Source organism: Phoenix dactylifera, unplaced genomic scaffold (assembly GCF_009389715.1).
Source record: "Phoenix dactylifera cultivar Barhee BC4 unplaced genomic scaffold, palm_55x_up_171113_PBpolish2nd_filt_p 000665F, whole genome shotgun sequence".
NCBI classification, from domain to species: Eukaryota; Viridiplantae; Streptophyta; class Magnoliopsida; order Arecales; family Arecaceae; genus Phoenix; species Phoenix dactylifera.
In genome coordinates, this window is record NW_024068052.1 from 95,377 (window position 1) to 165,000 (window position 69,624).

At 37.3% G+C, this 69,624-nt stretch overlaps 5 protein-coding genes across 6 annotated transcripts in view; 2 read left to right on the forward strand and 3 right to left on the reverse strand.

The window, feature by feature from the left end:
• The first annotated feature begins 13,487 nt into the window (after positions 1-13,487).
• Positions 13,488-23,996, forward strand: LOC120106855. Of its 2 annotated transcripts, none has more exons than XM_039119959.1 (3): positions 13,488-14,044; positions 14,567-14,697; positions 22,850-23,996. In XM_039119959.1, the coding sequence occupies exons 1-3, from the start codon at positions 13,814-13,816 to the stop codon at positions 23,577-23,579; spliced, it is 1,092 nt and encodes a 363-aa protein (XP_038975887.1). In that variant the 5' UTR covers positions 13,488-13,813; the 3' UTR covers positions 23,580-23,996. The 2 variants fall into 2 exon arrangements, with proteins under 2 accessions (XP_038975887.1, XP_038975888.1); XM_039119960.1 differs by having other exon boundaries at positions 22,859-23,996.
• Positions 23,997-31,748: 7,752 nt separating this feature from the next.
• LOC120106853 (NAC transcription factor NAM-B2-like) lies at positions 31,749-39,564 on the reverse strand. Its single transcript, XM_039119955.1, has 3 exons — positions 39,405-39,564; positions 39,001-39,284; positions 31,749-32,066 (listed from the first exon to the last, which is right to left on the reverse strand). The coding sequence occupies exons 1-3, from the start codon at positions 39,562-39,564 to the stop codon at positions 31,749-31,751; spliced, it is 762 nt and encodes a 253-aa protein (XP_038975883.1).
• Positions 39,565-44,626: 5,062 nt separating this feature from the next.
• On the reverse strand, positions 44,627-49,594 carry LOC103718070 (UDP-glycosyltransferase 82A1). Its single transcript, XM_039119956.1, has 2 exons — positions 47,848-49,594; positions 44,627-45,753 (listed from the first exon to the last, which is right to left on the reverse strand). Exons 1-2 carry the CDS (start codon positions 48,314-48,316, stop codon positions 44,783-44,785), a joined length of 1,440 nt encoding a protein of 479 aa, XP_038975884.1. The 5' UTR covers positions 48,317-49,594; the 3' UTR covers positions 44,627-44,782.
• Positions 49,595-59,601: 10,007 nt separating this feature from the next.
• Positions 59,602-60,024, forward strand: LOC103718069 (cysteine proteinase inhibitor 1-like). The gene has a single exon (XM_008806717.2). It carries the CDS (start codon positions 59,602-59,604, stop codon positions 60,022-60,024), a length of 423 nt encoding a protein of 140 aa, XP_008804939.2.
• A 4,024-nt stretch (positions 60,025-64,048) lies between these two features.
• The window catches only part of LOC120103829 (ATP-dependent Clp protease proteolytic subunit-like), a 7,482-nt gene continuing 1,906 nt past the window's right edge, over positions 64,049-69,624 (reverse strand). Inside the window, exon 2 of the mRNA XM_039119952.1 lies at positions 64,049-64,204. The gene's annotated coding sequence lies outside the window, so the exon portion shown is untranslated. The remainder of the gene's footprint in view (positions 64,205-69,624) is intronic.

The window sequence follows — 69,624 nt, forward strand, 5'->3', positions numbered from 1 at the left end:
ATAGTGCCATGACAATAATACTCATTAGATAAAGAAATAGAGCAACCATTGCTCTTTCCATTTATTTCGAATCCTTTCTTAAGCAACAAAGGAATTGAAATTACATTTCTAATGATTTTTGGCATAAAATAACAGTCTTCTAGCTTCAAGAACTTTCCGGAGGGTAGCTCTAGTATGTAGGTGCCAACAGCTTCAGCCTGGATGGATTCTCCTCCAGCGCCATATAGCTCGAAGTCACCTTTCTTCAGTCTTCTAATTTTCTGCAGTCCATGCAAAGATTTGCATATGTGAGAACCACAACCGGTATCCAATACCCATGAATTAGAATCAGAAGAACTTAATGTCATATTGGCATGTAATAAAAACATACCTTTTGATGCAACACTTACATCAGGCTTCACACTTGCAAGAAAGCTCTTGCAGTTCCTTTTCCAATGCCCCGTCTTGCCACAGTGGAAACAGGTACCGGGTCCAGAGATTTTCTTTTCCTTCTTCTTTTTGATGTGACTCTTAGGGTTTAGTTTTTTCTTTGAACCCTTATTGCCCGACTTCTTCTTTGAGCTCTCACCAACAAGAAGGATCGGACCCTTGTCCTTCTTGATGTGAGACTCTGCTGTTTTCAGCATATTCAGAAGCTCAGGCAGGGAGGAATTCAGTTTGTTCATGTGATAATTCACGACAAACTGCGAGAATGAGTTGGGTAGTGATTGCAGGATCAAATCCTGACTGAGCTCACTGTCCATAGCAAAACCAAGTTGACTTAATCGAGTGATTAAGTCTATAACCTTTAAACAGTGGTCTTGCACAGACGATCCCTCGATCATTCTAGCACGGAACAACTGTTTAGATATCTCATATCTAGCAGTTCTGCTCTGCTCACCATATAACTCCTTTAAGTTAAGGAGTATGGAGTGAGTATCCATGCTATCATGCTGCCTCTGCAATTCATTATTCATAGAAGCAAGCATGATACATTTGACAGTCAAACTGTCATTTTTCCACATACGATATGTGGCCAATTCCTCCTCAGTTGCATCTTCTCCTGCTGACCCTAGGTCAGGGGTTTCAAGAATGTAGGAAAGTTTTTCTTGTGTGAGAACAATCTTTAAATTCCTCAACCAATCCACATAGTTGGGACCAGTCAATTTGTTTGTATCTAAGATACCTCTAAGTGAGAGTGAAGATGCCATTTTTGCAGAATTAATCTATAATTACAAAGAACACTAATATAAGCAGACCAATCATGATGACATGTATTCAATCAGACAAGGACTTTTATCTAATTGTTACTTCCACTATTTTTATCGAATATCATAACCCTCAAATATGATGAACGAGAAAATACTAATTTTCTTAGTGGGGTTGAGATCCAAATTCCTTATAAAAGACCTTGTGGGAATCACAACAAGCCCTTATAAGTTCAAAGGTAGGAAACTCTTTCCGATTGCATCCCATGCAATTCTCAACTTTATTCTGTCCTCTAGCACACATATAGTCTTGTGGGAATCACAACAAACTATTGTGTCTAGTTAAGTCAAACCCTTCATTTTTATACAGTCATATTTGAATAATGCTGCCCTTGTGGGAATCACAACAAGGCAACATATTAAAATATGCCATATGCATCATATGCACCAAGATATTACAATATCAATCCCTAATACTAGCCTTGTGGGAATCACAACAAGCTAGCGTAGATATTGACATAATAATATCTAAGCATGAAGGAAGGACCTTTATAGTGTTATATCAGCAATTAGCTTTTCCATGGAGGTCAATCAAATAGTTGGCCAGGTAAGCAGATGGGAGGCTCTCCTTACTTAGTAAGGTCCTAATTAAATAACCACCTGTAGCCTCTTTTCTAGACACCAACTTAGTCAATTGATTCAGAATGGCTCAGCTTAAAGCAATTAACACTACGACTTAATTATGAATTTAGTGAGGGCTTTCAAATAGTAGTATCTTACTAACATTAAGCTCAACCATAAAGGACAATCAAATAATTGGCCAGGAAAGCAGGTGGGAGGCACCCCTCACTCAGAGAGTGAGGTCCTAATTAAGTAACAATTAGATAAAAGTCTTTGTCTGATTGAATACATGTCATCATGATTGGTCTGCTTATATTAGTGTTCTTTGTAATTATAGATTAATTCTGCAAAAATGGCATCTTCACTCTCACTTAGAGGTATCTTAGATACAAACAAATTGACTGGTCCCAACTATGTGGATTGGTTGAGGAATTTAAAGATTGTTCTCACACAAGAAAAACTTTCCTACATTCTTGAAACCCCTAACCTAGGGTCAGCAGGGGAAGATGCAACTGAGGAGGAATTGGCCACATATCGTATGTGGAAAAATGACAGTTTGACTGTCAAATGTATCATGCTTGCTTCTATGAATAATGAATTGCAGAGGCAGCATGATAGCATGGATACTCACTCCATACTCCTTAACTTAAAGGAGTTATATGGTGAGCAGAGCAGAACTGCTAGATATGAGATATCTAAACAGTTGTTCCGTGCTAGAATGATCGAGGGATCATCTGTGCAAGACCACTGTTTAAAGGTTATAGACTTAATCACTCGATTAAGTCAACTTGGTTTTGCTATGGACAGTGAGCTCAGTCAGGATTTGATCCTGCAATCACTACCCGACTCATTCTCGCAGTTTGTCGTGAATTATCACATGAACAAACTGAATTCCTCCCTGCCTGAGCTTCTGAATATGCTGAAAACAGCAGAGTCTCACATCAAGAAGGACAAGGGTCCGATCCTTCTTGTTGGTGAGAGCTCAAAGAAGAAGTCGGGCAATAAGGGTTCAAAGAAAAAACTAAACCCTAAGAGTCACATCAAAAAGAAGAAGGGAAAGAAAATCTCTAGACCCGGTACCTGTTTCCACTGTGGCAAGACGGGGCATTGGAAAAGGAACTGCAAGAGCTTTCTTGCAAGTGTGAAGCCTGATGTAAGTGTTACATCAAAAGGTATGTTTTTATTACATGCCAATATGACATTAAGTTCTTCTGATTCTAATTCATGGGTATTGGATACCGGTTGTGGTTCTCACATATGCAAATCTTTGCATGGACTGCAGAAAATTAGAAGACTGAAGAAAGGTGACTTCGAGCTATATGGCGCTGGAGGAGAATCCATCCAGGCTGAAGCTGTTGGCACCTACATACTAGAGCTACCCTCCGGAAAGTTCTTGAAGCTAGAAGACTGTTATTTTATGCCAAAAATCATTAGAAATGTAATTTCAATTCCTTTGTTGCTTAAGAAAGGATTCGAAATAAATGGAAAGAGCAATGGTTGCTCTATTTCTTTATCTAATGAGTATTATTGTCATGGCACTATGGAAAATGGTCTTTTAGTACCTCTACATTGAGCATACATAAGATGTGCCAGTCTTTCCGGTAATATTGATCCCCGACTCAATATACCAATTTGACTGGGAATATTCTAAATTAGGATTTTAGGATTTTAGGTCTCACTGGTATGATCTCATCATAACCCTAAAACCAATGTCCTAATTTATGGGGTTCATCATCCAATAATAAAATAGATAAGCAGCAAATGATGAAACACAATGCCTTTATTGATATATATCGAGTGTCAAAGTACATGATTTGGAGGATTACAAAGAGAAACCCATCAAATGATTGGCTTATAGGGCATCTACTCTTTCAATTAAATTCGAATATGATTCTTAGATTAGGTTGATCTACTATGATTAGATCATGACCTAATATGGGTTAGCCAAGAGTTGAAACCCATTTGGCTTTAATTAGACCTGATTTGATTAGGTTTAATGTTTTCTTTAAGTTGGTTAAACCCAATTGGATTGGGTTTGATAGGGCCTTCACTTCTGGACCATTGGATCGCTTCCTGGATGAAGGATCTGGTCTACTGGTTGGCGCCTTCATCTGGACCATTGGATGGCTTCCTGGATGAGGGATCTGGTCCACTGGTTAGCGCCTGAATCTGGACCACTGGATGGCTCTCTGAATGAAAGATCTGGACCGTTGCTCAGCGCCTGAATCTGGACCACTGGATGGCTCTCTGGATGAAAGATCTGGACCGTTGCTCAGCGCCTGAATCTGGACCATCGGTGATGGCATCTTGCTTCTGGACCATTGGATGGCACCCTGGATGATGATGCCCTGATCTGGACCATTAGATGGCGCCTAGATCTGGACCATTGGCTTTGGTTCACTGCATTTGGGCCCTTGGATCATCAGGATTTAAGAGGGAGATGTGAGAAAGAAGTTGATACACCCTTCTCCTTAGCACCCCATCATGATGGGATGCATCTCTTGGCACATGCCTCATCATGATGAGGTGTGTGGATGGGATGCATCCCTTTATGATGCATCCCTCCATCTCTTATAAATAAGGAGGTGCCTTGGGGTTCTAAAGATCATCCAAGAAAAAGCCTCTCCTTCTCTCTCCCCTACCCCTTCTTTCTTACAAGCCTCTCTCTTTTGTCCCAACCCAAGACAAGAGGGTCTTCTTTAGGACAAAAAGGCTAGTGAATTTTTTAGAGGTAGAAAGGAAGAAGGAAGTGAAGGAAAATCAGCCAATTAAATCCTTTGGAAGGATTGAACAATTAGAATCAAGTTTTGGTGGAGCTAGAGTCTTGAACCCATTCCTGTGTGGATCAACATCGGAGGGTGAACATTTGGGCACCTTAGGACATCTTCAGATATATTGGATATAGCGTGATAGGTATTCTTCTATACCAAGATTATATTTTTTACATTATTTGGTTATACTATTAAGGCGATCTTGGCTTATTAGGGTTTCATATAATGGGTTTTATAAGAAAATTTTATAATCCCGTATCTTCCGCTGCGCCCTAGGGCACTGGAAAACCCTAACAACATACTGAGTTAAAAAGGCTTGTAAACCACTTAAAGAGTAAGAGTAGTTGGTAGGAGAAGAATCCTCGCTATAGTGGTATGTGGAGACCGAGAAGTGTTTCTAGACTGATTGGATCAGGCCTGAGTACGTCTTGAAGTCTTAGCATTCTTATGAGCCAGTTTATGATATTCTGAAATGTGATGTCCAGGTTGTTTGCAATAGCGACATTCTTGCTTTATGGAAGAGCCAGCATGAACTAGAAGATGCAGTAGTAGTTATGGTGACACTAAGAGTTGGAGACAGAGGAGGATGTTGAAGGAATAGCCATAACAACATTTGTATGTTGAGACCTAAGAGAGCCAAGATGAGTTTCCTCAAAAACCGAGCAATAGCCTGATCAAGTGGAGGTAACGGAACTATATAGAGTAATGATGCACGAATATGCTCAAACTCATCTCTGAAAGCCATCAAAAATTGAATCAATCGATCCTCATTCCAATAAGTAAGAACTTTTTTGCATCAGCGATAATGTCCTTTAGAATAAAAATCTCGAATATAGATTGACCAGGCTCTTGACGCATATGGTGAAGGTCACCTCAAAGCTGATATCTATGAGCAAGATCAACTGTAATATATCACCTCTGTAGCATATCCCAAATCTCTTTAGCAGTCTCATAATAGCCAAATTCCTCATAGATAGATGGAAGAGAGGTATCTATGAACAATGTAATTATTTGATGGGTTTTTTAATCCCAGTCTTCAAGTCGATCAAAATATGTAGCATCATCCTTATTATCCAGCTTGGTGGGTTGTTTGACATCCCTAGCAATAAATCGCCATAACTTCTTAGCTTTGAGAAAGCTACGCGTAGCTTGAGACCAAAGAACATAAAGAGGGTCCGGAAATCTTAGAACGACTTTGACCATTAGGCATAAGTGTAGCTTACAATTCCAAATGAGAAGAGGCTGAATTTGCAGAAATAGATACCAAAAATGGAACCAGTGTATCCAAATTAGCAAAGATAGATCACTATGCTGGTGCGGTAGAATTGCTGACATGGCGCTATTGTGATGCTGACGTGGTAGATATATAGGCACTTTCTGCTGACGTGGTAGATAACTAGACTGGAACTGTAAAGGTTTGATTTAATAGGATTCAAGTTCGGGTTGAATCCCCATTTCGGATTCGATTGGGCGTGATTCGGTCCAATTCAATCCTCCTTTCCTGCGAGGGCTTGGATCAAGGCCCTAATCGCGAGGGTGGCGGTGAGGACTCGCCGGAGCAGAAGGCACTCATGTAGCTTCGGCGGCGGCAACCTCTTTGATGGTGATCAAGACTTCGGCACTGCGGATCATGTAGCTTCGGTCGGTGAGGAAGGGCCTAATCTCTTCAAGCTCTAAGAGAGGGCTTCAGCCAGGCCGTCGTCGCTGAGAAGAAAACGACGGAATTAACGGCGATGGAGATGAAGCCGAAGAGATCTAAGGGCTGGCGGGCAACGCTGTGAATCTTGGCACGGGAGAAACCAAGGGGGCCGGTGGACGGCGCTGAGTAGCGGCGCCGGAAGAAGGTAGTCTGCAGGTAGCGGCGAGCTAAGGCTGAAGAAGAAGGTGTAGGAGCGGTAGAGAGGGTAGCGGTGGGGTTTCCTCCAAGAGATTTTTGTAAGAATATTATTAAATTAATATTCTATTAAAGTGTCCCACACATCCTAAAATATCCGATTAAATAATTATAGGTTATTACTAGTCTAATTGTATTTATGGGTAGAAGGCCTAAAGGAGTCCTTTTGTTTTCTTGCTGGTAGAAAAGCTATTAAAAGAGCCTTTTGGTCTTCTTGATGGTGGAAGACCTATCAAAGAACTGAGATTTTAGGGTTCATACCTATAATTTAATTTATGCCTCTAACTATTGTGAAACACTCTTGAGGAACGTTGTTAAGGTAATCGTTTTCTCTAAAAGCAAGAGCAGATTTTAACCATAGATATGGGTACGTCTTTATTATTTTATATTCCACATTATGATTATGATTAATATGATAATCCAAGATCTTCTTGATGTTTTTTCATATTTAAAAAATATAACAATCTGAGCTTGGATTTGCCGTTGGCAGAGAGACCCGAGTAGGTAGAGAGAACAATGCTCTGATACCATGTTGAAGAAAGCGTGAAAACAAGAGAAGAAAAAGAAGGTAAAATCACCGAGTCATATATCTCTCTTTACAACAATGTATGCATCAATATATAGCCTAATCTATAATGAATTAGGGCGATAGAGAACAGCAAAAGTTGTTTCAAAAATGCTAAAAAAAATTATTTTTTGTAGTTTTATATACTTATAATTTTATCTAACTAAATTTAGAAATAATTAATAGTTAATTTGTTTATATATCATCATGATATCATAATTTGATTTTGGTTTGATGAACAATCTGGATTTTGAAATATCACTATAACTCTAGTATGTGCAATTGGATTTACAACCTAGCAATTTGTAGACAAATAAGCTTCTTCTAAACAATTTGTAAATTTTTTGATTAGGACAAAATCTGTTACCAATAAGTTTCTTAGCAGCTAAACTATATCAAGGTGGTCGCATGCTATTGGGAGCCAGCTTAATTTAGATGAAATTATTTTCTGCCCTGCATGATTTGGCATGGCCGTGCATGCAGTCAATCATCGTTATTGGATTTTATGATGATGCGATGCATGCTTAGCGACTGCTGTTATTGGTCGCCGGCGGCGGGTTTGTTGAGTTAGCATACTCTGGCTTTGTTGACTTAGTATTGGCGGGCCCAGATGACTTTTGTTATTGGTTGCCGGCGGCGGGTTTGTTGAGTTAGCAGACTCTGGATTTGTTGACTTAGTATTGATGGGCCCGGATGACTTTTGCTTACGTGTATATAAATGGCACCCGCAAAGTATTTTTTTTGAAAAATGTTTGTGTTTACGGCAGCCACAAGTATTCTATTGGGTGGCAAACGCTATAATTTAGGCTTCGTTTGGCAGAGCTTTTGATGGGTCAGAAAGTATTTTTTGACTCTCCAAAACTATTTTTAGATGGAATAGAGATGTTTCTTGGAAGAAACTCCAAAATAGGGCTTTTTTGAAAAAAAACACTTTGATGCATCCAAAAACTATTTTGATTTATATTTTTTTTAAACCAAAATACCTATAATAAAATATTATAATTCCAAAAAAATCCATTTATACTTAAAAAACCCCAAAAAATTCCTAAAAATATTATATTAATAAAATATTAATATATAATGATGATAAGAATTATAATATTTTATATTTTTATTATTGTATTGTACTATAAATATGATATTATATTACATTATATATTTATATCATAATATATTATTTTATATAATACAAATTATGTTATATTATTATGCTACAGTATATAATATTATATTACTATATTATAATAATATTATATTACATTACAAAAATATTATACTATATCATATATTTATGTATTAATATATATTATATTTTATTATGCTCTATTGTATGATACTACGCAATGTCTTTTATGGTCATTTTATCGTACCAAAAGTAATTTCTTAATTTATTTACCAAATACATATTAAAGTTCCGCAAACCGTTAGAAATGTAGTTATCAAATAGAAAATAACTTTTTATAGATGCTCTATTTCAAAAAGCTCCACTTCAAAAAGCTTTACTTCCGAAAACTATATTACCAACGGCTCTACCAAACGGGTGAGTATTCAGAAACACGAGGTGAAAACGTTTTGAATCTATGCTAGCAAAAATATTTTCCACCATTGTCAACGATGGCCTTAGTTTCCAAGGGCCGATAGAAAGTGCAGCCAAGGGGACAAGGGTAGTGTCTTTGGCACAAAAAAAAAAAATTCATCTTTCTTCGCATGAATCCATCGCTGGATCATTAAAACAGTGTGTCAAGAAGTTTATGACACTTATATATATGTGCAGGGCACGATCTAATGATCGAGGTAATAAGCAACTTGAGTTGTTCATATACATTTTAATTTGTCCTTTAAATAAGCTGCAGCGTAATAAGCAAACCATTAGGTATGCCACGTAGATTATTTTGCATTGCGACATCAGAGAGACTAAAATAGTGCAGGTGCATAACATGGAACAAACTATGCCCAAACTAAATTACTACTTGACCTGGCAAGGAGCAAAACGCCTTAACATGTGAGCCGTGTGGCCAAGCGGTCTCAAGATCCGAGTCCAACAGCCGACAGTTCTCACCTCCACTAGCTTCGATGTCATTCCTTGATAAAAGGAAGAAATCGCATGTCATTCCGCGTAGCAACCATGGGACAGCTCTGCAAGCTCCCTTTTTGACCATCTAATAAAATTCAGCACTCTATATTTTAGTACCATTGGCTTCATACAAGTGTCATAAAGAAAGATGGTAGGAGTCAAAGTGGAGAATATTTTGCATGCAGATGGGCCTTCACCTAATATTAGGTATCCCCTTCCTTGGTTCCACACTTAAAAAAGAGTTTGTGGAACCTAGTGCCAGGTGGCGAAAAAGATGGTGCCTTGCCGAGACAAAATAAAAATCAAATGATGGTGGAGGGTAGGTGGTGAACCGTAAACCTTGGCTCCACAAAACTTAGGACTTTTTGATACCAAACTGTGATGATGGGACTTTTAATATTTAATATTTTGTAGCAATGCATTGTGTCATGTAGCTGGACTTCCAAATTGATCGAGAAAATTGTACCCCAATGCTGAAGTCAGCATTTGGATGCAAAAAAAAACAATAATGAAGAGCTTTGTATTTTTAATTTTTTAATTATTATTATTATTATTATTTTGTAAATTAAAGTTGGCGACTTAGGTCACACTTCTCTAGCTACAAATATTTTTGGGACCTCCATTTAGGATGGTGTATTCTAAAATTTTGAAATTGACTAAGGCCCTGTTTGGAGGAGCTGTTGGCAGTAGAGCTGTTGGAAGTAGAGCTGTTGGAAGTAGAGCTGTCTGAAGTAGAGCTGTTATAAAAAGCTGTTTGTTGTTTGGTAACCACATTCGTAAAGTGCTGTGGTACTTTATTTTGTGTTTGGTAAACAAACTGAGAAAGTACTTTTATATGACAAAATTACCATAAAGGACATTGCATAGTATTATACAACACAACATAATAAAACATAACATAAATTAATACATAAATATACGATATAGTATAATATTATTGTAATACAAAATAATATTATGTTAATATAGCATAATAGTAATATAATTATTAGAGTAAATTAATAATTGGTAATATAACATAATATTAAATTATTTAACATAACATATTAATGTATTATGATATAATGTAATATATATTATATTTATAGTATAATACAATAATAAAAGTATAAAATATTATAATTATTAGTATAAATTAATTTCTCATAATATAACATAATATTAAATTATTTAAAATAACATATTAATGTATTATAATGTAAAATATAATACAATATTTATAGTATAATACAATAATAAAGGTAAAAAATATTATAATTATTAGTATAAATTAATTTTTCATAATATAACGTAATATTAAATTATTTAACATAACATATTAATGTATTATGATATAATATAATATGATATTATATTTATAGTATAATACAAAAATAAAGGTATAAAATATTATAATTATTAGTATAAATTAATTTTCCATAATATAACATAATATTAAATTATTTAACATAACATATTAATGTATTATGATATAATATAATATGATATTATATTTATAGTATAATACAAAAATAAAGGTATAAAATATTATAATTATTAGTAAAAAATAATTTCCCATAATAATTTTTCATAATTTTTCTAAAATTAATTTCCTGCGGTCCAGGGGCTCTTCTTCGTGGTCCACGCTCGAGGAGGACCTCATCGTGGGCCGCGAGGTTGATGATAAAAAAAAAAAATAATAGATTGATTTTGGAAGGTATGGAAAAGGATTAAATTTTTTTTTCTAAAATGTGGTTCAAGAGATGCATACAAAAATTGAAAAGAAAAATACCTTTTCTTACGGAAGGGAGTCTGACGGCTTGGGTTCTTGGCTCCAGCAGATTTTTAGGTTCATACAGGGGTAAACTATGTAATTATGTTATTTTAATATGGGTATTTTTGTCAAAAATACAGTTCTCCGAAAAAGCTGAAACAGCTTCCTCCCAAAAGCTCCAAATTGGAGCTTCCTCGCTGTTTTCAGCTTCCCGCAAAAGCTGAAACAGCTTTTTGAAAAATTTACCAAACACAGTTTTTCATCTAAAAGTACTTTTGGAGGGCCAGAAAGTGCTTTCTAGCCCTCCAAAAGCTCCCCCAAACAGGGCCTAAGGCTTCGTTTGACAGAGCTTTTGGTAGGATAGAAAGCACTTTCTAATACTTCAAAAGTATTTTAGATAGAATAGAAATATTTAGTAAAAAAATCAGAAAGCTATTTTAGTTTTGTCAGAAAGCTAAAACAGTTTCTTCATAAAACCACTTTTAACATGCGTCGGAAAGCTGTTTTGATTTATAAATTTTTTTATCAAAATATCTATAATAAAATATTATAATTATCCATGCTATAGTATATAATATTATATTAATATATTATAATAATATTATATTACATTAAAGTAATATTACACTATATTATATATTTATACATTAATATATATTATATTTTATTATATTCTATTGTATAATACCATTCAATGTTTTGTTATGATTATTTGGTTATAACAAAAATATTTTTTCAGTTTATTTATCAAATATATATTAAAATTTTACAGTATTTTAGGAACGTAGGAATGTAGTTATCAAACAATAAATAATTTTTTATAAGAATTTTACTTAATAATTTTGGATAATTATTTGAATTCTGCAAGAGGGAAAAAAAAAAAAATTCCGTTTATATCACTCTGCTTCCCATTTTTGTATTTATTATCCCAAACGAAGGGACCACGGCACAAAAATTAGTTGCCCAGATCCTCCAGGTCTGGTGGTATACTTTCCAGCTGGATCCATCAATGCCATTATTACTCTGACGGCGTGACACTGGCCGTCCGATGCAAGGACGTACTCGTTAAGTCATAAAATAAATCACGTCACTTCCATGTCACAGGCTTCTCTGACCATCGTGATGGCCCAGAGGGAACAATCCCCGTGATCAACGGCGTTATTGGACGGTCATTATTTCCGGTTTCCGCAATCTCTTGTGCTGCTATGTTCCACGTGAATGTGACCGAGCCTAACAAATAAACGCATAGGATATGGGATTCATTAAATGGACGATTATGATTTAAACTCGGCCATAATCGGTCAGTCTCGTCCAAATCATCCTCAAATAATTTTTTTTTTTTAAATGTTGTCAATTGTCAAACTTGAAGAGCCTAGATAGGGAGAGAAGTGTCGGCGAGAAAAATAGAAAAAGTTATCTACTGACAAATGTATAGAAATTTATATGGAGGAGCATAATCTACCGTCAATTTTTGCTATCGGAGCCCAATAAAATATTTTGGACGGTAGATCTTACTTCCGCATACAAATATCTATAAACATCTCTGGGAAAGGTACCTTTCGGGAGAGGGACGTAAACGGAATAGCGGAGTGAATGGAGATGGAAGGGAGAACTAAAAGACAAAACATTACTCGCAGGTCCAAATCGTTTTCCATGCATCTTCCTCCAAAGATTTGAGATGGGGCATGGGGTCTTCCCTTATTTACACTTGAACCAGAGAACATTTATCTATCGCCTGATGGTCTCTGTAAGTCTGTATGATAGAGTTAGGCTAGTGTATTATGTATTTCAAAACTATCAAATTAAATTACTAGATTTAATCTACTCCCATTAAAATAAAAATAAAAATAGCATTTATATAATAAAAAAATTGTTCAAAGAAGAGGCGACGAAGTGATACAAAGGGAACCATGTTCTTTGTTAGTTCTACCTATAATAAGAGAACATATCAAAAATGTAGCTGGTTCTTTTTTTTTTATTGAATCACTGGTCATGAAGTTTCAGGTACAAGACAATGTCTCATTTACTACCAAACTCTGCTGCATCACAAGATATTATTTGGAGTTATGATAACAAATTTTTATCTCTCTAATATATATTAGAGATTGTGGTTTTGAGTTCGGGCCTTCCCTAGCGTGTCGTCATAATCATTTATATGTCACCACAATATGGTAAGATTTATGCATTATATAAGATGATATCGTGTGCATCATCGGGCTCCATCCTATATATTATCAGGTATTACATGACATAAGAATGGTTGCGATAGAAATGTTGGATTTTTTGGATTCGGGTATAGAACAGAGAAGATCATAACTTGGTGATTTATGCCACAGCTTCATTTGACCTTGTGAAGTTCAAACCATCGGTACAGTGGTGCTTAAAAAATAAATGGAAATTTCTTTATCCGAGATGGACAGCATCGTAATAATACGAAAGGTCGAGGGCCTCTGTGAAGGTTGGGCGGAAAGCAGGGGACGAGAAACCAACGCTCAGCGGGTCGGAAGAAAATTTTGACGACAGCCGCTGGAACAGCGCCACGTGGCGTGAGTTCCAGAAACCGCGTCCAACCTGGTGGAAGCTTCATAAGCCGTCGCGTCCCGCTCTCTCCCCCCCCCTCCCCCTCTTCCCCTCTTATTTTCCCCTACCCCTATTTTGTCGCCGGTTTTGGGGATTTCGGACGCCCAAATCGAATCAGCGCGCGGTTCAAATCAATAATTTCGAGGAGGCATCAACGGATTCCCGATCGGAAATCGTGACCCGGAGCACCGGATCTACCGACCTAGGGTTTTTTCATGGTTTCATTCCCGCAATTTTGGATGTAATTAGGTTGAGCATTGGTTGTGGAAATTAGGTCATATGAGACAAGCTCTCCGTTTCCGGGGATTTTAGGTTTGTTTCCCATTTTTTCGGTTGAGGAGACGGTAGATTTCTGTTTTTTTTCGGAGATGCAGGCGGAGAGAGTTAGAAGGAATGGCAATTCTTTCCATTATTCTGAGAGTTTGATGTATGGGTACGTAGCCCATTCGAGAGAGTTTGATAGCTCTGCGACGATCCCAGTGTCCTCTTCGTCTCTGCCTTCTTCTTCCTCTTCTTCCCCGATGGCTGTTAAGTATATCGAGCACCGTGTCTCGAAGATGGATACGCTTGCCGGTGTCGCCATAAAGTATGGTGTCGAGGTAATTGAAATGCTTTTTTTTTTTTTTGCTGCTTTCTTTCGTTGGACCGGTGGTTTGAACAGTTCTGGGGTTCTGGGTGTTACGCTGAATTTAAAATTTTGATTTCGGGTTTATTTGTCATGCAGCACAGGAAGTGTAATCACCATATGCTAATTAAAGTTGCATCTTTTAATGGCTTTACTATTTGTTTTGGGTGTTTTGTTGAATTTTCAGGCATGGTTGCTATTTTAATAGATGCATTGTAGAAATGGTTGTACTCCTATGCTTAATGATGCTAGTTTATATGTTCGCTATTCACGTAGGGAGCAATTGAGCCAAAAGAAACTTTTGGGTGATGAGTTGATGAAATTGCCATTTTATATGTTAATCAACTCTACCCAGAGTGATATCATAGTTTAGCCTTTTTCTGTATCTCCTTTGTGTTTGATTGAATCAATGATTTTGGCTGAGATAGATGTTCTGTTATATTATCTGTCGCTGAAGTCCGACTTATGCAATAAAAATGTGTTTTTCATGCTTTAGGTAGCAGACATAAGAAGACTGAATGGTTTGGTGACAGATCTTCAGATGTTTGCTCACAAATCATTACAAATTCCTCTGCCAGGAAGGCATCCCCCATCTCCAATTCTTTCAAATGGTTCAGCCAATAACGGGTAATTATCTTTATCTTTTTGCTTGTAATAATACTCATAATTAGTGAAATTTGGAAATTTGAACCACTAAACTTGGGTGCAGTCGTTTGTAGATTTTTTAGTGCTTTACTACTTCTTCTAGTCTGATATTTGATTTCTTTCTTTTGCATGGCTCTAGTACATGGGCATGTGCATTACATGTGTGCAGCAAAAAAAAAACTTATTTAAAATATTTTAAATTTTTTATTTAGTATATGGTTAAGTGCTATACTATTTCTTATGATGTCTTTCTTTTGCATGCACTAGTAAATTGGCACGTGCGATGCATATGGGTGGTAAAAACAAACTTATTTAGAATATAAGGAATAGTGAAAAAAGAAATGTGCAGTGGTAGTACATAAAATAAATGATTTAAAACTAAAATTCTGGTTGTTATTATGTTCCAACTTAAACTTAACTATAGTTTCACACTCTACATGTCAAAAAGTAGCACATTTTTAATGAAGAAAATGATGAAAAAGAAAATTTTTAATTTTTAAATAACAAGATTTCTTATGCAAAAAGGATATTGGCTTACCATTGCTCCATCTTAATATGATGACTTTGTTTCTATTAGATCTTAGTATAAGATTGCTTGCAAATTTAAATAAGAGAATAAATTAGAGCATAATAGTTTATTTTTAAACATGAGAGATATGTGGGTAATTAAGGAACATGGGATGAGAAATTAAGAAATGTAGGACTCTTAGCCAAGATATAGTGGAGGAAAGATATGGACACAGGGATAATTAATAGGAAGTCAAGGATCATAATGCAAGTGGCAAGATATAGATACTCTCTTTGTTAGCAGGGTTGAAGAGTGTGTGTGTGTTTTGGGGGGGGGGCACCCACATCCACGTATGCTCACATGCACTAGAGATAGAGAGAGAAACCTTTCTAAATTAGATTGGGAAAGTTAGAGAGAGAGAGAGAGGATAATAATGGGAGATGGGCTTATTTGGGCATCACGAGATAAGATCACGACTAGATTACTATAAACATATCTTCCTTTCCAAAATCACCATACTTATTATGTATTTCATGATAAAGTTTTCTATGTGAACTAAGTAGTTTTCCACCCAAATGCAAATTTAACACAACTGAAGATCCTAACTCGCTCTTTTTACTATAGTATAGATTTAGTTTCCTGGATGCAAACACAAAACTAATTGCAGTTTTTCAGTCGATGCTTTATTTCTTTCTTACGTTGTATGCATATCCATAAAAATATCCTTTAACTATGTTATGGACAAGGTTTAAACAATTATGGACAACGGACATGGGGAAGCCATTGATGCTACACAGAAATTTGAACTATCCATATCTGTGTGTGTATTCACCACTTTGGTTGCATTAAGTGACTGAATCGCAACAGATCTGAATTTACTGATATTCTGCAAGAAATCTGCTGGTTGACATCTGGATTTTGGCATATAAAAGAGAAATTTTAAGAGAGAGAGAGTAGAACAGAGAATGCCAAAACCAGTTGTAGCTCGGTCAACAGCCTGCTCCACTTGGGTGAGGTTCAAGGTTCAAACCCTTGTGGTGGTGTCTCCACCATATTTCTTCAAAGCAATCCACCATATTTCTTCAAAGCAAAAAGGAAGAGAGAGAGAGAGAGAGAGAGAGAGAGAGAGAGAGAGAGAGACCAAGAGCAAGAAGGAAAAAGGTGACCTGCATCATCTTGTTGTTTTCTCATGTTAAAGTATTTAATAACCTGTCCATCTCAAAGATGGCTAATGAGGGCCCTTTTAAGTAAGTGGCATTTCCTCTTTCGAAAAAAATCAGAAACAACCCACTGTCAAACATCTGACTAAGCCATGCTATTTATTGTTATTCTTATGTGCTGTCTGAAACTAATTCTTAGCATATTCTTGTTTCATTGGGATTATCCTCTATTTTGCCATAATCTAATTGACATTTTCACCATGCATGCTTATTATGCATCTAAAGTAACTATTTGCATGCGTACTTTTATCATTTACCTAATGGACATCATCATTATACCACCAATATTGTTTTGGTTTGCATGTTTTACTTTCAGGCTCATGAGGTACTTCTCAAGCTACTTTTTTTTAATATGTTATGCTATCTATTCCCAAATTATAATAAGATTCACATACAGATTCTTCTTCATCTTTTTGGTTTTTGAAATACTCATTTTTGTGGATGATGCATCATTGCTCTTGATGCTGTCTCAATGAGACCTAATGCCTGCGTCTACCCACCTAAACCTCAACTACCCCCATATTGGTTTGAGTTGTATTTATAGTCTAGAAGTAGTTAAAGCATATTCTATATTGGTTTCTATTAATAACACTTGAATTTAGGAGTCCTTTGTAAGTTAGTGAAGGATTTCGTTGATTGTCAAGTTATAAAGCTAGTTGCTTTTTAGTTTATTTTTCTTATAAATTTTTGATCATTTTTTAGGCTATTTTTTGGGGAGGTTTTATTTCATGATTGATCATTCACGGTATTTTAAGTGTGCCAGTTTAGGTACAGGTTAGGTTAGTGAGGTCTTAACGTATGAACTTGTAGGCAGTTTTTGCTGTCTTTAAAGATGTTCATTTTTATTATACATGTCCTTTCTAATGGGAACCCCTGTTTCGACAGGAGGATCTTCATTGTTTTTTATATTTTGTATTGAATGACATGTAAGGGCTAATGAAACATATACCTGTCAGACGTCTCAAATGTTTAAGTTGTGCAAAAACATAACATGGGTTTTGTCTCTGCATCATGTTGTGAATCCATGATGATGCTAGTCCACAACTAGATATTGGTTACCATGTCCTTTGAAGATCTGAATCGACTTTTTACCTTTTTCCTTTAATTCTATATCTTCTTTATGACTTTTAGAGAACTGCATTATGGCACCACCTTTCCAGCAACATATTTACCAATCCCTGTAGCTTTATCTGGTCTGCTACAATCTCATTTAAGTCAGATATTGGCTTGCTGAACTAACTAAAATGTAAAATCAACATCAAGATCCTTTGAAAATCTAGATTCTCTTCTCCAATAGCTAGCTTTACGAATTCATTGCATGGTTTTGTTAGGATTTTTTTTTTGGGTTTTGTTTAAGTTCAAATTTGATTTTAAACATCAGCAACTATAAATTATTGGTTTTTCTACCTTAAAACCACTAAGTTAAGTAATCCTACTCAACATCTTCTGCTGCATTAATTTTGGTATTGAAGCTATGTATAATAGGTTAACTTGTATCAACCAGTAGTTTTTATTGGGTTCTCATATTATAAGGCCAAATAGTCTACCCAGAAGAATATGTTCCCTTCATCATATGTTAGGCACTAAATATTTTTGCCACCTGATACTGTTGAAGCTCGATGACTTTGTGTTTCCATTCAGCATTTGGCAGTACTAGCTAAAATGGTTAAATATTGTTGTGCATGGAGCAAAGAATGCCCCAACAGGTATAAATAGGCGCATGACTTTGGCAGGGTTTTGTAAGGTTGATTACTTGATATATTAGTTGGTTCTTTGGCACAAAATCACATGTTTTAAATAGTGCAATTGCTGTCCTGAGTTACAACCGGCTGCAAACTCATAAATTACATAATTTATCACGAACCTTTTTGAAACTGGTGTCCTCAGTGTGGTCTCTTGTACCTCTTCTATTTAGTGATCCTTCACTTTATTAAGGTCCATCCTTGAAATGTCTTCACTATGCTAATCCTTGACTTATGCATATATGCACCTACCATAATATTGTTGAGCAAGTCTTGTAAAATCTATATGATGTCTATTCTATGGATCATAATTTATTTTGTCAAAATTTTGAAAAGTTTATATGCTAGTTCTTTGCTTGAATGCATCCTCTATGAGTAGTTGAATTCTAGCAAAGGTTAGTCAAAAAAGAAACCTCCAAGATCTCCTGAACATAGAAGAAGGCTATATGAAGACATCAGAAGGTTGGGTTTTTTGATTTGATACAGAGGAAGCATGAAAAATAAGAAACACATTCTATGGGTCTTTGGGCAGTTGAGCAATGGCTGCTAGTCTACCAAAAATTGTCAGATGACTTTTGTTTGTTTTGTACTCCAAATTATACGATTTCCCTGCCAGGCATAGTAGTGAAAATACAAGATGGCACTGATGAATAAAATGTAATAAAGGAGTATTTGTTTGTTTGGATGAAACAGTGCCAAGGTCATTCTTTGCTTAGGTGCCATGACTTTTTAAGCATTTGGGTGCTGCTTTGACAGCACTGGTTTGAGTTCGAGGTGGAGGCATTTCTGGGATATATATATATATATATATATATATTCTATAAATTGCATGCAATATCCATCAGACACTGATTTGCACTGAATATGGCTGGGTTATGTGTCATATATTCATTTAAATATGCTATTTTTAAAATCACAAAAATGATCGTGATGCTTCTGAAAAGGTTTGAGATTAGGGGAATGGAAGCTTTTTTTGTTTTTGCTGGTGGATGATGAATGTTGATTTCTTAGTGATGGTAGTGGTGGGCATGATGGAAGTTTGATATTAGAATCTGTCTTGTTGATAATACTGGATGAAGTATGGACTATGGTCAATGAATTTTGATTTGATGACTAAAAAATGGAGATTGTGGATGTTAATATTTTTGTAGGGAGTATGGACCATCGTGGATGTTCATATTTTTGTGGGGGGTATGGACTATGTTATTATGATAACTTCTTATGAATGATTATCATATCCTACCTTTTAAAATTTGTTGCACCAGTGTTTTGCATTGATGTTTCATAGAGGTCTTTTTAATCATTGTGAGCAATGAAGCTAAAGGTTATCTACTATGGTGCCTCTTGCTCTGAAAGCAAGTCCTTCAAAGCGTTAATAGCTAATGATCCAATGTCTTCCTTCCATCGTCTCACTTCTTTCCACCACAAGAATGAAAATATTGATGGAGCGTGGGTTCTCACCAACATTTCTTTGGCCTTTTCACTGTATGCCATTTGCAATGTCTGTTTCAGTGTATGTGGATTTATAAAAGAGCATGCTTCTTCTCATATGTTATCACGAGGAGTAATGATTCACATGCTTAACAGTTAAATCCACCATGCAAGAACACTATTTTGCCTGGTTGTCGTTTTTAAGTCCACCATACCAGGCCCATTTATCTCTGCAAAGTAACCAGCTCAAATTTGTACATTGAACCAGAGGTTTGCAAGTGGCTATGAACTAGCCTTACCTGCCTGTAAAGAATTTTATGCAAAGTTTTGTTGACTTTTGGTTGATAGCCGTATATTATATAGGAAAACCTATGAATGATGATGGTGATCATCATAATTGTTGTGATATTGGCTATGGGTCCAATTCCTAGATTTGTTGCATAACAAGGTTGGGTCCTGTCATGCTAGATCTGTACCAGAATCTTAATTTGGAGCAAAACGTGGGCTGGACTTGACCAACTTTTACCTTTTCAAATTATGAATTGGATAAGGTAGTTGTGCTCCATATGCAGAGAAGTCAAAATGGTTTTATCTATTTGTACAATTTGTATTATTGTTGTCATTCTTTGAGACGATAATAACTTTATGAACTGTATACTATATATCATCTGTATGCACAAGATTCTCCTGTATGTTGAGTATAAAATGTTTAGATCACACCGAGTTCATTTTCTATTGTAGATTTACTAATTCAAATGCTTCTGCCAAACTTCAACAATCCTTAGGTTAGTGAGTGATGTAGTTTTCAGCTGAAATCCAAATGGTAGGGCACGAGATGAGTAAGTCTGCCAATCATAGGGAAAATGGAAGGTAAGGTAAAGAAAGGTGAACACATAATTTTTTGACTTACTCAATGCCCGAAGACTGAATGCAGTTGACAAGAAAAGTGCAGTTATCTTGTCCTGTTTTCTGCTGACTCTTCCACTCTCAAATTCTTTCCTAAGCTTTTAACTGTCAAATGTCATGCTTCATCTTTTTGTTGAATGATTAGACTGCCCACAGTTACACAGGCATTAGTAGTGGTGGATTGACGCACACTAAGTTACCTCATTTTTCTCTGCTATCCTGCTAAAGCTTTCATTGCTTACTTTTTCCTTAATCATCTATATATTAGTCCCCTTGTCCTTCTTCTTTCGTTCTTCATATGTATGTGCTGTGGCCCTTCTTTCTTGACCATTCCTTATCATCATTTTTGGGTTACCTTGATTCTTTCATTTTAGATGTCAGTTTTTAGTTTTAGAACTCATCAGTTGATGTGTATGCTGTCCCTTTGAACTATAGATGGATCTACAGTGATAACTAACTGCCCAAGTTCCACGTGGTTGTCTGACAATCTGTCCCTGTTAATGGATCAACTATCCAACTTGCAGAAGTATTCACTTAATCCCCATCTTTATTTTGTTTTTGTTTGGTTAGTTACTTTACATGTACATCCATTTCATACTGATCACAATCCTATTTTGATTGGAGCATCACATAGTACATATTGCACATGATTGGGCAACCTTATCCAGTTTTCATTAATTCGTCTTTTATATGGAAAATTACTAAATTTTTAGCGGCATTTATGTTCTTCCTAGTTTACACGTCATTTTATTAGAATCACTACCCAAGTGACTATTCTTATTAGATTAGTGAGTCCTTTATGTTTCGAATATTTAGCAGTAATACTCCATACACAACACTTACATTCATGTGTTATGAATCCAAATATTTAAATTTCACAGGAAGTTCCAATCAGAAATGTCATCTGATGTCTTAAATGGAGGATAGTTTATGCTACTTGATTTTAATAGCTGACTATTTTCCCTCTGCCTTTTCTAGCTGGGGACTTGTCCATGTCTTTAGCTACCTTTCTTTTTAACTTGCTTTTGCTCATTTTTACTATTGAAGCTGCTTAACAGACAAGGATGACAAAAGTGTCAAACTGTTATAGGCTGGGAACTTTTACTCTGGGTCATATCCCTTGTTACAATAGAACATTAATCTGCATATCCAGAAAATGTTTATTTGTGAAATTCTTAACATCTTAAAAGAACAGCTATTTTCTATTCCTTCACCACATTGTCAAGAGATCGGTAAGTTCAGTGTGGAGGAATCTCAGAATGTAGAATTTGATGTTGCATGCACGAACATACTGTAATGCAGTAACTCCTGATTGATATGCTAAAAGTTTGATCTGAGCGGACCAAGAAGAAGAAAATCGTTTGGATTTTTTGGATGTATGCCCATATAAGTATCTGAAATTACATGTATGCTCTTGCAAATTTTCTGTTTACTGGTATACCCTTATAATTATTTCTTTTTGGATATATAACTATCTAAAATTATGTGTAGACCCCCACAAATTTGCTATGTACATGTATACCCTTATAAATTATTTTTGTATGTGTATATCCTTATAAATTATTTCTTTTTTGTGTATACCCTCAATAAGGGAGAATGAGCAAAAAGCAATAATTCATAAGGGTGGACATGCAAATAGTGAATTTATGAGGGTATAGATGCAAAAAGAAATAATTTATTAGGGTATCAACACAAATAGTAAATTTGCGGAGGTATACACGTAATTTTAGATATTTACAGGGGTATACATGCAAAAAACTAAATCATTTGTTTAGAATGGGCTAGAATCATTTTGGTTGATGGTTATTGGATGTCATTGACATGCCCTTTTTGCAAAATAGCTATGAATTTTAGATGGATTGGTTAATTGTTTAACTGCTTTTTTGATTCTGATGTTTGATGGTTTAGGAGTAAGGTGTTACATCTGAAAATGTCTGCTTGTGCATGACTTATATGGTTTCTTTGGGAGAAAGGATGTGGTGACATAAATGAAATGTCCGGCTTTTCAACTACCACCATTTATGATTTATGTTATCTTGTATTTACGAATTCTAACTGTTGAGAATTTCAAAGTAGACTCTGGTCATCAACAGTACACGCTTGTGAGACTATGATTAATGGATGGTTGTTGATTTAACACTCTGCCAGATCTCTTATAAAACCACCTTGTCCTTGCTCTTGTATTATATTCTTGCAATTTTCTTGCTCTTAGACAGCTGTGTACATGATTTGTTATTTGATGTAGAACTTTTCTATTGTCCTGCCATTTGTTTTTTGGAAAACTGCAAAATAGTTTCCCCATTATATTTCTCTTATTATGCTAGAAGTTATTGCAGAGAACAGACACCTCTCCGTCAACCTCATATTGATGTCTTAGATTCATTCCAATCACTCAAGTTGAAACCCCCTCCAAGCAGAATCTCCCCAGCCATGAACAGTTTACAGGGTTACTATGGCCTCACACCCCCTAAAAGGCGTCCAACACCTGAAGGCACGGAAATGGCCGTCTACAAAGCACGCAGGTCCCTTTGCTTGGAGGATGAATCTTTGCGCGAGTCACCGTTCTCGGACCCACTTCATAGCTGGAATAGGAAGTCTAGAAGCGTGGCAAATGGATTCTTATCAGAAAATGGCGAGACTGAGGACAAGATTGTAGTAGAAGCTGTTGACAACAGTGAGGCTGAGAGATCTATCAGGAGGCGTCAAAAAGCTGATGCCCATCCATCACATCAAACACCAGAATTATTGTTGGAGAATAGCAGTGGAGGATTCTCAGGGAGGACAGCGAAAGGCCTAGCTCTGAGGCCAAAATCAGGGAGCCGAACTGATATGGATATGGGTCGCCCAAATGGTGTTCTTTTTGGAGACCCTCTCATGGCTGATGGGTTTTCTGCCGTCCGTAAATCATCCAGCACTTCCAATTTGCAAGACCCTGATAACTGCCCTATATGGCCAACGAGCAAGTGGACTTCGAAACCTGATGGTCTTGCGAGGCCTCGTTTTGATGGTTTGCCAAAGCCCATAGCCGTCAGGAGGAATAAAGCTGCTTTGGATTAGTCACCATTTTACATGTTTCCTCGATTTTTTGCTGCATCTGATGCAATCTTTCAATTCATGGGAGCGAGTTCTTCTATATCATGCCTTGAATCAATCAAGGTTTACACAGTATATTTGTTACTCTACAAGGGAAAGAAGAGGTATAGGAAATGAAAATGTCAATAATGTTAGCTCCACCAGGTGCAATTGGCTGAAAAGATAGTCGCCAGGTTTGCTTGTTCCTTGTATCACAACTGAAAGGCCAAACTTGATGTTAGCTGTAATTCTTTTTGGTCATCTGATCGCTATTTATATGTATTCGAAGGAATTCTTTTGTATAAATGCAGATGTTCTATTCATAGCAAGGAAATCAAATATTGTATTTTTTTCATATAAAGTTGATATAGACGTGCTTCAGTCGGCCTTTTCCGATATTAATGTTGATGTTTTTGGTTTTATATTGCCCTTGGAGCCTGTATTGTATTTCTTCATGCCTTGCTTGCTTGTCTTCTCTCGCTGACTTTTTTTTTTTTTTTTTTTTTTTTTTTTTTTTTTGGAGATGAGATGTGGCTCGTTACTTGGGTTTAACGAATTGTGCGTCGCGTAATCTTCAGTAACAATGCTGTGAGTTCAAAATTGGAGATAATATGGGACTTTTGTGGGTATATATTTAGTTCTACATTAGTTATTCGTCAAGAAGATTTTGGATATTTATACAAAATTAAATAATTTAAATAATATCTTCCGGCTAATCATTTTAGATAAATTCTTGTGTTGTTACAAATGGTATCAGAGTGCTCATAATATATATGAATTAGAGAATACTACAGTATGGGTTCATTGGGGTTGACAACGAGCCGATCGTGATGTTTGTATTAGATTTGAATGGATTTAAACTTTTAGAGAGGATGTTAGAGCTTGAGCGGGAGAAGTATGGTGAGGATCCGTGCATGCGTGTGTTTAGTCTCATATTAGTTATTCATCGAGAAGATCTTAGATACTTAAACAGAACTATGGAATCCAAATAATATCTTTCGGGTAGTCATTTTGGGTGAGATCTCGGATTGTTACAAATGGTATCAGAGCGGATTCGGCCCATAATCTATATGGATTAGAGGACACTCTAGCATGAATCCATTGGGGCTGACAATGGGCCAATCGTGGTATTTGTGATTAGATTTGAATGGATCTGAATCTTTAACCGGTCGAGGATGTCAGGGCTTGAACAGGGGGAGTATGTGAGGACCCGTGCGGGCGTGTCTTTAGTCCCATATCGATTATTCGTTGGATAAATCTTGGGTACTTATAGACCACCAAGAAGTGATGAAAAAATATAAGATTTCATCTTTCCTCAATCTTCACTCTTCCATTATTGAGAGCAAATAATTAGAATATGAAAAAAAATAAACATATAAACCTGTAATTTAATCTATCATGAATCATTTAAGTAGAAGCATAATAAGAAAATGAAAATAGTGTATAAATATCAAAGATCTGTATACTTTCATCATAATCTTCACGAAGCCAAACCAAACTGCATGTGAAAATAGCATTAGAATATGGTTATACAAATCACAATACAGACTAGTTGAGTAGTAAGGAACAAAATTGAAAGACAAACAGCTAACTTGCTGATAAATTGCAAGACATTCAATTTGATTTACAATACTGGGTATTTTACAAAATTAGTGTATCCCAAGTTGAACATCAATCCTACACTTTCCTTTCTTGTGTACAAAATAAACTTACATAAAGCCAAAAATTTAATCCTTGGACCCTATCTTAGATAACCTACTAACTGTTTACTTCCCACAAGTTTCATCACTCCTCTTAGCAGAACCAGCCGACACCTTGCTCACCAAGTTGAGCATTATTGGGTGGAGCAGCTTCAGTTGGCGGGGGAAGTCAAGCTGTATCCTCCTCCAAGTCGGGGAAATCTTGTTGAATAATGAAATTACTAAAATTTTCAAGCTCTTCAAGGTTCTTTGTGATCCAGTCAAAAGAAAATTAAATGAGCAAGTGGTTGCTCTCGAGGACGGTCTTCAATGCCAGTGCCAGGGACAATATGTGAATTACCAAATGGTAGAAGAAATCAATCAACTCCAGTGCCATCGCTGGACAAAAGGGCTGTAACTTGGGAAAAACCAGGGATCTCCGTGATCGTGCCATGTTGGAGATGTGTGGAGTCTGGTAGCAGACTAGTAGCATTGTCATGATGATGCTGCAATTCAAGTTAGGTGGAATTGGTGAAACACCATGACACATGCTGAAGCTATCGGATATGGATGGACCAAATGCTTGCACTTCTTCTTCTATGTCTAATGGAATATGCTAGTAACCATAGCAAGTGTCGAAGCTATAGGAAGTAGATGTACTAGCTGCCTGTACTTCTTCTTTGTTGAATGGAGTTTGATGATCACCATAGCAAGTGCCGAAGCTATAGGAAGAAGATGAAAAAGATGTCTGCACTTCTTTTTCTCCATTGAATGAAATTTGAGCACCACCATAGCAAGTGTTGAAACTATAGAAAGTAGACGTACTAGTTACCTGTACTTCTTCTCTATTGAATTGAGTTTGATGATCACCATAGCGAGTGCTGAAGCTATAGAAAATAGATGGAAATGATGTATGCACTTCTTCTTCTCCATTGCATGAAATTTGAGCACCACTATGATTTTCGTGTTATTGTTTGTTTGACTTTGGTCTCTGGCTTTTGGATTTGGTACAACAACATAGTAAGTGTTGAATCCATAGAAAGTAGATAAGTCAGTTGTTTGCACTTTTTCTCCTCCACTGAGTCGAACTTTATCATCACCGAAGCAAGCGAAGCTGTAGGAAGTAGATTTACTAGCTGCCTATACTTCTTCTATGTTGCATGGAGTTCGATGATCACCATAGCAAGTATTGAAGTTATAGAAAGTAGACGAAAAAGATGCCTACACTTCTTCTCTATTGCATGGAATTTGAGCACCACCATAGAAGTGTGGAAGCTATAGAAAGTAGATGTACTAGCTGCCTGTACTTATTCTCTATTGAATTGAGTTTGATGATTATCATAGCGAGTGCTGAAGCTATAGGATGTAGATGGAAATGATGCCTATACTTCTTCTTCCGCATTGCATGGAATTTGAGCACCATCATAGCAAGTGTTGAAGCCATAAGAAGTCGATGTACTAGCTGCCTGTACTTCTTCTCTGTTGAATTGACTTTGATGATCACATAGCGAGTGCTGAAGCTATAGAAAGTAGATGAAAATGATGCATGCACTTGTTCTTCTACATTGCATGAAATTTGAGTACCACCATAGCAAGTGTTGAAGCTATAGGAAATAGATGTACTAGCTATTTGTACTTCTTCTCTGTTGAATTGAGTTTGATGATCCCCATAGCGAGTACTGAAGCTATAGGAAGTAAATAGAAATGATGCATGCACTTTTTCTCCATTACATAGAATTTAAGCACCATCGTAGCAAGGGTTGAATCCATAGGAAGTAGATACGTCAGTTGCTTGCACTTTTGCTCCTCCACTGAGTCAAACTTCATCATCACCGAAGCAAGCGAAGCTATAGAAAGTAGATATACTAGCTGCCTATACTTCTTCTCCGTTGAATGAAGTTTGATGATCACCATAGCAAGTGCTGAAGCTATAGAAAGTAGACGAAAAAGATGCCTACACTTCTTCTCCATTGCATGAAATTTGAGCACCACCATAGCAAGTGTTGAAGCTATAAAAAGTAGATGTACTAGTTGCGTGTACTTTTTGTTTGTTAAATTAAGTTTGATGATCACCATAGCGAGTATTGAAGCTATAGAAAGTAGATAGAAATGATGCCTGCACTTCTTCTTCTCCATTGCATGAAACTTGAGCACCACCATAACAAGTGTTGAAGCTATAGAAAATAGATGTACTAGCTGCCTGTACTTCTTCTCTATTGAGTTGAGTTTGATGATTACCATAGCGAGTGCTGAAGCTATAGAAAGTAGATAGAAATAATGCCTGCACTTCTTCTCCATTGCATGGAATTTGAGCACCACCATAGCAAGTGTTGAATCTATAGAAAGTAGATACGTCAGCTGCTTGCACTTTTTCTCCTCCACTGAGTCGAACTTCATCATCACCGAAGCAAGCGAAGCTGTAGGAAGTAGATGTACCAGCTGCCTATACTTTTTTCTGTAGAATCGAGTTTGATGATCACCATAGCAAGTGTTGAAGCTATAGGAAGTAGACGTAAAAGATGTCTACACTTCTTCTTCTCCATTGCATTGAATTTGAGCACCACCATAGGAAGTGTTGAAGCTATAGAAAGTAAATGTACTAGCTGCCTGTACTTTTTTTCTATTGAGTTGAGTTTGATGATCACTATAGCGAGTGCTGAAGCTATAGGAAGTAGATGAAAATGATGCCTACACTTCTTCTTCTCCATTGAATGAAATTTGAGCACCACTATAGCAAGTGTTGAAGCTATAGGAAATAGATGTACTAGTTGTCTGTACTTCTTCTCTGTTGAATTGAGTTTGATGATCACCATAGCGAGTGTTGAAGCTTTAAAAAGTAAATGGAAATGATGCCTGCACTTCTTCTCCATTGCATGAAATTTGAGCACCACCATAGCAAGCATTGAAGCCATAGAAAGTAGAAGTACTAGCTACCTGTACTTCTCTGTTGAATTGAGTTTGATGATCACCATAGCGAGTGCTGAAGCTATAGAAAGTAGATGAAAATGATGCATGCACTTCTTCTTCTCTATTGCATGGAATTTGAGCACCACCATAGCAAGTGTTGAATCCATAGAAAGTAGATATATCAGCTGCTTGCACTTTTTCTCCTCCACTGAGTCAAACTTCATCATCATCGAAGCAAGTGAACCTATAGAAAGTAGATGTACTAGCTGCCTGTACATCTACTCTGTTGAATGGAGTTTGATGATCACCATAGCAAGTGCTGAAGTTATAGAAAGTAGATGAAAAAGATGCATGCACTTCTTCTTCTCCATTACATGGAATTTGAGCACCACCATAGCAAGTGTTGAATCCATAGGAAGTAGATACATCAACTGCTTGCACTTTTCTCCCTCCACTAAGTAGAATTTGATCATCACCAAAGCAAGTGTTGAATCCATACGAAGTAGATACATCAACTGCTTGCACTTTTCTCCCTTCACTAAGTAGAATTTGATCATCACCAAAGCAAGCGAAGTTATAGGAAGTAGATGCACCATCAGCTAGCCATGATTCAAATTTGCACTTACCAATACCCTCCTCCTGTTGGTCCTGGCTATCAGGCTCCTTCTATTCTGCTTCATTGTCTTCTTCACTGTAATCATCACTGGCCTCATCATCCTCAGCTATATTCTCTTTATAATAGATCTCGCACAACACCCAATCACTTCCCTACAAAAGAATTAATATGCAAGCAGAATGGCATATGAATAAGATGAAAAAAAGAACATATCGAAAAAATAAAGATTTGTGATTTGTGATTTGTGATTTGTTTGTTTCTGGACAGTAATATCATTGAATTCTTTGCATAACTCAGTTAACATGTTGCAGTGCCCATATTGATTAGTTGTATATGAATATTACCATTGCATGCCATATGGTGTTGTCTACAAGCATGCATCATGTGTAAGAGAAAATAAAAGCAATACCAAATAGGCTCTTAATTATTATTGAAAGCACATATTTGTTGTTATCTTCTTAGTAAATTTAATATTATTAGAATACGATATTTTTATTTGAGAACTCATTGTCAAGAAAACAAAGATGGAGTGGTGTCACGTAGTACCAAAAGAAGGCTAGAGATCTATCCTACCTGGTTTGCAGTTGGCTGATGCTGCTTGGATTCCTTGGAAAGACGATACTCTATCATCATCCAACCAGTCTTCTTAGACCTGCCGTTGCCCTCATAGTAGGTCAAGGTTTTATATACCCCACCAGTGTATTGTCCACCACTCGTAAGAACTGGCTTGTCTCTGGTGCTGCAAATCCAGTGGCCTCCATTCTTGACCTCGCGATCTCTATGCTTTTTGTTCTTGAACCTCTTATCCAACTAGGTGAAGAAGTATCTACTCTTTATCCTCCTAATTGGAAAACGCTCTGCAAAGGATCAAGATTCAAGATCCTGCTTTCATCATTTGAAAAGAAGTATATGAAAATGATGCCAGCACTTTTTCTTCTCCATTGCATGGAATTTGAGCACCACCATAGCAAGTATTGAATCTATAGGAAGTAGATACGTCAGCTGCTTGCACTTTTTCTCCTCCACTGAGTCAAACTTCATCATCACCGAAGCAAGCAAAGCTGTAGGAAGTAGATGTACTAGCTGCCTGTACTTTTTTCTCTTTTGAATGGAGTTTGATGATCACCATAGCAAGTATTGAAGCTATAGAAAGTAGATAGAAAAGATGCCTATACTTCTTCTTCTCCATTGCATTGAATTTGAGCACCACCATAGCAAGTGTTGAAGCTATAGAAAGTAGATGTACTAGCTGTCTATACTTCTTCTCTGTTGAATTGAGTTTGATGATCACCATAGCAAGTGCTGAAGCTATAGGAAGTAGATAGAAATGATGCATGCACTTCTTCTTCTTCATTGCATGAAATTTGAGCACCACCATAGCAAGTGTTGAATCCATAAGAAGTAGATACGTCAGCTGCTTGCACTTTTTCTCTCCACTGAGTCGAGCTTCATTATTACCGAAGCAAGCGAAGCTGTAGGAAGTAGACGTACTAGTTGTCTGTACTTCTTCTCTGTTGAATAGAGTTTGATAATCACCATAGCAAGTGTTGAAGTTATAGGAAGTAGACGAAAAAGATGCCTACACTTCTTCTCCATTGCATAGAATTTGAGCACCACCATAGCAAGTGTTGAAGCTCTAGAAAGTAGATGTACTAGCTGCCTGTACTTTTTTTCTGTTGAATTGAGTTTGATGATCACTATAGCGAGTGCTAAAGCTATAGGAAGTAGATGGAAATGATGCTTGCACTTATTCTTCTCCATTGCATGAAATTTGAACACCACCATAGCAAGTATTAAAGCTATAGAAAGTAGATGTACTAGCTGCCTGTACTTCTTTTCTGTTAAATTGAGTTTGATGATCACCATAGCGAGTGCTAAAGCTATAAAAAGTAGATGAAAATGATGCATGCACTTCTTCTTCTCCATTGCATGGAATTTGAGCACCACCATAGCAAGTTTTGCATCCATAGAAAGTAGATACGTCAGGTGTTTGCACTTTTCCTCCTCCACTGAGTCGAACTTCATCATCACCGAAGCAAGTGAAGCTGTTGGAAGTAGATGTACTAGCTGCCTATGCTTGTTCTCTGTTGTATGGAGTTTCATGATCACCATAGCAAGTGCTGAAGTTATAGGAAGTAGATGAAAAAGATGTCTACACTTCTTTTCCATTGCATGGAATTTGAGTACCACCATAGCAAGTATTGAATCCATAGAAAGTAGATACATCAACTGCTTGCACTATTCCTCCTCCAGTAAGTGGAATTTGTTCATCACCAAAGCAAGCGAAGCTATAGGAAGTAGATGCACCATCAACTAGCCATGGTTCAAATTTGCACTTGCCAATACCCTCCTCCTACTAGTCCCGACCATCAAGCTCCTCCTATTCTGCTTCATTGTTTTCTTCATTGTAATCATCACTGGCCTCATCATCCTCAGCTGTATTCCCTTTATAATGGATCTCGCACAGCACCCAATCACTTCCTTACAAAAGAATTAATCTGCAAGAAGAATGGCATATGAATAAGATGAAAAAAGAACATATAGAAAAAAACAAAGATTTGTGATTTGTGATTTGTTTGTTTCTGGACAATGATATCATTGAATGCTTTGCATAATTTAGTTAGCATGTTGTAGTGCCCATATTGATTAGTTGTATATGAATATTACCATTGCATGCTATATCACTACAGGAAAAATAAGATTTTCCAACGCTTTTTTTCTGACGCTAGGGGAAGCGTCGGAAAATTTTGGTTTAGCGCCAAATTGTGCCGACGCTTCTAAAAAGCGTCTGTAGAGCTTTGGAATCGACGACGCTTTTTAAGTGTTGTGGAAAACGGGACCTTCAACGACGCTTATGGAGGCCAAAACCATCTCAAAACCTATCCCCATCTCAAACCTCTCGATGCCCTAGCTCCTATATCCTCTCCTCTCCTCCTCCCTCCGGTGCCGACATCAATCCACCGCCTCCACCGTCTCTTGAATCTGAGCCACAAATCCAAGCCACTCTCCTCTCCTCCTCCCTCCGGTGCCGATATCAATCCACAGCCTCCCCCGTCTCTTGGATTTGAGCCACGAATCCAAGCTACTCTCCTCTCCTCCTCTCTCTAGCGCCGACATCAATCCACCGCCTCCCCCGTCTCTTGTCCTCTCCAGCGCCGAGCGACGTCTGATGCCAACCTCCTCTCCTGCTCCCTCCTCTCCGACGCCGAACGACCGTCTGCATTCCTCCCTCCTCTGCGGCGCCGACCGGCCGACCCCATCTCCCTCCACCTGAGAAAGAGATAAATTTTTCTTTCATGCAAAAGATACAAATCCTATCCTAGGTGGAGATGTGATAGATTTTAAGCCATTTCTTTGATGAAACAGCATAATTAAACTTGAAGCTAATATACAACATGATTAAACTTGTACCATGAACTGCTACAATCCATCAATGCAATTTAGGATCATAACATCACAAATACCTTGTCTTGTAAACCTAGAATTTAAACCTAGGATCACAAATACATCACTAGGGAGAGAGGGGGTCAGGTGATCAAGGAGAGAGAGAGAGAGAGAGAGACCTTAGTCTGGGATTTAAATACATCACTAGGGCATCTATGAATGTGGATTCTATCAAACTACATCCTTTTGAATTTATGATGTTATGTTTACTTTCAGCAGAATAAACCCTATCAGTAGTCTATGATGATATGAATTTCCATGAAAATGCTAAACAAACTGTGTAAAGCCCACTGCATTTTGCTTTCATATATGTCAAGTACATAAATACCACTAGATTTTACTAGTACAGGCATGAATATCAGTCTTTTTCCTGTAGATTACCAGACATGTAAAACAGGACTTACATAAGTCATGACTCAAAAATGTTTTCACACTTCTGGCTGTTCAACAATGGATGAAATAGGATGCTTGCCTCTGCAGTGCGGAATGAACTTACCACTCCTATTACTGATGGAAGCCAGCCTTTGTACAGAGCACGAAAGCCTTCCTCCCGTGTGCTATTTAACAGTGATGCAGACTTAATGTAGTTAAATTGGGAATCCTACTTTCCTATTTTAAAAGCATGTTTTACAATCCCCAATAGCCATACCACCAGGAGTCAAAGAAACTATAAGAGACAGCATGTGGCAAGGATCTTTAATCCTCTAGGAGACATCTTAGGGATATAAGGCCTATAAGAGGCCAGACATTACAGCTTTGCAAGGTTTTCAAAGTCAGAGAACCCATTGTCTAGAAGTGTAATATCTCATTTGTTTATCTTCAAACAAATGTCACAAATTAATATGGAACTGGTAAATTTTTCGAGGTTGATACATACTCAGTATATGCCTTTTAATGTTCTGCTAATTGATGAACTGAATACTACAAGTTTGGTTAGGACGGATGTTGAATGAGCCACTTAAGTTTCTTAATGGTAAGAAAAAAATTACTTCCATACATTGAATTAATGAGCAATTCATTTAGATTTTATTTATTATTTAACTAATATTGCTTCATTTTGTGCATACTAGGTAACAACATGCCGCGAGTAAAACGATTCAGAGATATTGAGTTTCAGCACACATCTGTGGGATCTTCTTCCAATCAGTTCCTGCGGTCCCAGCAGCCCGACGAGCCCCAGCAACACGAGTCTCATTCTCAGTACGAGTCTCAGTCTGAGCACGTGCCACCTGCTGATTGTCTAGACATGGATGACATGCACATCTAGGGTAATTGATTTACATTTTATATATTAATTTTTCTTACAATTCATGGATATTTTATTTTATTTTTATAGATGGACTGGGGAGAGTGAGGAGGACACGAGGACCCACTCGAGCACGGAACGTGTGGAGCCTACATGAGGATGAGAAGATCGTCGTCCAATGCAATGAACTATGGCAGCCTATCAAGAGGGCTGCAAGCATTTTATCGATTTTTTTAGGATCGATTGCGCGGAAGGGTTAGTTGTGTCCGCTCAACTATATGAAATAGAATGAAATGCTTCCTTCATATAAGGTTGAGCTTCTTAAAGTTATTGAGGTAAAAAATTGAATTTGCTTACTATCACATTTTATTTTTTGATTTATCATTGTTATAACATTCTTGACTTTGGTATAGAAAAAGTTTGTCCTTCCTGCAAATAGCCATGATTGGGCGCTGAAGTCCGTCAACCGCAAATGGAAAGAATATAAGGTGAAGCTAAAGGCGGACTGGAAGCACGAGGGCATGACTGAAGAGGATGTCGCCCGTGTTTGTCCTTCTGATGTAATCCCTCATCAGTGGAGAGAGCTTGTCCACTACTGCTTTTCAGAGAAAGCTCAGGTTGTGTATATTTTTTCAATACCTTAGATTGTATTTACTAATAATATAGATTACAAATTTATGCATTAAATATATTATATTGTTTATTCTTTTTTGAGAAGACATATTCTAACATCGGTAGAGTTGCACAAGCCTCTCAGTCTGTTTCTCATACTTCAGGCTCGATGAGTTATGCTAGGCATAGAGCTGAATTCGTAAGTTCTTTTGAAACTCTTTGTGTGAAGACCAGCCCATAAGACAGTGAGCTAATGGGCCAAGCCCAACATGGCCGGCCCATTTGGAGACCCAGAGGCGGTGATCGCCAGCTGAGGCGGTTACAACCGCCTGACAGCCACGATCACCACCATTTTTCTCTCCCACACCAGGGCTATAAGAACCTAGGAATTTTTCTCAGAGATGCTTCAGCCCTCACCCTCTCACTGCCTCTCATTCCCTTCTCCTTCTGTGCAAAGGAGCTGGATCGGGAGCGACGGAGGAGGAGACAACCCAGCTCGTCACAGCAATTGAGCCGCCGGAGGAGATAAAGTATCTTGCCGGAAAGGCTTCACAGCCTCGGAGCTAGGTAAGCCCATAAACTAGTGTAGCTATGAAATAACAAAACAGAGGTAGAAGGAAATAAAACAAAAGAGAAATGGAAGAAGAGAAGGAAGAAGATGAGGAGGAGGGAAGGGGGAGATTCAACCTGCAGTGTTCGGCCTTTGAGCCGGCCACGGTCATGACCCCGGCTGTCGATGGCTGAAGACCCTTCTCCTCCCAATCATCTCCTTCCCTTAGTGGCCAAACCGTACCTAGCATTCCATGGATCCGGCCGCAATACATCCTTAAACCACCGTGGAGGCCCTTCCTCTTCCCTTTCCTCTCGGTAGGTGACCTCAAGCTCCATTTCTTCCACCGAGGAAGGAGGGGAAGAGGAGAGGTCAAGGAGGGGAAGAAGAGAGAGTCCGGTGATGGTGGCCCTAGACTGGGTAGCCGAAGACCTCGGAGAGGATGGATCGTGATGATCCGAGGCCCTCCGTGCTCTCGACGGTGCCGAGTCTCCACCTCCCCCACTGGAGATGGAGGAGAGGAGCGGCCAGCCTGGCTGCAGGACCGCGGTCCCCGCAGGCGCCGTCGGCTTCGGGCGGCCTCCATCCCGAGAGCTCCGCCCGCCTCCTTGCCTCATGGGAGGAGAGAAGAAGAAGAGGGGGAGGAGATCGGGATGGAAAATGGAAGAAGAAGGCGGAGAAAATGGGTTTAGATCGGGAAGTAGAAGGAAGAAAAGAAAGAAAAAAAAGAAAAGAAAAAAAAAGAAGAAAAGAAAAGAAAAGAAAAAGAAGAAAAGAAGGAAAAGAAAAGAAGAAAATAAAATAAAATAAAATAAAAATGCTGTGGGCCGCAATGGGCCTAATTCCGGGATGGGCTTCAAATAGATTTGGATTTAGAAGCCGGAAGCCGGGCTGGGTCCTGGTCCGAGCCCAATAATTTTTAACCCAGAATTAACTGAACCAGTATACAATTGACCAAAGCCTGAACCATTAATTGGGTCAGATCTGAACCAGTATGCAATTGACTCAGACTTGAACCAGTAATTGGGTCAGATCTGAGCCAGAATGCAAATGGGCCCAGACCTGAACCAGAGGGCAATTTGGTCTAAACCAGAAGTGGAATTGGCTCAGACCTGAACCACAAGCTGGATTAGACCTGAACCAGAAGCTGAATCAGACTTGAGCCAGAAATGGAATCAAATCCGAACCAGAAATTAGCTTAGACCAGAACCAGAAATTGAATTGGACCATGGGCCTGAACTAGAAATTGAATTAAGCTATGAACCCGAAAATGAAATTGAGTCCTAAGAATGGGCTATAAATGACTTTAAGATTATAAATAGAAATGTGCAAGTGACATGTAATTTAATGATCTTGTTAGGTATTGGAGAATTGGCATTTGGTGAGCAAATTAAGGTAAGTAACCTGTCTTAATCTTATTATGGATCATGTATCACGTTTTATAAGATGAAAAAGTATTATTTATGCAATTGGAATTATGTATAAGAATTGTGGAAAAAGTACCTGATATAATCTTATGTTTCATCAAATACTTGTGATTACTCGATTATGAAATTGTATATGATTATTTATGTTTTCACAAAATTAGGATCAAGCATGTGTTAGCAAATAGTTGCATGATTTTGGATACATAGCATCCATCATGATTATTATTATTATATTATGTACACATGATTATGATGATGTAGAAAGATGCATGGAAAAATAAAGTTTTCAGCATGATCATGAGTTTTATTAGCATGATGCCATTATTCACTTTCCAATGGATCTATGAGAAAAGATTTATGAAAAGCATGATATGTTTTAAGAACTCTCAGATCGCTATATATGACCCCCGCCAGTGGGTAACAGTAACTAGGCATATGACCCCCGCCAGTGGGTAAAAGTAACTTGGCTTTACGACCCCCGCCAGTGGGTAATAGTAACTGGAAGATGACCCTGCAGTGGTAAAGGCCTTGCCGTGGGAATAAGAGCGGCCATAGCTACACTACCATCTGAGAGTATGAATTTCAAAGTATGGAATAATGGCAAAAGTTTTTATGATGCATATATGGCAAAAGTTTTTATGATGCATATATGGCAAAAGTTTTTATGATGCATATATGGCAAAAGTTTTTATGATGCATAAATGGCAAAAGTTTTATGATGCATAATCATATTTATGAAGTTGCATGAATGGATATGCATAATTTTATAACTAGTTTGATTATGGCAAAGATTTGATTATATGAAATATTTACTTTATTACAAGCACAGATTTCAAAGCATGAATAATAATAGTACATATTTCAAAGCATGAATAATGATAAGTATGGATTTCAAAGCAAGAGTAATGATGAGTACGGATTTTAAAGCAGGGAATAAAGACAAAAGGTTTACGTCTGGTTTGATTTGGAAAATGCTTTCTTTATTACAACTGTTTGTTATTCAAATAGTACATTGGCATACAAAAATATTATGCTTGATCTGATAAGATTATGCATTGTTACTTACTGAGCTTTATAGCTCACGCCCATTTATTTATGTTCTTACAGATGAATAGGAGATGCTAGGAACAAGGAGCGTGACATGCCTCAGGGTTATGAGAATAATAAAATATTAAATGATGATATTGTTTTTAGAAGCTATGTATGGATTTTAATACCTGAACATAGTTGTTTAGTAATTGAAGTTTTAAAGAGGCTGCGTGTTATTGTATGCTTAACTTGGCAATAGCACGGCCGTGTCATGATCCGAATTCGGGGCGTGACACTTTGAAACTATTTTAAATTGTTCTATCATATAGCATGTATCATGATAACTAGCTTGTCAATATACTTTTTGTTATAGATGGATGATAATGGAAGGGAGCCTGGTAAGGTGGAGTTTTATAAGATGACTCACACCCATCGAGATAACAGTTTTGTTCAGGAGGAGTCAAGAAATATAGTTGTATGTATTCATTAACTATATTTTTATTAGTTCTATTATTGGCATACATTAATATGACTTTTTCTTTTGAGAGATATAGGACAGGGGCTACATCTCTTATTTCAGAGCGCGTCGGGGAGTCATCATCATCCGACGCGACCAGTCATGTCGAAGCTCAGGTGCTCGTTGAATTATTGGGCCCGAAGCGATATGGTCGAGTGAGGGGTTATTGTGTTGGAGTTACCCCCACTCAGTTGTCTGCAGTGGGCATGTATACAAGAAATGCTGGAGAAGGTAGTAACAATACCGAAGTTAGTAGACTTCGGGCAACAATTAAAGATATGAAGGATCGCCATCAGGCAGAGTTGGCGGAGCTGAAGCAGAACCAACAAACTTTGCAGCCTCAGCTTGAACATATTTCATCTATGTTACAGCGATTTCTCCCTCCTCAGGTAAATAACTATATGTATTTGATAACTTTACATAATTATCACTTATTTTGCATGAGTCAATGATTTTCATATTCCAAACTTCTAAAGTTTCTCTTTTTTTTTTTGTAGATTTCTGATACTTCAACAGCTCGTAGAGATGATGATGGTGCTGAATCCGGTCCCTGATATTTTTTAGACTGTTATTTAAGGACTTTTATATGTATCTTTTTTATATTTTTTAAAGTGCATTGTAATTCTAAACTTATTATGTAAATTAATCATATATGACAATATGAATGTTTCGAATGATTTGAATGTTTGTGTTGATGTAAATGTAATGTAGGTTCATATTGCTATAATGTGATTTATGATATGCATTTGTTTTGCTAATATTTTTTTTAAAAAAAAATTCTACTCTCGATGCTTTAAAGCGTCGTTAAAAACATGTTTGGCACGTTTTCGCCGACGCTTTAAAGCATCAGTAAAAGCCCAAGCTGGCATGCTTTCGCCGACGCTTTAAACGCGTCGGAAAAAACCCCAACCACTACGCAAGCATTAGTTTATGCCAACGCTTATAAGCGCTGGAACAAAATGTACGCCGACGCTTTAAAAAGCATCAGGAAATCTTAGGTTTTGCCGATGCTTTCCTCTTGCATCAGAAAAAAAATTTTTCACTCGGATATCGCCGACACTTTTGCGGCGCTTAGCATAATGTCGGTGGGGTTTTTACCGACGCTAATTAGCATCGGGAATGGCTATAAAAAACGCCGGTAAAACCTATTATTACTGTAGTGTATGGTGTTGTTTACATGCATGTGTCATGTATAAGTGAAAACAAAAGCAATACCAAATAGGCTCTTAATTATTATTGAAATCACATATTTGTTATTATCCTCTTAGTAAATTTAAGGTTATTAGAATACGATATTTTCATTTGAGAACTTGTTGTCAAGAAAACAAAGATGGAGTGGTGACAGGTAGTACCAAAGGAAGGCATGAGATCAATCCTACCTGATTTGCAGTTGGCTGATGCTGCTTGGATTCCTTGGAAAGACGATACTCTATCATGATCCAACCAGTCTTCTTAGACCTGCCGTTGCCCTCATAGTAGGTCAAGGTTTTATATACCCCACCAGTGTATTGTCCACCATTCGTAAGAACTGGCTTGTCTCCGGTGCTGCAAATCCAGTGGCCTCCATTCTTGGCCTTGCGATCTCTATACTTTTTTGTCTTGGACCTCTTATCCAACTTGGTGAAGAAGTATCTACTCTTTATCCTCTTAACTGGAAAACGCTCTACCAAGAATCAAGATTCAAGATCCTGCTTTCATTGTTTGAAAAGAAAAAACAAAGAAAGAATTGAAAGCAAGCAAGAAGTATATCTTGGCTAATAAGAGAAGAGAGAATAGGAGTTACTATGGAGGACTGCTGGCTGGTGCTTGTAGAACTCGACTTCCTTGATGATGTTGGTGGGAAGGGGATTGCCGGAGTCCTTTCCTTTCAGGTACTTCTCGATGAGTTCCTCCTTGGTGGAAATAAACCTATACCCTGGGGCAAACCTCTCCTCCTCTCCCATATCAGTCTTTCTGTTAATCTGGGCTCCAAGATTGTTCCGATCCCGAACAGAGAAATGTCTCTGTGAATAGAAGGAGAAGAATAAAGAGGAGAAGAAGAAGTAGAAGAACACGGAAGGCTGCCAGTGCTGGTGTACGTGGGAGTTAACAAGTGGAAGGCCTACGTTATGATTCGAGCGCTTTTCTCCCAATCTCAGTCGGCTTCCAGATTTTAAACCCCCCAAAACCATGCATTTATGATACGCTCAAGATCAAGCAAATAACGTTTTTCTTTTTTTCCTCCCGGCGTATAAGTTTTCTTGAAACAGAGTTTCAATAGACGCTAATTTTATCACCTTGCGTGTATAATTTTATCACTGTATCTATCTAAGGCATGGACTGTCAAAAAAATACCTAACCTAATTGTTATTGTCCCTAAAGGAACCAAGAACTGGCTTGCTATGTGTGGGAGGCACAGGGTGATTTAGATGAACCTTTACAAATACACGGAGTGAAATGACTTCGATTTGGGGATGTGGCTTTTGAGCCATATCCAGTAGTCGAAGATAAGTTCTATGGCCTCGTAAATTAGTAATGATAAATACGAACGGAAGTTTTATTGATCTTGCTTGGGAGATCAAACTTTATCTGATTTCCTTCTGATAAATATAACAACATTGTCAAGAAAAAATACATCAAACTTAATGTCACTATTACTATTTTTTGCAAAATATAGTTAATTTAGAAAAATCTCCAATTTAGCCATTAATCTCAACATGAAGGGGTTGCTGAATTGTGTGTTCTGAAAACTAGATGGTAACAAAATATTACATCTCAAACTAAATTATTGGCTTGCTGATTTGCTCAACTGTCTGAATCTGATCTTGATACTAAAATTAAAAAATGAATGCAGCATTTTCTATTCAAAGAATACACTATAGGAGCACTATAAGATGATTTTTTAGGTAAAGGCCATTTCCTTGTGCAAGCTTTGGTATGCCTGTTATGGTACGGCACTGACTGGTAAGAAGAACCTAGCTCTCCTATATCTGTATTTTCCTAATTTTAACATGCCTTTCTTTCTCACGACACAATAAAAACAATGATTTGTACATCATCATTATTGTCATCATCTCTTGAATCATGATTTACGATGTATTATTTATGTTATTTATTTAGCATTCACTAAAAATCTCATACGACGGAGATAATAACCAGTCAACAAGCAATGTAAAGAGGATTAACAATCGAACAGAATAACAGGTTCTGCATTAGAAAAAAAACAAGATTTTCTTCAATCTTAGTTTAAAGAACAAAAATAATAACAATTTTGTCATTGCTAATCTGACAAAACACCAAGACCAATTTTTATTAATAAAACAAACACATCAAATGTGTTGGTTCATTAGAACCCATGGATTTTCCGTTTGGCTATAATAGTGGTGCTATTGTAATGTTTAGCCTAGTTTACAAATTATTTTTTATTAGTTATTGATATTCTGTTTGCTTTTCACCAAGGTCCAGAATCTCTGTAACGTGTATCATGCTCGCACACTAACAGTTTGGTATGGTATGGTTCAGTACTTAGTACTGTTCGGTTCACATCCCATACCAAGACAAGTCTCGAGCCACTATTCTCATTTTTTATCACAGTACTTGCTGAAACTAGGTGCTATGGGTTGGTACATACCCCAATTCACCTCGGCACGCCTCGTTTCATACAAGTTGGTATGGGCCTTTACTGATATAAATAATTTTTTCACATCGTTCCACCTAGGTAAGGTATGATACACTCCGAACCGAATAATTTGGGGTGGTATGAAAAATACTGCTTTCAGGTTGATTGCCATGATAAAATAGTTTTGCAACTCCTCCCATAGCTAAAAATGCGTTCAAAAATTGTTGATGGTTTAAATCATGCCTGGTGCCCGATTTTTCCTTTTCTTAACTAAGTAGTTATTTATTGCTTGTTCTGTACACCAGAAAAGCATGTGCATTCAATTATCCTATGTTAGTTAATGAAATCTCCATTTCTTTCCAAATTAGGCACTTTTTCTAAAGGATCATCTGAATCTTGGAGAGAAGATATCGAGCAGAAATATTCCCTTCAACATCCATAGTGCTTCAAAATCAGTTTGTCCATATGGTTAAAAAATACCAGGTTTGCTACTGAAACTTCAGATTTCTGAATTTACACCATGCATTTTCATAACTAATGTAAATCTCACATTTTTCACCATGAAGACTTCGGAACTTCTGGAAGTTTGGTTGTTGCTTTCCCTAATCTACCAACAAATTCGCAAGGTTTCAGTTTCACATTAAAGTAAATATTCTTCTATTTTATTGGCTAATTAGTCTTGTACATATAGAGCAACTTAGCTGAAAATAATTTATGTTGCATTTTTTTTTACTTTCCAACCATATCCCAATCATTTACTGTGTTTCTGAGGTTTAAATCAATTGTACTGCTAGTGTTAAGCATTTTCTTCTACCCTTCACAATACAAAGTTTCCAGATTGCACTAATTCAAATCATAATATGGTAATGCAGGAGTTCAAGAGGTTGCTTGGGGAAGATACTATAGATTATGCTTCTTACAGCTAATATCATGAGGAAACATCCTTCTTATAGATTGCACTAATTCAATAGGATTGAGTACTTTGGGATTTAGAAGATGCAGACTGGCCTAGTTCTATCAATCTCTTGTCAGTTGGAACCTAATTCTATATTGTCAAATGAAGTGGGTTATTTATGCCTTAGGAATGCTAGGGTCGATTATATGATAGACATTAATTCTTCCATAGACATCATGAGGGTTATGATTTTTAATTTCCTACCTGTACATGCAAAAGTAACATGGCCACATCCAAGATATGTCATCTCCGTATTGAACCCCGTACCGGTACCACCTGGTTATTGTATAGGTACACCTAGTATGGGGGTCGGTTTGGTGTACTGAGTGTCGGTAAGCCTCCCGCATCGCGTATCGATACGAAACTGGTATGATTTGGTACAATATGACATACCTTGGCTACAAATGATTAGCCTTTTGATGTGTTTTGATGCTATAGATGCTGCAACAAGTAAAATCATCTCTGTAAACATCTCAAGAACATCAGGATGGAGGGCATCAGTTGGTGGAGTTGGAGTAATCCAAATTCCAAATCAGCACAAAATTGTTTAAGGTCATCATTAGCTCTGAAAATGATAAGAGTGCAAACTTTGGTTTGCTGTATTGATTGATATCGATGCGTATCGACCGTATCTTACCATATTGATACATGGGATGAAAGGAGTATCGAATGTCGGTATGCCGAGTTGTCTCATGTACCGAGCGTACCGATCAATAATAGAATGGTACCTATCTGGGGTCCGGAACAAAGGTGGCGAGCCTTGATGCAAACAACATATGATAATTTTCTTTGGTTCAATTTCTTTCTTTTTGCTAAGAGAAAGGGGCAAAGTCAAACAGATTTCTTATCCTCTAACTGCTGTATCTCTTCAGGATTAGAAAAATTAGTGTATCATAAGGAGGAACCTATGAATCTGTCATGTGTTTATTGCTTTAATCATTAAAGTGAGAATCGCTAATGAGCAAGACAGAGTTCCTTTGCCCTATCCATCAAATTTCATATCCTTGTTTTCTTTCATTTATGTCTTGAGCTGTCTCTGAGTTTATAACATCATTTCTTTATATGTAAAGTGACTCCAAACCATTTGCTCTCAGCATATCCAAAAAGTCAGAAGGGATTGGGACACCACATGAAACATTTTTCACAAGATTTCTTTTTCAAAATAATTATTTTCTAACCATGGAAACAAGTCAATCTTCAATATCTAATTGTTTTAGTGTCATTGTTTCCCTTGGCATCCAAAGCCAGAAGGCACACCGTTGCTCCCGCTCTGGGCGCGATCCAGACGAGGAATCCAAATTCCTAGAATCTCCGAGCGACGCCGCTCCGCCGAATCCGCGGTGGCGAGTTTCCCAGCAGTGCGGAGCGGTGGGAGAGAGGATCCCCAGCTACCTGAGAGGCTACGCCGGCGGAATCGGGCTCCGAGGGGTGGTCGGCGCGCGGCGGAGATCCAGCATTACGGCGGAGACGGTCGGGGGAGGGGGCGTTAGAGAGAGAGGAGCACGCAAGGAACGACAGATAGAACGCGATTCAGAGAACGATTCGGAGTCGAGAGAGTCTTCCGTTTTGAGCCGGGGTTCGGTTCACTTTGGACTTCTCCCTTGCCGTATGATGAAGATCCAACGGGTACTATATATCCGCTTGATTGCACTTTGACGGATGTGATCCCTCGGAGAATTTAGAGGATTTACTTTATTTGTTAAGTCAAAAAGGTCTAATTTATGCTATAGCAAGACATATCCGAATTTGGTCCGAGATATACCGCTTGCGGTGGATACAGTTAAATTAAAATACTAATTTATGATTTTATTGGCATTTGGTGGGTCTATTTTATAGTTCTCTTTGACTTAAAACTGGCGTTTCATTAGGGATCTAAATCCTATAGGGGTTCTTGAAAACAAGGCCTCTAATCCACAGGAACCAGTAATTATGTGTTTTAAATAATAACTAAACTGGGGCAGCTATGTGAGTGCAAGTTTCAAAAAGGATAACAAAGGGCCATAAATTCACTAATAAATAAATGGTTTCAGTTAAAGAGAGACAACTACTAAAAAGATGGGGGGTGACCAAGAACTTTGATAATATCATAGCAAAAAGAAGTGATAGACATAAGGTTAGACTAAATAAACATAACCTTTTATATGCGACAAAGCATGAAACTACAATCATATATACATATATACATATATATATATATATATATATATATATACATATATATACATATATATATATATACATATACATATATATACATATACATACATATATATACATATACATATATATACATATACATACATATAGATACATATACATATATAGATATATATATACATATACATATATATACATATAGATATATATACATATATGTATCTATATGTATACATATATATATATACACACACACACACATATATACATACACACATCTGCTTGACCTTGCTCGTATCTTCTAGATGTCACAAGAGTAGCATTAATTTTTCTTCTTTTTTTTCAACACTTACATTGCCGATGCTTTTGCGACGCTTTATAAAGCGTTACTAATAAAACTAACGACGCAATAAAAAGCATCAGCAATGCCCGATTTTTTTGTAGTTAACTATCAACTTATTTTTCTAACTTCATCTATAAAACATTGGAGGTTAGCTAGCGCTCTAGAATTTCTGCTGATTTGTTTTTTCAAATTCAAAACCCTTGCCTCTATCTCCATTGCCTCCTTGCCTGCCATAATCTTTTGGATGCCATCCTGCATGGAACTTTGACTGCTGCCATTGAGCTTGATCCCAATCCCCCACACCCTGACAATGTATGCACAATTCACAAACTGGTCACCAGATATGGGATAGCACAGCAGGCGTTTCCCATGCTGTATGGCCTCAACAGTTGAGTTCCAGCCACAGTGCGTGAGATAGCATCCAACTGCCCCATGCTTGAGCACCTCCTCCTGTGGTGCCCACCCTACCACCTTCCCACAACCTGCGACGCGTTCCAGGTATCCATCCGGGAGCCCAGCTCGCCATGCCTTGTCCTCCTTCAACACCCACAAGAACGGCCGTTTTGAAGCCTCCAATGCTAGAGCAAACTCGGCGATCTTCTCTGGTCCAATTGGTCCAACCCAGCTTCCAAATGATACATAGACCACGGATTGATGAGCTTGCTTCCCTAGCCATTCCACACAACTCCAATCCTCTTCCCACATACTGGGATTGAACTGCACATGAGGGACTTCCTCATCAAATTCATTTCTTTCGGTGCTGTTCATGCTGTTAGCTGACAATGGTCCTACATGAAGAGTACGTGGACTGCGTTCCGGTGGTTGGGAACGTGGATGGTGTTCATCAAGATCTTCTCCTTCTCCAGGGAAGGAGTTGATGAGAAGCCATTGGAGAGCTTTGGCTCTTTCAAGCGTCCTAAGCCAGAATGCGAATCTTGTTTTGCGCGACGCAGAGTTTCCGACCAACCATGGCAAGTCTTTGGTGCTCAGTTTTACGTGACCTGGTAATTGTAGTTCTCTCACCATTAGCTCTTGGTTATCTTGATGATTATGATGGTAGAGAGGAGTGCCTGCAATCAATCATGCAATAGCAATTTCAATTATGCTTGCATAAGAAAGTTTTCTTTCATCTACCCCACTAACCTATAATATTATTTTCTTAAATTGCTTAATTAGAGTGTGTGAAATGCCACATCAAGTATTATTTTCTTGAAGTGCTTGGACATACGAAGATATATATGATCAGTTTCATAGTCAAGAAATTTTATAACAACCCAGATATTCCGAGATCTCGGCTGAAAGTAACTGAGACATTGATATCTCCACTAGTATATGTTAAAATAAGATTAAGTACAGTTCTGAAAATTTAACTTTAGTTATTAAATAATCCATTTACATATACGTTGATTCTTACCTGCTAATATCTTGTATACTTGTATTAAAGGATAGTTGCTTACGATTGTACATATGAATGCACACACGTGCGCACTCGCATTTGCTCACAAGTGGCATGATATTACAATCAGGCATCTATTGACTAAGGAAAACATGGGAGTATGCATGTCAAGAATTTAAATCTCATAGGATGGGATCATCTTGATTTTTTTCACAATGACTGCGGTTTTAAATCTCATGAGATAGGGCAATGCTAATTTTTCCGTAGAATAGAATGGAATGCGCTGTTGTCCCATCCTATCCAAATACCACGGAATGTCTCGCGATATGCTGATCGGATATTGGGACAACAGTGAGAAGATTCTATCTTGACACTTGGGACCTCATCTGACCGTCCCTTGGGATGTTCCATCAGGATTAAAACCTATGTCCGATATTGCATGTAACATGTTACTTTAAGTTACTAACTTGTAGCTAAAATCTTAATTAAATGCACCACAAAAGTTTGCTTCGGGTTGATGGTGATAAATTATTCGATTTGATCTTCGATTTTATATACATTTGAGAAGGACCACCCTCATCTAAAGCACATCCGTGCCACGCATATAGGTGGTCAAGCATAGAATCGGACACATAGACTTTGAAGTCGATGATGTGAACACTAGACAACCCTACATTGTTGAATGCTTACATAATTGTATACCAACCCTTGATGGGTTGATTCACCAACTTAATACCACAAAAATGCTTTACTAACTCAGATATCGTGTTCTCATTGTTCCGCCATGTGATGAAGCAAAGGTGCAAAACAGTTGACTATTAAGAGGGACAACCTTCCGGAGTTACCGTAGCCCATGTGATGATGTACCTAAGTTTCATAGTCCACGCTTTCGGAAGGTCAAAATCTGGTCAACCTCAATGGATCAATTGTTGGACCAACTTTATAACGAACCGACTTGTTAATATCTTACCTGCTAATATCTTGGATTATATATTGATCCACATCAGGTTGGCAAACTATAATTAAGGACATACAGGCTCAAGTACCCATTCATATGAATGCTCACATGCATACAAGTTATGTTGATATTTTACCTTCTAATTTTCATACCATTTCAAATGCATACTCAAGCATGTGTACACACACACACACACACACACACACACAGAGCAACATCTAGGAGTTCGCAACTACGAACCCCTTTCTATAAGATACTACTCCCAAGTCTCTGATTGTAGCCAAAAACTTAGTTAAGGCATCCCACAGCTTGCCCTTGGCTGATGTTCACAATATTTATGCCATCTAACTAGCAATTAAAATGAGAACCCTATATCCACATCTTGACCACGACTACCCTCATCTCAAGCACATGCATGATATGTACGTACGCGTGGCCTGACAAAGAATTAATCAGATATCACCTTTGTGGTTGTGGAAGTCATCAATGATCTTTCCTACAAGAGTAGACCTTTATTGCATCCATCTACCCAACATTATATAGCACCTAGCACCTAAACAGAAGGTTTCCTACAAAGCCGTACGTCGTGGCTGTACTCACCAACTTAAATACCACGGTCCACCAAATTCAATAGGCCAGAGAACTTTTAAATCCAGATATCTCTATTGTGGATATTAGTTATTACTCGGAGATATCAATTCATGCAACTTTGAAGGTGAAAAAACGTGTTATTTTGCAGCCGTCTCAGTTCGAAGAGGAGGAATTAATCTATTTATCAGAAAACTACAGTGTGGAATCAAAGATAGAATTCACCCATACCGCATTCAGAGATGAAGCCTTTCCGAATCAGCTCCGGGATGGCCGATATAAGCCGGTACGTAGCGTGCATGGCGGGCCAAAAACCGGCAGCCGGGATTCCAGACCTTGCCACGACCGGTATCGCCCATGAGGCCAGCAGGTCGACCACCACGCACACCACCCCGTCGAGTTCCTTCAGCAGGCGCTCAAGATGGCCAGGCATGGAGTTCTCCATGGCGTCGTCGATGGCCGCGAAGTCCCGGGGGGCGTCTCCGAAGCCACTGGGGATGGACGCAAAGCCGACGTGGTCGTCGGTAGGATCCGCCCGGCCGGCTGCGATGCGGCGGTGGATGAAGTCCGGGCTCGCGACCATGGGGAGGAAGCCCTGGGCATGGAGGGCCTGAGCAAGGTGCAGCATGGGAGTGACATGGCCCTGGGCTGGAAAGGGAACGAGAACAACTCTAGGTTGCATCTCAAATCCAACTCTCATGCTCTCTTCTGTCCTTCACCACCTTCTCTTGGACATATATTTATAGGACGACGGGAGGGGATCCGGCGGCCTTAAAAAATAATATTTTATTAGCATTGAAAAAGTTTTTTGTTTTTTTATGCAAAAGATTGTCCCCAGCAATGAACTTCCAAAATAAAAAAAATTAGATGATTGTTGATATTTCATGGCATCTTCTTAGCTTTTTAAAAAAGAAATTAGATTTCTACATCTTAATTAGTTTCCAAAACGTGTCATCACTTCAATTTTCTGAAAAAATCAAATCTTAAAATTTAAACTTAACTCATGTGTAGAAGTTAAGGGTTTAAACTCATATTCAAACTCGAATTTGAGCTGATTAATTGAAGGGAAAATTATTAATTTACTGTCATAGAACAGTGCTGGACAATACATTCATGATAAAATGTTACAACAAAATCTATAGATAAATGATTAGTAATTTATAAAACAATATTAAATAAAATATCAATAAAATATTGTTATATCAGTATATAATATTTGTACACACACACACACGTATATATTATATGGGCTTGCATTCTTGCATGTGTACATGTATTGCGGCTAAGATCCTGCATAAGAGAGCACTAATTAAGAGGTGCTTTTGTTGAAGTCCACCTTCTAGGTGTGGATATGTCACTATAGCTCTTTTCATTGGCCAAATTTTGCAGGTTAGATCCTTTTTAATTCTTTGTATTATATAGGAAGTACAAGTTGTAAGGAAACTATATACTTTTGTTGGTAATTAAGGGCTTTCAACTCATGTGATGTGCTTGGGTAAGAACATAGATCAGTTTTTTTATGGAGTTGGGCTCATTGGCACATAGAATTCTACTAAACTAATCAGCATATGAAACATGGCTCCACCAATCCCGGCTAGATGTTTAATTAGCGTGCTTGGTGGGAGGACCACAGTACTCAATCCAGGCCTTTCTATCTTTTGGAACTACTTGCTTAAGAGTTCATGTGGAGAAGTGCAAGCAACTTTATTAGGCTGATGCCACTAAGCATTAAGATAAGGGAAAGCAACTTAGAAACAGTAACATGGTGATGAGGAGAAGAGTTTCTAGTGGCTAGTGACAAGAATGTGATAGCCCGAATTCAATGTAGAGTAGGTTTGCTCTCAGCCACACTTTAAGACCCCACTTGAAGTAGTGACCTTAGGGGACAATGCACTTACTGTTGGCATGTGAACATAAAGCTCTGGGTTGGCGCCTGAGCTTCTGTCCATTCTGCACTAGCTAGTTCATGCAACCATGTCATTGGTAGGATGTCATTATTCTTTTAACAATGCTAGGCTAAGCCGCAAGCTGATGGATCAAACTCAAGTATAAATTAGATAAATTAGTTCTCGTTTAGACTTTAGAGGGTGAGGATAATGTCTCTGAGAAAAAAAAATTGTGGGATGTTGTGTGAGGAACCGTACGGGCATGTGTTCAATCCCACTTCAGTTATTCGCTGGATAGATTTTGAGTACTTATACAGGATTAAGGAACCCAAAATACCTTCGGGCTAGTCTTTTTGGGTGAAGTCCTGAGTTGTTACAAATGGTATCAGAACGGATCTGACCCATAAGTTATGTAGACTAGGGGACACCGCAACATGGATTCCTTGAGGTTGACTACGGGCCGATCGTGATGCTTGTGATTAGATTTGAATGAATTTGAACCTTAGCCTGACGATGACGTCAAGGCTTAAACGGAGGAGTTATGAGAACTCATACGGGCATGTGTTCAGTCCCATATTAGTTATCAGTAGGTAGATCTTGGATGCTTATACAAGATTAAGGAACCTAAATAATATCTTCCAACTAAGCTTTTTAGATAAGGTCCTGAGTTGTTACATGTTTTCTCTAATTTTTTTTCAAAATAATAATTCTAGTTTCTGGTTTGGCAATGCTCTCATGTGTTTAGAAGATGGGATGTCATGTGCCAATATATGAATGGCTTCCTTTTTCTAAAAAATTTCGCGATGTTAGGCCTAACCTAGGGCTTGTTGGTCAGCTTCAGCAGTTCAATTTGGCATAGGAGGCCTGAGTCTTCCTGCATGAAAACTATAACAGAGATCGATAATTGGATCCAATATATAGGAGGCTTTAGGGCATGTGCTTTTATTATCTATTGGAGCCTGGCCATTTATTTGACTACTTAGGCCATGCTTTTAGGTAGAGATCCAATCCTACTTTTTTATTGGAACTCTCCAAATGGACTCGGTCCAGAAGAGTTCAGGTCGGCCAAATATGCTTTTAGGTAGGTGGTGACGATTTCCGGTGCAGTGTCTAGGTTGGTGGCTGGGTCCAATTTGAGAGCTGGATTTATAACTTTATAATTCACGGACTAGCTATGGAAACCTATTTGCTTTTGATAAGATTATTTGAGGCAAGCTGTCCGACAAGCCTGAAGTTACATTCCGAAGAATATCCAAATCAAATTTAGACAAAGATGAGAGTAGTCAAGATTTTAAACCACACAAAATAGAGAAGCGTCGTCATCCTACCCTATTCTGACACTCGAGATGAGAGGGCTTTGGAACTATAGCAGGACGATCCTATCTTAATATTTAGGATGGTACCGTCTTGGTATCTCACGAGAAATCCTACAAAGATTTGAAATCATTGAAGCCCTAGCGCAAGCTAGTTCATTGCTACTACATCATGAAGGACTTAAGGCATGGGATTTTAACTTTTAGCTTTGGATTTTTATTTTTCTCTGGGTTAGGCATATAAAAACTTCACTTCTTTTGCTTAATATATGCTTTTTATAATGCAGCACATTTGGCCTTTTTTCTAGATATAGGGTAAATTTTTTGGAAAAAAGAAAAGAAAAACATAGATTAGGAGCTGATATGCCTTCCTCAAAAATTAATTACAGCCTTAAGAGTTTTCCTCTTAAACTCCTCACCGGAGTCCAAAAATATTGGAGCCCCTTTTCTGTAAAAGCTTATCATGGTTTAATTCAAGCCTTTAAGAGCCAAAGCCAGTCAAGGTTATTATGAGAAGTAAAAAGTTGGGAAATGTGGAGGTTTTGATATATGTTATTAAGATTAAGATTAGGAGAGGATTTATTGGGGACAAAGGTACAAACCCAATTAAAGTTAAGGTCCAAAAAATTTCCAGATCGAGAAGAGACCAGGTTGAGAACTCCCAAACCCACTAGTGCCAATTCATTCCATTACAACTCGAAACAATTTAGAACATGAGGTTCTGCTAGTGTTAGCCAATTTCAAGGGGCGGAACCAACAAAAATCTCAGACCAACAGCTGGTCGAAAAAATAACATGCCCTAATTCTTTTGTTCAGTTTTGTAATATTTTATTTTCTGGCTTTTATGGATGTATTTTTTTTTTGTTTAATTTAAATCATTCGATTTATAAAAAAAAAATGCCAACATTGAAAGATGAGTCATGCATTTGACTCTTTACTTTCTTTATATTTTGGTCTCCACTAAGGCTACTCAATTATCACATGGTCTTCGTGCTGGCCAAAACCCCAAAAAGATACTTTTCTCAAGGCAACTAAACCATGTAGCCCTGCTGGTTTCCTTATGGTGGCTAGACCTTGTACATATTATTAGTCTCCATAAGAACTTGGTCACAATTTTTTCCTTAGAATGGATTTTGTACCAACCATGCAAAAATGTGCAAAACGATCGAGCCTCCTAAACGCAGCTATCGATTTGAATTTTGCAGGAGGCGAACATCCATACTCGATATTTGAATGATGTTTATGTCCAACATTGCTAATCCATTATTCAAAATAGCTAGATTAGGTTTAGGGCAACTAGTCAGCTGGATCCGCTTAAAATATGGATCCCTTGTGCTGCTTAATTTGACTTTGATAGTTCACTTCATCTTGTTTCTTAGAAAGTCCAACTCGTTTCGCCCAAGAAAATCTGGTTTGATCCAAATATAATCCTAATTAGGACGAATATGGTGCATTATTGACCAGCCCAATAAGTTTAGTGAGCATGCACTGTTAGATGTATAGCATTTTTGGTTTTGCTATAGTGCAACTTGCTTTTTTTTTTTTGATGTGAGAAGTGCAGCTTGCTTTAATCTGATAAAAATGCATATATTTCTAAAGACTTTGGAAATATCTTGTGGTGATATTTGTTTTTGTACCTCAAGGAAAGAACCAAAAGCTAGAGTGATTAAGCAACCCCTTCAGTGTTTGTCATGAGCAAGAAAAGGTACAAGAAAAGGAGTCATTTAATATGATTTTCTGAAGATATGATATCAAGGAAAATGTTGGCAATAATATAGAAAAAAGTTGCCATCACCATAAGAAAGAACACTTCATGTGCACTGAGCATGGTGAAAATAACTAATTATGAAAATAAGATGACATAACGTCAAGGTAGTTTAATGCTAATTTAGCCCAGTCCCCACCATCCCATCTAACTTGTTGGTTCTTAATAAGCTGGTAGGCCAATCTCAGTTTGACTCTTATTAGTAAAGTATTGCTGGACCTTAAATTTAAATTGGAGGTGAAATTAACCTAGTTGAGCAAATTTTTCAACCAGCATCGACATAACTGTAGCGCTATTAGATCTAGTTCATGCTTGACTGCAACAAAATTAGCAAGTTCTAGTGCAAGCTAATAATAATATTAATACTATGCTAGTGAATATCTCTCTTTTGGATTTTTAAAAAAGTGAGGGCGGGGTTGAGCCTAATTTTCTTGTCTCAACACGCCTCAGTTTATTAAGTTAACTAGTTGACACCCTATAATCATGTCTTTATATTTCATTTTAAAATCAAGCATGTGCTTTTCAAGTATTAATTTTATTATTTAGATTTTTTGTGGAGACTAAAACGCATGATCAATAAGTGTTGCCAAAATAATTTTATGTTTGATCGCAAATTGAAACTTCCCATTTTTTTGAAAAAACTACTATTTGTTCTAAAAAATTACTATTTAAAATTGAATTTGAATTTGCATAGAGAGAAAGTAGGAGGAAAATAACGAGAAGATTACAATAATTTGAATTCAAAAATTGAATTTGATTGGAATGAATTTAAGATATGTTATTACCCTGCAACATTGAATTAAAAGTGGTACTTGACCCATCTCCTAAGTGACATTAAAAATCTATTACAGCAACCAAATATCAGTCATTTGCATATGCACTTGTTTGTTGACATGGACATTGTAGGCAAGAAATGTACTGCAACCATTTGGGGCAGGCAACAGATTTCGATATAATTTCATCATGCTCAGTGGCTGGCATTTGTTCATATTTTTTCTTCACTTTCCTGCACAAAAATGAAACCACAAATAACCAAGTAATCATCATCAACAGCAACAATTTGGACCATGCATGAGAAAACGGCTGCTGATTTCTTTGGCCTTCTTCCACATTGAAAACCCCTTTAGACTTCACATAGAGAGGTTCTACTATCAGGGCTGCATTATCCTCATCATATTCTACTTCATTCTCAGTTTGATATATTGCATTATCTCTAACTGAGAATTGTGCATCCAAACTTCACTTGGTAAGAAAAAAATTCAAATATCATCTCTCTATGCTCAAATATATCCCACAAATTTTTCCTAGCTTCCTCGTGCTCTTAGCTTCTCATGATATGGTTGTTAAAATATTAGCAGAAAAAGAAGAAAACAAAAGAAAAAGAGAGAAAAAATGATTTTATTTCTATGTTTTATCATATTCGGTACATCTCAGGAGTTATATATATTCGTGCTCTATACAAAGAAAATAATATAGGCTGATAAAAGATCATGCTAATAAAGAAAAATAATACTGGCTGATACAAGTTGTTATGTGATCCCTAAAATCACTCTAATAAGATCATACTAATAAAAAAAAAATAATACTGACCGATACAGGATCACACTAATAAAAGAAAATAATACTGATCGATACAGGATCAAGCTAATAAAAGAAAATAATATGGGTTGATACAGGTTGTTACGTGACTCCTAAAATTATGTTAACAAAGATCATATGCAAATCTCATAAGAAGGCTACGATTTACAAATTCAGCCTCAGCATATTCCCACCATAATGGCCCATCTCCCTTAAACGTGTACCACGTTTTGAGTTAGGCCATAGGCTTTCAAAGAATGGGAACAAGGTATCTTCAAGGACTCCAAATTTTCACAACCACAAGAAACCTCCATGGTAGACATGTTAAACCAAACTATCCACACTTTTGAACCCCTCTCCTCCATTATTAACTCAAATCTGCATTAGCTACTGCCTCAAGGAATCTCATGGAATGATGATGAACCACATCAATCAAGAAACTCCTTCTCAAATAATTTGTATATCTTATTCGTATAAATTTTTTCCGCATGCTTCAAGATATCGCTGTGCTTAAATGCACATGTAGGGGCGCTTTGGTTGCGATGAAAGTCTCTTCAACTTCATTTCAACGCCAACGTCTTTAACCAATTTTTCAAAACCAAGTATATGGTTGGCTAGAGAAGTTGACTTATCAGCTATGCTATTTAAAACATTGTTGGTGCTCTCACTCCTTTGATATGATTTAATGCCACCATCAAAGAAGTTTTTGTTAAGAGCCATGCACAACTTTTGATGGACTTATATAGATTGTTCAGCCATTAATGACCTTCAGCATTGTACTCAGAAATCATCTTTCTCCATATTTTCTCAAACTCTATCTCGGATTCATACTCTTGTAAGCATTTATTAAACAAGTGATGGAAACTTCTGTTGGAATTCAGAAGCACCTCCTCAATTGCTTTCACTATTGCTTGATCTTGATTAGTGGAAATTTCTTTGAGTGCTTTATCACCCATTGACTCTAAAAACATCCTAAAAAGCCATATAAAAGAAACTGTTGCCTTATCTAATAAAAATACACATCCAAATGTAACATTGTGCCAATGGTGATTGACCCCTACAAATGATGCACATATGAGATTATATCTGTTGGAGCAGTAAATGATATAAAAAACCACAACATTCCCAAAACAATCATAATCAATTCCCAACCTACCATCCCTCAAGAAAAGTTTGTCACTTTCCTATCTTAATCAAATGACACATTGCAATTAAACATGCCTTCCTCTTTAGCTCTATCCTCTATGCTTAAAATGACTTAGTAAAGTCTGGGAGTCTCCAGTCTCAATTAGCATCATCTTAACTATAGTCATATAGTTGTAACAATCCTTCTTCGTAAACCCTACATTTTCAACATCACCACCTTTTTCAACTATATAGAAATATGCATTCACTGTTCGAATTCCAACATTCCCCATTGAGTCCAGGACACTAGCCTTTGCAATTGTATGTGCGAATCTCAGCTAGTGCCTTTCTTCAGGCTTAGTCGAGTCCACTCCCATTCAAATCATTGCTTTGCATACCTGGTTCTAGTATCGCGCCTATTAAGGGTTGACTCATCTCTTAAACCTTTCCTTCGAGCAAGAATAATCTTTTGTCTGTATGGTTTTTGTTCCAACAAAACAAAAATTGCTCTCTCCTTCCAACACTAAAACCCATCGAATCCCCACAAACACAATTATAGCTGATCATGAGCCAGGCCTCGGGTCTAAATTCTATTCATTTTTAATCGGGCTTCAGGCCGAACTTATTTAAAATTTGATCATCTTTGTGCCCAAGCCCGACCCATGACTAATTCTAATCACAATACAACCAGTAAGCCTCCTTTTGGCTGTGCACAATCTATCCTATGAATTTTGTTGTTGCCTCCTCATAGGGTAAAATATATGATAAGTTCGCATTCCTACTATTTTCTTCTTCATTTATGACCTGATATATGTGGCTTCCCCCTCGCCTTTACTATTAAGGCAAATAGATTGTGTATCACTATGAAGGCCACTAGTTTTCACGCCGACTTTCAACACCCAAACTTGAACTTACCATGTTGTGCCATATCTTGCAGACCTATGCTGTAACCTCACCCAAAATGGCTAGCCAGAAGTCATTATTTGGGTTCCTTGATCCTGTATAAGTATCCAAGATCTACCCAGCGAATAACCGATATGGGACTAAACACACGCCCATGCAAAACAAAGTTTATTATTTAGATATCTTTTAAAAAATAAACTTAAGAACTTCAAAGGTGTACGATTATACAATACAAAATATGTTTCTGAACTTAGAAAAGAATATCTTAAATATGCTGCAATATAAGGGACTGGAACTTAGAAAAGAACAGAAAAATGGCTTTAAGCGTATAATTAGCAACCGTATTTTAAAATGTTAATCTACTGAGCACCACTACACAACATCATGATCACACTAGCAAAATCAATTTTCAAGAATCTCTGAATTATGGCATTACAGTAGATAAACTTACAGACTAGAAGCTTAAGATTAAAGGTTTTCTTTTTTCCAAGATTTCCTTATTCTACTGTTCTATTATATTTTCTTTAAATCGGTAAGCCTTGGTATCATTAACATCTCAAGACCAAAATCTATAGCAAGTAAAACTTGTACGAAACCAGGTTAATGTCAACCTTTAATATAGTAAACTTCCAAGATTTAAGTAAGGGCAAATGCCAAGTGTAAACACTTCCTAGCTTTAATAGAAGCGTAATCTCATATAAAAAAAAACATAAGTAAAGGCCAAAGTTAGGTACTTGAGAAATTTTTTTAGTTTTTATTATCTTTCAGTATATACATTGACCTCAGTAGAAGCCAAGCGGAAAGAGCTACAAGAGAAGGTCAAAACTTAGAGCGATGACCTAAACTTCAACAAAAAGCAAATAATGAGGACACAAACTGAAGCTAGATACTTTAGAAATTCTCCACTTTCATTACACTGACCTTCATAAAGACTGAACAAAATAAAAAGTACAAAGAGCTCATTCTATCCAAGCAAAAAGAAGAAAGAACAAAAAGGTACGTGAGATTTCACTACTCGCCTTCGCCGCTGCCAAGGTATCCAGCTTTATTCGGTTGAAAAGATACAGATCTTCATGAAGATTCTCACCAATAAGACCATCACCCAGGGGGTCGAGTCCTCGGACGCGGCCCGCAACATCAAAGCAAAGATTAGGGACAAGGAGGGTATCCCCCCTAGATCAACTCCTTGGCCCACCTCAGCGCTTTTGTCGTCGTCGTCGTCATTGTCGTCGAAGCCGGAGAAGTCCATCCTCAAGAAGAACCGCTAAGCCCGAGCTCAACAGGCCTCAAAGCACTTCTTGAAGGTGTCGGTCCCATTCTCTAGGGTCTCCTCTCAAAACTTTTCCGGAGCGCGGTACTCCTCGACCACCTTCACAATCTTCGCCTCAGCATGGATGACTTACTCCCTGGCCTCGGCAACCTGCTGATTAGCTTATTGGCCCACTGTTCGGCCTCGGCATCTGCCGATCGGCTTTGGCATCCGCTGATCTACTTCATTGGCCTACTGCTCAGCCTCGTTGGCTTTCTGCTCGGCCTAGGCTAGCCTTGCCACAGGCCGATAATAGCTATAGTTGTAAAAGCTAGGAGAGAGTATGGATGGTTAAACATATTGATTGGAATTTATCTTTTGACTAGATGCATTAGATATTTTGAAATATGTATTTTATATTCTTAAGCATGCTGTTAATTATAAGAGAGACTCCTATATTATAAGAATTGATATTCTGTGCATATTAAGTTTTATCAAACTAGACATAGAAATGACTTACTGGGCTTTTAGATCACTTTTATTATCTCTTGTTCCTTTTCAGGCAAATAGCATGGATGGGATTATGGGCCATGATCAGTGAGAGGACTAGGACTAGAAGCAACCTTTTTTATATACTGAAATATGTTGTAATCTATATAGATAAAGTCTGAAAATAATGTTGGATGTTGTTTTATGAATATGTATTCACTTTAAGAAAGCTTAATATCTTAGTTACCTATACTGATACTATATATATATATAATTTTTCCTGGGCTTTGCATGCCATACGAATCATGCCTAGTAGGCATGTGTTCTCTTCTGGTTATCAGGTGCTACACCATCCTTTCCAGCATTTCCAATGTTGCTGTTTCCAGCTTTGCCACCATGGTCAGCCTCGTTGACGGCATCATCCTTGGTGCCAAGTTTGCTAAGGCCAGCTGCCGCCATGTCCTCCCTCTTGGAACCCTAATGTAACTTGCGAATCAACTATTAATAACTCAAGAAAGAAAGAGAGAGACCCCCCAAGGGACTCTGAATTCCATGATTATAAATAGATCCTCAGTCCAAAGATCAGCAGAAATATATGGTTAACTAGAAGATTACTATTTTTCAATTCCTTCAAAAAGAACACAAATCCTCTGCAGCGCACGCACAGCACCACAGAGTACTGTGCAACTATGAATGGCCGTCGCACCAAAAGATGGGCGACCAACCAACAAAGTAAGTCCACAAATGCGTGTCATGTCATACACAACATATTTTGATAGTTGTTTATCTTTTGATGACAATCATCTAGAGATGCACAGCAGAGGATCCAAGTTGCTTCCAAAACTGTATCATCTGCCCTAAGTATCTGTAACAGCCCAAGTTTCTTAAGCTTGTGGGCCAACCGGAAAGGCCAGCCCAAGTTTAACGTATATCATGTAATCCTCTATTTTTATTTTTCTCTGTCTAAGCAAATAGAATTAGTAGGGACAAAGATTGGTCTAGACTTGGAGTATGCGCTAGCAAGCTTGGCGATTTTGTAGAAGAATTTTAGTATTAACTATAAATTTGTAGCTAATGATTTTCTAAATGATGAGGGTGATGGGTTTGGTATTGATGTTGGATTTAAACGCTCTAAAATAATATTTATTTTATTTAATAGATGATGAAATTAGATTTTTAATTATTATATTTTGTTATAATGGATGTAAAAGCTAAAAGTAATATTGGCTTCGTATTCTCATAGGTTATACTCCTCGATAGCATCATCATGTCATGTTCCGAATCTGGGCCGCTGCTACTATTTGTTGCTCCATCATTTGGCCCACAGCACAATGCAGGCGGCAGTGTAGAAATGTATAACAGCACAATATTTGAGTGATTTTTTTAAGTGAGGTTTGCAGAGCATCATTTGAAGGAGATTTCGAGAGATACCAATTCATCTCTCCGCTAACTTTGCGAGCTTGGTAGGCGTGATTTAGAAGTTGCCAAACCTGAACCTCCCAGTTTTCTGGAGTTGCCTCAATCCTGAACGCCCCTTCCTCAAACCATAACGCCCCTTCCCTGGTTTCATTAATGGCACCCCAATCCTTAACGGCTCTTCCAAACCTCTAAAAACCCCACCCACCCCTTACCCATCTACTCTCGCCCCCCTCACATCTCACCAACGCCTTCATCACCATGAGAGCTCTTCCTCTCCTCCTCCTCCTCCTCCTCCTCCCTCTTCTTCTCGTCACCATCCATGCACCTCCTCGAGCCCTTGCAGCAAGTGAAGCCACAAGCAAGCCTCTTCTCGGGGTCTGGAAGCCACTCAACACGGATGACCCACACGTCCAGGAGATTGCGGAGTTCGCAGTGTCGGAGCACGACGAGCTCGCTAACGACAAGCTCGCGTTAAGCAAGGTGGTGAAGGCACTGAAGGGTAAGACCGCGTTTTTGCCCGGAATTGCCTATCGGTTGGTGGTAGAGGCCAAGGACAAGATATCCATCGCAAAGTACGAGGCCGTAGTTTGGGAGAAGACCCAGGAGGGTCCCATGAAGCTCGTATTCTTCGCACCGATTAACCTACCTGAAGGTCCGGTCGTCCAGCAGTCAGCAGCATAGCAATTTCCGCTTAAAAGAATAACCGCACCGTTGTGTTAATGAATTAAAATGTAACCGAGGTGTTACATGGTTAATGAAGAGATAGTATTGATATTTGATAAGCAATTGATGTTCACAGAAAATAAACCTTGATGGTGGGGTCCCACTGGGATAACATATACAATAAACAAGTACAAAAACCGAGCATTTGGAATGTTATTTCTCTCTCTGAGATCAAGTCAAGCAAATTTATGATGCAGAAACGGTGCATCAGGTTGTGGAATGTCCTCTACCTTTCTAACATGGCAAGGTTATATATCACTAGAGATAAGAGGATCTGAATTGATTCAAATGCTCTGGATATTTTTGTTGTTTCTGAATAGCAAAGCATCAATATAGCCATGGACGATTGATTTTGGTTTGGTGCCTCGATCCGAAATTATAGGCTGGAGATGCGGCAACCGTTGCATACTCGTAGAGCATTTCCCAGAGCATGCAACATATCCCATCATGATATTATATGCAAAACAGCAAATTAAATTTAAATAACTAAAATCTAAAATTTAATAATTATTAGTTCAATTTTTTTTTAACAATATCCAGAGCCTTACAACAACCGTTATACTTAAAATACTGATTAATAATGGACCTATAAAAAAAATTAATAGTAATATTAAATCTAAACTATATCTATATTATTCAATCTCGCTTCTATTCTCACTTCCACGGCAGTGCCCGCATTTGCAATTAATTCTCTGAATCTCTAAAAAAAGAAAAGATAATAGGATTCACAACCCAATAAGTAGTTAATATCTTATCTAGATAAATTATGCAACAATTTAAAATATAAGCCAAATAGTATATATATATATGGTGTTTAAAGAAAATCAATTCTTTTTCAAAATGCCATTCCAGCAAATTTAATATCTCTCAAATATTCATATTCATAAGTCTGATTTAAAATATAGCACATTCAACTCAACAATATTTTAAATATGACCATACTTATACCTTATAGCTAGGTCAAAAAATAGAACCACACTTATATCCTGCAAAGTAAGCCAGAATACTATATTTATATATTGCGGTGTGGGCCACAGTTATATTCTCTGGTAGAACCAGAATGATAAGTTTAGTAACAGTCAAAGTGCCAATGCATAACTCCCAATTAGCAGAATTCAAAATATAGTCAAGCTGAGAGTCTAACATTGATACGTATCATAGCTCTTTTTACAAAAATAATAAATATATCATAATCCAATCAAAATATATATATACAATATAAGTTCAATAAATAATATAATAACATTCCAAAAAAATATTACTTCAAAATTATATGTTTATTTTCTATTTAAAACATGATTTCATAAAATTCATAAATTACATATCAATTGATTAATAATTTATTTAATGTCAAATATAATATTATTTAAATAAAATATCTTTTAAAAAAAAGATCATCACTTACCTCACAAGATGATCAAAAACTAAACTGAGTAACTCCGAAAATTGTTTTCAACACCTAATATCCAATTTACATCTCTATTAAAATTTAAACGTGATAAATCCTCAAATTACAATCCAAAATCCGAACATCCTAACGCGGAGTTAAGCCCAATAACTGCAAACTAATTTGATCAAAGGGCAGTATCCTATAGACTGAGCCAATCCTGATCTTAAAAAAAGGAACCCAATGCAGTCCACTTGCCACAAGAGACACGGTAGAGAGAGAAAGAGAGAGAACTTAGAGAGAGAAAGAGCGGTAGCGGCCTTCCTTTCTAAGAGAGAGAGAGAGAGAGAGAGAGAGAGAGAGAGAGTAGGGCTTGTTCTGACTATTTGAATCATCTTGAGGGTGGCTGTAAAGCTGTCTTAGCCGGCAGCAAGACCTGTGTCATGCTCCGATGCAGAGGAAATAGCTTGGCATGGTCGTGGACCGACGTCTGCTAAAGTCGAGTTTAATCAAAAATTTCGAGCGAAAAAAAATAACAAATGAGGATATACTTCAAGAAAAAAAAAAGTTTAGTACATGATATGTTGTACCAATCTGAACCGAACGATACAGAACATACTAAATCGGACATTAGGAGGCATATTGTACCGTACCAGTTTGATATCAGTATCTGGTACGGATGGCGTACCGATACTCAGTATGCCAAAAAAATTTTATTCCGTATCATATCGATACTGTGCTAGTGTAGCACCAATACGAAGTCCAATATTGAGATGACGAATCTTGGTTTAATAGTATTGATATAGAACTGAGAGGCGGTATATACGTGCCAATCATGGAGGAGAGAGATGGGTTAGAGAGAGTGAGCAGCTAGTAATTAGGAGGCGTAGGGACATTAGTTTCAATAAAAATTTATAAAATTTATATCGAGAGGTCTCTCGGAGATTGTATTACCTCCCCACTCTTCTCTTGCTTTGCTAGAAAAGTTAGAAAAGTGGAGAGAATTTCTTTCCATCTTTTCCATATTACCTCCCCATTAATTAATAAGAAATAGGTGTATTTTAAGATGTGAATTACAATCTTTTCTTAGGAGAGGAATTACAATCTTTTCTTAGGAAAGAGGAGAATTTTTTTGGGTCTGCTCTCATCTTCTCTATACTTATCTTAAATCTTTTGCGGGCCATTATATGTCAGCTTGTCTATTAGATTTAAATTTTTTTGACCACCTAAACGGCAAGACAGCACGGAAAGATTTGTTCTCAGATTCTCCATGAATGTTTGGGGTACCGGGATTCCTCCACGTCTGTGCTCTCGGATTCTTTTTATTTTTTCTTTTCGTTTCCTCGCAAGTTACAAACACTCCACATTAAACTTGTTCTTAATTTCCAGATCTGAGTGGGCTCCCTCTCTCTTTCTTCCATGTCGCCCATGGGCACGAAATAATTGTAACGTTTTGCTAAGTGTTTTGATACTCCGAGCAGTAACGCTGGGCTTCTTTGCCACCCACTGGACTCTCGGTTGCAGGCTTGCAGCCTACTCTAGATCTCTCAATCTCAGGTAATACTCCCAATTAGTATAGTGCTTCGAGTCAACAACTCCCACATGGATACAGATATTTCCCAAGTATGACTCTCTAGCATACATTTATGACAAGTTTTTTCTTATTTTTTGCATGTTTTTTAACGTATAATCTTGGTCACCTTGGTGAATGCCCATATAGACTCTATTGGTTCACTGAAAAAATTTTCCTCACCAAAATATTTTTTTTTAAAAAAGTTGACCGAAATATTTTTCTAAAAAGCTGATGTCCAGATACATAATGCCTGAAAAAATGATTTTGCATATTTGTTTGACCGTAAAAAAGTGACACATTGCAGAATGGCTTATGTTTCATTGAGCATCTATCTTTCTTAGAAAATTATATAAAACACCTACTATAGCCTTAATATGGAAAAGATCTTATCTCATTCTATCTAAAAGCTTGAGGATATTTTTGAAAGAAAAAAAAAACCCCCGATTTCAATTGGATTTTTTCATTCTTATATGGATTTTTCTTTTTCATGACACGAGGAAGTCTTATTTCTATATAAAATCTACTTTCTCTTTTCTCTTCTTTGAAAACTTCAATCAAACAAAAGACATTTTTCTATTTTCTCATTGATCATACTTTCCCTCTTCCTCTCCATGTAAACCAAATGAGTCTTATATGAACAAAGTCTCATTTATCTTGACTGAGAAGGAAACTCGAGGAAAATGGAAAGACCTAGAATTTCATATATTTCTCTAGATTTCAGTCTTGTGATAGAAACCAAGACATACAAATCTCGGCCATTATATTAAACTTGAATTCTTTGTCATAGACTGTCTTGAATATTTAGTTAATAAAAATTTAATATAAATGATTAGCAGACTAGTTATGTTATATCAGCTAATATATTAATATTGTATCGACCGACATATATATATATATATATATATATATATATATATATATATATATATATATATATATATATATATATATATATATATATATATATATATATATATATATATATATATATATATATATATATATATATATATCAGTTGAGATAATAAGGATAGAGATTTCAATAACAATATATCAGTAGATGCCAGATAGTGATTGCAGTATTTTGGCTAACATGAAAACCTTGCTCTTTGCGATGAATGCAGCTGTGCACCACTAGGTTGCTTCTGTACCGATCCAATGCACACCTGCCCTCGTACCTGCAAGAACTCTCTGTGGGTTAATAAAAAACAAGCTGCTGCAGTAAAATCGAGACGTAGAGAAGTGGAGTGCACTGGTGTTGGAAAATAAAGCTTGGAGATCTGGCCATCCATTGTTGTTGCCTCACCACAGTCTGAGGAATAAGGTGTCTATGTTTGTCTGAGATTTGTTAATTTTATAATTATTTTTTGTTCTGTTACAGTTTGGTAGTTGTATCTCAGACTCTCCCCTCTTTTTTTTCTTTTTGTAACTAGTAAGAAGATGCACAATGACACCACTACTATTAAGTTAGAATTGATGAATTATATCCTGATCTGTTTTAATGATACCATCTCATGAAGGAGAACACTGGGGATCCAGCTGCTGCGAAGGCTCCTCATGGAGAACAATTTAGCTAAGCATTTGCACCCAAGCAGTGGATTGAATCAAATACTTGGAACTCCAACTGAAGAAAACATTTTGCCTCATAACTGGAGCTCTCAATATGTGTTCTTGTACCGTGGAGCTACCTATAATATTTGCTGGCGATCCTTAAAATCGTTCCTGACCTTGTGATGAAGGCAACTGAATCTAACAATAGAGAAATTTTTGCTGAATAAACACACCTTATCTTGAGATCTAAAATCACATGTTGTTCGCTTCCTTCCGGCAACTTCCCTCTTAATTTCTATGAACTCTTTGCAGTCCTACCAAGGGTTAGCCATCTTAATTTCAATCAACCTTCTCTATGTCAGGCCATCTTCGTCGCCCTCGCTCCTACATAGCTATTATGGCTCCTCCAGGTTCCTTCCTTTAAGCACAAGTTTCTCTTTTCCCTCTTTCCGATAGACAATACAACTCGGAGTTCAGATTTTCTTCAATATCGAAAACAAACCAATCTTTGACCTTCATAATTCACATTGTCGTCTCTCATCAGAAACGTTGCCAAACAATTTCTTTCATTTGCAATCTCCTACCACAGTTTAAAATTTTTTTTCCAAAATGTACAGTATCTCCAATTCCCATTTGGTGAAATCTTCTGTGTTGACCTGCAAATGGCTGTAGTAAGCATTCCTTCAGTCTCCAATGCCCTGATCAATGATTAGAACAACTCTTGTTTGTGAAACAGAAACTCAAATTTTTCAGACCTAATGGTGAATTTTAGTATCTTAAGTGAAATCTGGAAAATTGATTTGGAACTCACCAACTAGCCAATCCAAACTCAGTTTCTGATTTTTGTTAACCATGAAGGTTTTTTTTAAATTTAAACTAATGTAAGTCCTTTAACTCACTAAAGAAAGAGCTCTCAAACAACCACGAGTTTGGAGTAAAATCCAGTTCATATCTTTCCGATGTAAGTATTAAAGAAAAACTCAGAAATGACTGTCGCTTGTCCACCTTCCTTTTTCCCCCTTTTCCCTTTCTATACCACTTTTCTTTTAAATTTGCAAAGACATATCAGATTGGTCATGATCTGACATTAGTTTTGTACTAAAACCGATCATAAATCCCCTCAGACTTTGATTAATTCATCTCTATATCTATAAGTTAGGCCCCTTAAAATTTCCATGTTTATGGCAGATCAATCCTAATCCAAGAAACCTATCAACAAATGTGTACATTTAAGTTTTCTTGAAACTTCTTTCCAATATTTTTAGTTGATTTTCAACTATTAACTAGCATAGCTCATTAAACCAACCGTTACTTTGCGAACCATCTTACTCCTTAACCCAGCACCTTCCAAGCCCCAACGACCAATAATACCCTTCATTAGCCCTTTTGGCCCATCAATTCACAAGCTTCAAGATATCCAGCACTCATAACACACAAACCAATTTTCTTGATATGCCCTAGAACTCGAATTATATTTGAATCACCTAAAAGTTATGCTGTATCAGAGCAGAAATGCCTGCAAAATTTTTTTCTACGTTCTACATCAAATTCAAGTTGGATATCATGGCAAGTATGAATCAAAGGATTCATATTAAAGCACAAGACAACTTCCTGTAGGTTTCCCTTACTAAAGAATTTACATGAAAGTTAAAAAGCCTCGAGGTTAACAACCTAAATATCATGGTGGAATGATTTCTTCCTCCCCTATTCTTATCCAATATAACTCTAGAAAGTTGAAAAAAGAACGAGATCCCTAGAGGCGAAGATCATGAGTAAGGTTTGCAATCTCAGTACTAAACCCCATATTGATATGATGGTGATACAGTGTCGATACGCCTGGAACGGGAGTCGGTTCACATATTGAGACTTACTAAGCCCCTCCGTATCGAGTCTCGAGGTGATATGCACCGATACAATGAACGTTGGTCATGACAAATCTATGATGAAAGGGAAATATCCTAAAAAATAGCACATGGAAAACCAAGGGTTCCTTAGAACAAAGGCTACATATAAAAAAAATGTTATCATCTCATAAGATGGTACCATTATGGAGAACCTACTCTCTACAAAGTGGATTGAAAGCTCAATTTTATAGTAATATAATTATGTTAGCCTTAGCAGATTGCAAGGTTAAAGAGATAAATGTCTAATCAGAACCTCTATTAGGAATTGTACATTGAAGAGTTGATCAAATGATAGTTCTTTCAATGGCCCATGACATGCTACAACAACCATCACCTTATCATCAACCTGACTATGAAATCAAAACAAACACAACTATTTTGCCACACCAAAATGCATTGATATCATCAAAGACCAGTTATGAATAGCAAAATACACACAGTAAGGTTAGTGCTAAATTTAACCATAGCTTAAGGGGTTCCTGCCCCTACCTGTGATGGTGAAGGAGCAATAAATTAAGACACCAAACTCATGTAAAACTTTCATCTATTATCACTAAATGAGGCAACATGTTTCCATAGAATGCAAATGACTTTAAAAAGTCTTTATTTGATGGCAGATTTTTGGTATACCATGTGAGATTTGGAGGGTAAGCAAGTAAATTTCCCTGAAGTTATATTCGTATCTAGTTTCAATTTTTATCTTTTCGGACTTAGTGTCCCGGTAAGTGATTGAGCCCATTACTTTGTGGAGGAGGCTGTTGCATAGCAACAAGAGGTTGGGACATAATTAATAGATAAAAGTTTGTGGAGGAGGCTGTTGCGTAGCAACAAGAGGTTGGGACATAATTAATAGATAAAAGTCTGGACAAATAATTGAGAATATTGAAGAGTTAGGTCTCTTTTCTTCATCTCAATATTTCTTTCATTACTCTCTCCTTCTCATTTCCCCTTTCTTCTCCTCACATTTTTTTTTCACAAAGAGACATTGAATCTGTTGCGACCCCTGTAAGCCTAGATCAGAACCAACCCGGTTATTGGTGTGACCCTATGCCAATATTTATTTCTTTACCCTCTCTTTCTCACTTCCTTTCTTCTCACCTTGGTCACAAAAGTGTCATTGTATCTGTTGTGACCTCTGTATCATGCTAAGACCATAATAAACCTGAACAGCTTCTAAACTTTTAAGCCTAGATCAGACCAGACCAAGTTGTTGGCTTGACCCTCGACATACAAATTAGAATTCCTAAATCCCTCCTTTTACACTGTTTTCAGCAGATTTTCTTTTTGTTAACTCCTTGAGCAGTTGCAACCCTCCTTTGATTCAAAGCCTCCTCTTGTCCAGGATACCACCAAATTAAACCCTAGAAACTATTGAATTTACACTTATCTAACCATCTAACCACTTATTAAGGACTTCACTACATATTATTGATGCATAAATATCTAGACAGCAAGAACAAATAGAACATGAAACCATTTTGAGCATTATCTCCAGCACAAGATTGATTTACATGTGAACCCCAGCCCCAAGGGTTCACATCAATATCTTGTTCTAACATAAGAGGATGTGGGCAACAATAAGACACGACTAATAATAGAGATATATAATAGTAGGCGAGTATAGGAGCAGAAAGATGGGATGAAGATCTTATTTGTGTTAAATATTGACGGGTAGGCCTTGTTATTAGGAAAAGTGGTTTTGTTATTTTAACGAAAGAATTCATTGATCAAACTCTATAACAAGGTTCAAAGGTTCATAATAATTGTGATTTTATGGCTTTCCTGCTTCAAAAATCATCAGATAAACAAACTTATGAATCCTGATCTTTTGGACCATATATGGAGGAGCAGAGAAAAATTCTCAGAAGGTTGACAGTGCTTGAAAGTAAAGAGAACATGAAGCAGAAGCACTCTTTCTCTTGTTTTGGGCCGTACCTACTATTTGATTGGTATTATAAGAAATTTCAGCACTTCTATTTAACTCCTATTACAGTTTTGAGGTCGATTCCTGCCTCAATGTTTTGCAGGTGGTTTGAAAACCTATTTTAAGTAGATCATGTGATTAGAAGCCCTACTCTAGATATTTATGGAGTCAAGGAAAGGAATTTATATCATCATTTAAATATCAAGCATTAGATCCTCAAAACTTTTTTGAAACTCTACTTTCCTAATCAATTTTATACCACGTTTCCAAGCTTCAGTGCATAACAGAAATCTTTAGCAATCTTAACTTCTGTTCTTTGCGGCCCTAAACACAATTACACTCTCTAAGATCCTTGGCATCTATAAGTCTTTTTTGTTACCACGACTCCAAAAATTTGATTCTCCAACATCAGAAATGGAAAAGTAGTGAATGTTTAAGAATGATTTGTTGTAATCCAGCTGTAGGTAGAGCTTATTTACATTGTCCAAGACATCCTACAGGTATCTTTACTAACTTAGAGTGTCTTTAGATGAAGCGACACGATTTGTAGTGGTTGGCCTCAACTGTATTTGTAGGACCTAAAACTTTGAAAGGCTCCACATACAAGGTCAGTCACTTAAGTGGAAACTGAACCACATGAGAACGAATGTGGCAAGAGCTAAAGAGGACTGGTCAACTATGAAGAAAGAAGAAGAGCTTGCACGAGAATGCTTATGGAGTTAATAGTAGAAAAAAGATAGGAAAAGGAAGGATGGGAAGGGTGAAAAAGGAGGAAAGATTCGTGGGGTGGGGTGGGGTGGGGTGGGGACCATTCCAACTATTTGGTAGGGTAAAAATGAAAAGGTGGCTTCCACTCTTGGACTCTTGGACATCCAGTCATGGTCGGACCTCCTAATACGGAATAAGAAAAAATCGGTTACAATTTCACATGGCTGCTGATTTTGTTCCTTGAAGTCTCGGTCTCCTATCCTTTAGTCTTTCAGCAGGAAGTCATGGAGGTTTTCTAGGAAACTAAAAAATATCCATTCAGTGATAAAAAACATTCAAGGAAAATATTACACATTGCTGAGATCCAATGGACCAAATTAAAGCAAGGAAATAGCTATTGCTAAGGAAATAACATAGTGGTACAGTTTGGTATGCCCAGTATGGAGTCAATTCAGCGGTAAAGACATGTAGATGTGATGTACTGGACACATAAAAAGGAGGTGAAAAACTA

Bases quoted from the DNA above. Each gene is read 5' to 3' on its own strand.
- LOC120106853 (XM_039119955.1), bottom strand. From the start codon at position 39,564: ATGGGAGAGGAGGAGAGGTTTGCCCCAGGGTATAGGTTTATTTCCACC. The intron at 39,285-39,404 runs GTAACTCCTATT...GATTCTTGGTAG, and splicing joins CCAGCCAGCAGTCCTCCATA to AGCGTTTTCCAGTTAAGAGG. The intron at 32,067-39,000 runs GTAGGATTGATC...TCTCTTTCTCAG, and splicing joins ATCAGCCAACTGCAAATCAG to GTGGAGGGAGATGGGGTCGG.
- LOC103718070 (XM_039119956.1), bottom strand. From the start codon at position 48,316: ATGAGAGTTGGATTTGAGATGCAACCTAGAGTTGTTCTCGTTCCCTTT. The intron at 45,754-47,847 runs GTATGGGTGAAT...CTATTGCATGAT, and splicing joins AGGCTTCATCTCTGAATGCG to TGATTGCAGGCACTCCTCTC.
- LOC103718069 (XM_008806717.2), top strand. From the start codon at position 59,602: ATGAGAGCTCTTCCTCTCCTCCTCCTCCTCCTCCTCCTCCCTCTTCTT.
- LOC120106855 (XM_039119959.1), top strand. From the start codon at position 13,814: ATGCAGGCGGAGAGAGTTAGAAGGAATGGCAATTCTTTCCATTATTCT. The intron at 14,045-14,566 runs GTAATTGAAATG...TTCATGCTTTAG, and splicing joins CCATAAAGTATGGTGTCGAG to GTAGCAGACATAAGAAGACT. The intron at 14,698-22,849 runs GTAATTATCTTT...TTATGCTAGAAG, and splicing joins AATGGTTCAGCCAATAACGG to TTATTGCAGAGAACAGACAC.